Genomic DNA, 53434 nt, shown 5'->3' with positions numbered 1-53434 from the left:
TGAATTAATTAAATGATTAGTTTCTTAACCACATTAAATTAAGGTTAAAAAATTAAAATTCTCATGCACTTTTTATGCCAAAGAGCAAAACCTAAACATGGAATCAATAGAAAAACGAAATTAAATAAATTTAGCTAACTTAAAAATATTTTTATCCCAATTCATACATATAAAAAAAATAATCGAATGTGGCCGTAAAATGATCGAAATTTTGTTGTTCATAAGTTAAAAAATAAATAAATGGGTTTTAGAGAGAGAAAGAGACGAGGGGAGGTGTGGGGTCCAGAGACTACAGTGAGGAACAACTAAGGAGAACGAAGAGACGGCAGGCGGTGGTTGAGATAAAGAAAATGAGTGATGACGTGGCAGCTTTAAAATTAATTTTTAATTTTCTTTAGCTTTCAGACAGGAGTGAGAGAGGGACAGGGAGTGGGGCTTTTACGTGTGGCTTTTGCTTTATTATTTTCTTCAAAAATTAAAAAAAGGTGCATTGTATTTATTTGGGTGTGTTGCTGAGACAAGAGAATCTACGTTGATGATTTTCATGATTGTACTAATTTTTTTAAAAAAAAAAACATTATTTTAGATATCGATTTATTTTTTTAATTAAAATATTCAAACCAAATTACTAACATGTGATTTCTAACCAAACCTCATTTATATAAAGATTTTATCTGAAAATACGGTAAAAATTATATTTTTTAAAAATTAATTTTTTTTATATTTTGAATTATTTTGATGCATTTTAATACAAAAAATACTTTAAAAAACAACCACAACCACACTCTCAAACAAACTAGACAATAATATATTTTATTAGATACATGATCATGTGAAATTAACTATGTTATTAGACCTTATTAATTAAATAGTCATAACCTATTTATATTATATAAGAATCGATGAACCTCATATTTGAATAAAAAAAATATATTGTAATTTATTTATTTATTTTTCACAATCTAAGAGTTATTGTTATCTGAAAAAGAAAAGGCAGAGGAGAGTTTGCATATTGTACCTCAATTAATCATCATTAGATATCATCGATAACCTTAGCTTAACAAAATGATATCAAAAGAAAAGGGGATAGAGTTATAGGGTTATTCTCTGAAAATTATTGTAATTTTGATTGATATTTTTTAAATTTACAAAATGAAATTAACCATATATATCCCTTTTATTTCTTTTTTTATATATATAAATAAATAATGTTTTTACTTGAGTATTAAGACTATATATTTTAATACTTTAAGACTAAGGTAAGAATTATTTTTTTTTCATCATTAACATCATCAGTCACTTTTCAATGATTGGATTTGAAAGAGAATTAGCAAATTGGATTTCACTCTGTAAAAATAATACAAATTAATTGTCTATGCATAAAGAAAATGCACTAAACCTGTGCCTATTTGGAAATTTATAATAATTTCCCGTGCAATTTATACATAAAAATTACATATTAATCCATGTATTCTTTGTAGTCTCTTTCTTTATATATCGAGTCCCTCTACTATCGATAATGTGGCTCCTCCGATGGGATTTCATCCAGTTTTCCGACAACAAGTGACAGGAGAATTGCGAAAGTGATCCATGGAAAAAATAAAAATAAAAATAAAAATCAGAAAAATTTATCTCTTCTTATACTTCAAATTTTCAAAATTAAATTGGCTAAAAAAAACCCCTCAAACTTGACTTTCTCTCCCCTCTCCTCATCTTACAACAAAATTTTCTAGTAATGCCTTCAATAAATCATCTGAGATGTAACTCATATGTTGATCCCTTACACCTAAGAACACCAAACTCTCTAAACCTTAGCTTTCTCATTAAAACTCCTTTGTCTTCCACCATTATTGTCATACATGCCATTGCCGCTATTATAGTTGCCTCATGCCCTTTTATTTCTCTTTTACTATTGATTCATTTCTTTCTTATGATTCTGGACAAAATCAAAGGAAACACAAACTGAATCACACTCGATCGTATAGCTATAATATCGATTACCTTGTTATGTTTGGAGGATGGTTTTGAAGTTGGACAGGTTGAACTTAAAAATGGTCCTTAATAAGGTTCGAAGAAAACTCTAAAAGATCAAGTTCTTAATTCCGAGTCTAATGGATGGACTCGGATATTTAGGCTGCTAGGTTTGAATTTCACAACCACCTGCAAAACAAATCCTATGTCGAGCTTAGAAAACCTTCCAGTACTTTAGTTAGCACAAATTCAAGAGGAGGGAAACTTTTAAGACTGTGTTATATGTGTTTTTAGAGAAGATATAAGAGTTGATTAGAGGTTGGAGAAGAGAGTCTGAGCTCTTCTCTTGGACTCCTTTACCTAATGGCTGATGGCTCATGCATATTTATACAGTCATAAGTCATATCAATTTATATGGAGGTAAAGTTAGTAGTTAATCATCTAGATGGTGGTCCAGTAATAAGAATTTGAGATTAAAAAGTTTGTTCTCTTTATGATATCAGATTCGAGTCCTTGGTTGCTCATATGATGGTCACTTGAGGCTTACATGGTCGTTAACTTCAGGGCCTGTGAGATTAGTCATGATATACGCAATCTAACTCGAACACTTACGTTAATCTAAAAAAAAAAATTACTAGTTTTATGCAGAGTGGTAAGGATGAAATCACAAGGACCATCTCTTGATATGGATATGTGTAAAGTCATTCTATGAGCTCCATATATCATAGAAGGAGACTTTATGAACATTTAATGTATGCATATTTTATCTCCGTAGTAGTTGGTGATAAGTAAATCATGGTTGACTAGTGGTTGTATACCTGGGATATAACAGTTCAATTTAAAGATATGAGACATGTAATTGGTCTTTGAAAGAGAGGGCATGCAATCAGTTCAGACTTCAGAGAGCGAACGAGTCATCGGAAAAAGAAGAAGAAGCATGCTATCGTCTAAAGAGACACATAGCTTTTATAGCGAATTAGTGATATATCTCTTTAAACATATTAGAAATATATTAGAATCGGAGATAAAAGAATTTCACCACTTTTACAATCTGTATAGAAACGCGGGTGAATTTATATTTTTAAAAAAATTATTTTTTTATTAAAAATTAATTTTTTTATATTTTGAATTGTTTTGATGCGCTGATCTTAAAAATAATTTTAAAAAAATAAAAAAAATCATTATGATACATTTCAGCACGAAAAACATTTTAAAAAACAACTATAATCATATTTCCAAACACTCCCGACTTTCCTTTTCCAATCAAAAGGGATCTTTGCCTGTAAACCAACTCCACTAAAAAAACCCTCCTTCCTTTCCATCTTTCCACGCCATTTGCCTCTCCGGCAAAAACCAAATTCCATTATTATCAACATAAGCATGACCAATGTAATTACGGTTCGCAAACCCCTCTTTCACTTTACCATCAATTACATGGCTCCAATTTCAATTCTTGCCTCTTGACGACCGATCAGGGGCAAACCCGTTTCCAAGTTCAAATCTTGAAGATTATGGCTTGGATTGGAGAAAAAAAGCAGGTACGTGCAATCACATTGGTCAAGCATATAGAAGGATATGATGAATAAACATAACAACAAAGAAAAATAAATAAATAAATAGACGTACGGATCATTCTATTAATCCTAAAAAACATTAGTCCATAAAAACTATCCGAACGCCAAGTTCTTGCATGTTTGTGATCTTACCATCTTCCACTCCTTTGATAGCGGTGAGATAGAATAAAGTTGCAACAAGGAATTCACTTAAAAAGTTGATGAGTTCAATTTTTAGAGCATAAATTCAAATAAGTGAAATCAGAAGTTTGTTGACTACTGCAAATTTCTTTGATGTGTTTGCTTACTAGTCGGTATTGGGCAACAAGTTACATCACCGCGTGCTACACCACGAAGAAGAAGGGTTATATAATATTCATGGTTAATGAGGCATTTTATTATCTATTTATTTTTAGTTAATGATGCCTAGAGTTTTGTAAATAAATATATGAAATTTAATTACTTTTCACAGTAGAAAAAAGGGTTTTTTTTTTTTTTACTAGTTGGCAATGGGCTAGATCACACCTAGACCAAAAAGAATGAATGGTATATAACGTACGTAGTTAATTACCTTATGTTTGTTATTAATTGAGATTCAAAGCAATTGTTGTTTGAAAATACATAAAATAATTTTATTCAGAGTAATTATAACAATGTACATTAATGAAGTATTAGTCTAGCAGTTAAGACACTGTTATATTCATGCAAGAATAAAAATACAAATTTGATCTTCAAAAAATGTACTTATTAGAAAAGACACTCATAAACCTCAAATAAAACTAGTTTTATTCTTTAAAAGAATATAAGAATATCCGAGTAAGAAAACAAAACAGTAGCGTATACTCTTAGACTCCACATTTTGTATTGAAAATATGTACTGGATACACATTTATCATTTCCTTTCTATAAGTTAGGCAGTGGGGCACTCGAGGGTTCACCGCCATCAAATATATGATGTGAGCAATGGCTGCTGATGGGTTTATTTTAGCACTGGCTGCTGACGGCTTTTTATTTTGGCACTCTGCGGAATTTATTGACATTGTTTGATCTCTAAGAACTGATTACGGGCAGAAAATGGAGCAATTAATCATTGGATTCATTGGATTTAAACTAACTCTATCAAGCATGTGATTCTTGCGTGAATTGAAGTCCTCGTCTCTTCGTCTTGGAGTCAAGTTTCAATCCTAAAGCATATTTCTTGAATATATCCTTGTTTGTTTAGATCCTAGCTATACACTTGGCTATATTAATTTCAATATTTAATTTAGGATCTTAAAGAATTATATTGTATATTTGTTCAAGATATTAGACATCACTAATTAATTACTCAAGAATTAATGTTGGATAAATTAAATTATATATTTGTATAATTAAAATAGAACCATGCTTCGCGTGGGAGCCTTGTCTTTTTTATAAACTAATTAATTAGAAATTAAGCCTGCTCATCCACCAGTCTTATTTGTTCTTGTATTTTAGCCCTCACATTTTTTAAATCAAAACTAATTATACGAAGCGTGTGATACTGTGAGTTAATTTTTTTATATTAAAAATATTAAAAAAACTAAAATTTAAAAGTTTTAGGTTTTTCTATAAAGTTATACTCAAGAGTCTTGAGTTTGGCTGTAACACCTGACCCAAAAATAATATTTATAATATTAATAATAACATTAAACTTGCATGATCCAAGTTTAAGTGGGTCTGACTGTAATACCAGACCCAATAGCCTTAGATGTGGGTCTAGCTGCACAGTCGTGTCATAAAAATGTGATAATTAAATAAATTAATTAAAAAGAAAAAAAATCTGAATTAATTAGGTTAACTCTTTAAACTAGGTTATCCCGTCAAACCTTGGATTCGTGTCGTGAAAGTTTGATAACTAAATAGAAAAAAAAAAATTAACACGTTAACCCAGAATTAATTGTGCTAACCCATCAAATCAGGTTAACCCGTCAAATCCGGGATTTATGTCGTGAAAGTTTAATAACTAAATAGAAAAAAAATTCAATATTAACAAACTAAATTAAACGAAAAAAATTAATTAAAAAGGAAAAAAACAAAAATAAACAAAAGGCACCAACCTTTCCACTGTGACTCGCGCGATACCGCTGATTAATATTTTTTTTGCATAAAAAATATCAAAAGAAGTTAAGATTTAAAAATATTTGGTCTTTCCGCAAAACTATACCCAAGAGTAATATTTATAATATTAATAATAACATTAAATTTGCATGACTCAAGTTGAAATTTAACATTAACAAACTAAACTAAACGAAAAAAATTAATTAAAAAAATATTTCGAGTTAACTCGTTAAATCAGGTTAACCCGTCAAACCCGAGATTTGTGTCATGAAAGTCTAATAACTAAATAAAAAAATTTAGCATTAACAAATTAAATTAAACAAAAACATTCATTAAAAGAAAAAAAACACAAAAAAAGCAAAAAAAAAAACTCATAAAGGCATAAAAAAATGACAGCTTAGAGTTTTACTGTGAACTATACTATGCAGTGTATAGTGAAAATTAATACATTTTAATATATGTTATAAAATATAATATAATAATTATAATATATAATTACAATAAAAATAAAAGGTGTGGGAAAGTTACAATATTTTCAACATCTTTTAGAGTATTTTAATAATCATCTTAATTAGTTTCAAGAATGTTATATTGTTTCATAATTAAGGATAAAAGAATTTGGGATAATTATTAAGAAGATCATAATTATATATAAAAGTTCAAAATTAAAACTCTTTTAATAGCTTGCTTTTGTAGAGCAAATTAATTTAAACTTTAATAATTTAAGTTTTTTAATTATTATAACGTTGGAAGAGTACTGTCACCTCCATTACAAAATCCAAAATTCTTTGAGATTGTTTCTTCAGACAAAATTGTACTAAAACAGTACCAGAATAAATGACTTATGATACCAACATGGTATTAATTAGGTCTTAATTCTCCATCTTTATTGCTTGTAATTTAATTCCTTTTTGGGTCTAGACCCCTTCATTAATTACCCCAAAAAATGCATTGTTAAAATATTTTACTTATTTAACCAGGTAAGAAAAAAAGCCATAATTAATACCTTCTTGTGTCTCTACCATAAATGACAATTTTTAATTTTTCCCCACCACTTATTGGGAAACTATTCAAGTCCGGTTTATTTTTTCAATTATAAAGTTTTTTTTTAAGTGTGGATTTATTTTTGTTTTAAATTATTTTTTAAATATTTTTAGATCGTTTTAATATGCTAATGTCAGAAATAAATTTTAAAAAAAATACTATCTCGATGTATTTTCATACATTAATTATTTTAAAAAATAATCACTATCATATTAATAATAAACTAGTACAACATGTGGTCAAATTAATAGGGATTTTATTTTATATTCATTAGCATCCCCACTTAGAGAGAATCATAGAAAAATGCAAGTGTCTAGAGTGAGAGACTCATTCAATTATCACTACTTAGCAGATAAAAAAAAAAGAAAAGGGGGAGGAACAAAATAACGATGGGGTTGACCCGTTAAAGAAACAGGCAGTGCGTTTTGACCTCTACCCACACCTTTTCTTGTGCGTTTTGACTTGGTTTCCCATACTGAAGCACCACAATGAATTTTGCTGGGCATTGAATTAGTCACCCTCACCTCACCCACTCCTCTTTTACAATTTTATAATCAATTTATAAATTCATTTACTATTTCAGCCCCTACCATCCCAAGAATTTTGTGGCAGAAACCTATTTCCACCCATTAATTTTCTATCCTTTCTACCAAAAATTTAAGTTTTTTTATAGGTATATATAAATAAATAAATAAACAATATATATTCTCATCATAGTAGGTACAAGAATCATAACTGATGATGCCCCCACTCCAAATGAGAAAGAAAATGAAGGTTATGGGACAATATATACTTATTAGATTTGCAGGATATTCAATGGATCCGGAGATTAGTTATTGTGTATGTAAGCTAGCCAAAACATCCCGGGTTACTCAAGAAAAAACCACCATAATTCTCGAGTATATTATCATAAGTATATTTCTAATGTGTTTGGAAGTATAGTTATGATTTTTTTTAAAGTGTTTTTTACTCGGAAATACATCAAAATAATATATTTTTTTAATTTTTTAAAAATTATTTTTAATATCAGCACATCAAAATGATCTGAAAACACAAAAAAATATTAATAAAAAATATTAATTTGAAATAAAAAAATAAAAAAAATTTAAATTCTTTTAAAAATATTTTTAAAATGTAAAAACAAACAGGTCTTCATCAATTATGTGACCGAATTTTAATTTTATGACTTTTATTTATCTTTTAAATTAATATATACGTGGATAAAATAAATATGTTCATGGATATACAAGTAGCTAGACAACGACGTCACGATAGACCTGATACATCTCTAATTATTACTCCCAATGAAGGCGGCTTAAGATCAACGTGATGGTATGAGATTTTTTAAAATTCTCAAGAAATATTTTATTATTAATTTTTTTATATATATCTGGCAAGTGGGATTTCAAACAATATTACTTTTATTAAACCGGCTCTTACCGTCGAACCGGCCATGCTTGTTTGCTCTTATATTAAAATAATATTTTACCAATGGCAATAAATTTTATCACCACGCCATCAATAGTTATGGTGACGATTTACAGCCATCATCACTCGCTAAAACCTCTCTGCAAAATAAAATCTTTAATGTGAGGATATCCGACGGCTAAACTAGCTTCTTTCAGCTCTCGGATCCTCGAAGGGTGGTGCATGAACATATTCAATGTGGGGCACTCTAGATGGAAAATTTACAGATCTACCAACAAAAATATCTTGATATTTTTATGCTTCATCGTTATTGGACAGTGGATCCATGTGGGATGTTGCTGAGTTAATGTATTAATTAAAACATCTCTCCATATAGTTGCTTGCCTCCATGATGTTTTGACCGTCCGATTCCGAATAAATAAGAAGTTTTTATCTAATAGTGATGAAGATATATATATATATATATATATATATATATATATATACACACACACACAGGAGTCGGAGCTAGGTGCATTTTACAGGGGGAGGCTAAAATTAATATAATAATATATATTATTAAAAATCTTATTTATTTAAATTAAAAATATTAAATAATACAAAGTTTTAAAATGTTTTGCAGGGCCGGCCTGGCTTCGCCCCCCCTCCTCTCTCTCTCTCTCTATATGTATATATATATATATACATACATATATATATATATATATATATATATATATATATATATATAACACTAAAAGGAATTTATTCATTTATGAATGTATTTGGTAGTATGGTAGCGGTTGCTTTTCAAATAACTTTTCGTGCTGAAATACATGCTAATGATTTTTTTTATTTTTTAAAAATTATTTTTGATATCAACACATCAAAATAATCCAAAACGTACAAACCATATTAAATTTTAGCAAAAAAAATTTAAATTTTTTGGGAACGTGGTTTGCACCGTGTTCCCAAACAATTTCTACATACATAATCATATAAATATAGAGAAAAAATGTACTTTTAAAATCACTGATTTGAAAAAAGATTTAATTTTCATCGACACACAAATTAAAAAAAAATCAGAACTATTTAAGTTTTTATATTTTTTATACAAAGACTCATTTTTATTTAAAATTATAATTTTTGTCTGAGCAATTAAGAAAATTATAAGAGTTTTTTCTCCTCACAACCTCCTAAGATTTAGAACCCTAGATAATAATGTGAAAAGCACACAAATTTATTGTCTAATTAAGCTGAGCATCCACAATTTAAAACAATTCTCAATTAATTGTTTATAGAGTTCTTGTTGATTAAAATTGAAAACAAAAAGGGAAAAGAATATAATAGAATTAGAAAATAAAAAATCAATTTTATTAGATAATTGAAGCATATATTAATAATTTTATGATTATTAGACTCTACAAATGTCAAATATACTAATTCCATGTAGCTTAATTCACATATACCTATTTTGTTGGTTTATGCTTTAATTTGGGGCCAAATGACTAAATTACATTTGCTATCTTTTGTGACGGGACGAGGCTCCTAAATAATTTCTTGGAAAGAACAACGCAGATTGCTGCCTTTGTTTTTTTGCTGGCCGCCTTAAACATCACGACTAGTTGAACGTTTTCTTCAAAAACGTGTTAACTAGGGTTGGATTATTATCTTGGAACAATAAACATAAAAATAAAAAAATTAATATAAAATTATATGCGGTGGTGATATACGAGATAAAATAATTATTTTTATATTTTATTTGGTTATAGTAAATAAAACAAAACAAAATAAAATATAAAAAATTTATTTTACCTATAATATGTATTGTTTTCAAACTTATATGTTTTAAAAAATAAGTTTTATTTTATTTTTACTTTAATTTATATTTAGTGTTGAAATTAATAATATTATAGTAACTGTAATTATAAAACGATGACTGACTTGACGAGTTGACTTGGACTATTTCGAGTTTAGAAAAAAATAAAGGAATGATTGTTTGACCTGACCTGCTCAAAAATAGAGTTAACCCGAGATAAAGTTGATTTTTTTTAAAAAAAAATTGGTCAAAACAATATTGCTTTGATTATTTTTTCTAAAAAAATTTGGGCCAGCCAGGTTGACCTTTCCAACCCATGACCCAACTTTGCATCGGGTCAACTCTCGAGTTGGGTTTTAAAACTATAATAATAATCATATTTATCCATACATTGACTCGGGTCAACCCGTGTTGGCCCTTCCAACCGGTGACCTAGGCCTTGTCCTGGTCTACCCCCGAGTAGGGTTTTAAAATTATGATAGTAATAATTTTTATCTTTATATTGACCTAGGTAAACACGGATTGAACCTTCTGATTCTTGACTTAGGTCTTGTTCCGGGTTAACTCCCGAATCAAGTTTTAAAATTATGATAATAACTACTTTTATTCTTATGTTGACTCGGACCAACCCGACCCGTGACCCGAGTCTTATCTAGTGACTTGGGCTTTGCCTTGGATCAACTCCCGAATTGAGTTTTAAAATTATAATAATAATAATAATAATAATTTTTTTAATTAACATGGGTGTCCGAGCCAGCTTACACGCACCTCGACTAATCATATGAACCCTAAAATTAACGACCATGTATGCTTTCATGGGAATAAAATGCGTGCGTGTGTGTTTTGATCATCAGCAATTAATTAATCAATCGCCCTCCTTCTGCAGTGGGACTTGTTTCATGGGAATTCGGAGAAGAGAGCAAACAGAGCACTCTACAAGTTCAATCATGAGAATTGCTGAGCTTAGCGTCTCCATGCTATGAACACGTTCATATATAATCATAGAGGTCTCAATCGATATGCACTAGACAGTTGATGAGTAGAACCCTCTTTAATTAATGGTTGGCGTCTCCTTGACAAATACTTCTATTTTTTTTTTATTCATCTCATATTTCTTTATGTTTTTATTTCATGACATGCTAATATATATTTCTTTATATATATTACACAGGCAACTCTCCCTCTTTTTTTTTTACAATTTTGATATCAGTATATTAAAATTTAAAAAATTTATATTAAAAATAACATATTTGATTTTTAAATATAATGTAAATACATTAACCCTATATATATATATATATTGACTTGCTATGTTTTTAAATATAATGTAAATGTAATGTTAATTTATTGGCATAAACTTGTTGTATATGATATTTGATGATGACATTGACAGGGATGGATACACACGTGGCTAACCTTCTTTGTTCTACAAGCTGAGAACGACCGGATTGGAGACTGAGGTCTAAAGGGAGAATGCTGAGAATTTGAAGCGTATGTTAGGACCGTGTGTCGAGACTCGGGACCTACCTGACCTGGTCTCGGCGTATAAGACAGAGGTGGCTAGCGTGGAAGAAAAAGTCAAAATAGAATTTCATCGAAAAGAAGAAGAAGAAGAAGAGAGAGAGTCAAAATAGTGATGTCTAGGTATTGGAGGAACTGCTGTTGAATTGGTATTTTATCGAACGTTAATTACTATAGAAAATTGTACAATGCCTCTCGCAGATCAGCCGTGGACTCGTACTATGTTATTTTCTTAGTCATCAAACGTTTTTTTAAGGCAATTTCATCTTTCTCTGATCAAATTGAACGTCAATTGCTTCTCATTTGTTAATCAAGAAAAAAAAAAAAAGTTGAAAGATAGGAAACGAAGTAAAAAACAAGTAGAGAGAACATGACCGTTTCAAAATTGATAAAAAAAAAAATTATTTTATTTAAAGTCCCTTCAACTTCTTGAGAATTCATTTTTAATTTAAAATTTTATTTTTTATTTTTTTAGCAAGCAACGTGTCATCTATTCAATTTCTTTTTTTAAAAAAATTAGAGTTAACTAAGAAAAGAAAAAAAAATAATTCAAATCCTAAACGCGCACCTGAGCTAACAGACTCGCATGCTCGTACTTTCCTTATTAAGCCCAAGTGTATTGGGCCACCTAGTGCTGCGTGCTTGAGACTCTTTTCGGGTATTTTAGTTTTTTATTCAATTTTATCATTTGACTTTTCATTTTTAATTTTCTTTTGTTGACTTCGTTTTCTCAATTCTAGCATTCAATGCTTGGTTTATTTTAGATTGGTCTTCTCTTCATGATTAGTTTTCTCGTGTTTCTTATGGAGTTATCTAAATTTCAAATGAATATTTTATCATTTTATTAGTGCTTGATTTTATAAGTTTTTATTTTTATTGTCATCTTTTCCGGTCTTTCAAGATATTTGAACACATCAAGTCAATTGAGTTATATTAGGTTAACTCTCACATGATTTAATTTTTTTATACTAAAGAATACATTAGCAATGCCTAACATTTTTTTTGCGCTATTTTTTTTATTTGACCCGTAGCATATCGCAAGCTAATGATCTAGTTTAAAGCTAATCTATGTGCCTTTTGGATAAAACATAAATTGATACTATAATGCCGTCTAAGGTTGTGTTTGATTAATGTTCTAAAATAAAATATATATATATATATATATAAAAGACCACAACATGTTTTCTTAAAGTGACATGAATAAATAGGGTTATAAAATAAATATATTTTTTGGAGTAATTTTGGAATGAATTTGTTACATCTAAATAAAATATATAAAAACACATGTTACTTCTATCTTCATTATCTTAATATTATAACCAAATACTACCTAAAAATTATTTTTTTCATAGGTAATAGGTAAACGGTCAATTAGAAGAACTCTTTCCTAAGTTTCCTTCATAATTTCTCTTTTCTTATTAGATCCTTCAAGAATTTTTTTTAAAACTATTGTGGCTGCTGCCATTATAATATTAGGCTTTAGATTTTTAATTTTCTTTTAAAGTGTCATTGGATATATTTGAGTAAGTTGTTCCATCCAAGATTAAACATGCCTCTTCTAGGTTTGATCTCTCACGGCCACATATAAAAAAACACCCCTTAATTAATATATTATTAAACTATATATTTTCTTCAAATTATATTCATGTCAAAACAAAATCCACCACGTAAGCTTTAGCAAGCATAATTTAATATAGAGCTTAATTTATTTTTGTTTTAAGAGTAAAGCAGTGCCGTGGCTAGCATAATTTTGAGAGAAGTTTTTTTAGTTTGGTGGTATCTTCGCAGTAATTCGTTTATATTAATATTAAATCCAGCTTTCTAAGTTATTCATAAACAGCTATTCATACATATCAAATGAGCTAGCACATTTCCTTTTCTGCCACTTTGCCCCCACCTCCTTTTCTTTTGGAGCTTGAATCCAGTTTTTTCCATCCACATCCGAAGAACACATGTTAGGGCTTCTGAGTATAGATAAAGTTGCTGAGAATCTGCAGCGATTGGATTCGAATTCCTTGATAAGATGGCGTGGTTACATCCAAAATAAATGCTACTCCAATGGAGATGAAAATAGGCTAATGAACATGTGATTTTGACCTTAAGAAATAAAAAATAATAAGCAAGATGCTAAGTTGTAGTGGTGGAAAGGATAAAGGTGGTTTGAGGATATGATCACTGTTAGTAAAAACATAAAGCCATGCTATTATTCAAATGGCTTTGGAGGCTAGCTTAGCTCTGAAATTAAGTACGGCTAGGTGGAAGGATTTTATTTGTAAGAAGTAGCAACCATCTTTCGAAAACGGCCTTCCAACCTTCTTCAAACCTCTATATATCCGAAATTTGGCAATGAATCATGTCTGTGATCAATCCTGGAGATGATATTTCTGAGGCCTTATAAAGATCGATGCTCAAGCTATGTCAGAGGTAATAAGAAAAATGTAACATTTTGGACAGACACTTGGTTGAGAGACACCCCTTTAAAGGTATAATTTCCTAGACTATATAAGCTATCCATTAAACCAACTGCAAGGATATCTGATATATGGGTGAATGGACTCATGGAACCTGGATTTGGAACTTAATTTGATGAAGAAATATGAGAGCTTGTGAGTGGGAGCAGATTAATTATTTACAATCGCGGTTGAATGATGTCCAGCTAGTACAAGAGAAAGAAGATGTTAGAATCTGGAATATTGATAGGAATGAAAAATTTACAGTAAAATCTTGCAGTACCCAGATTGAAATATGCCTTTCACTTCAAACATTTAGAATGGAGTAGCCCCGTTGAAAATACAGGGTTTTTTTTTTTATGGTTGTCAGTACAAAATCGTCTATGTACAAGAGATTTTCTTCTCAACTGGCACCTTCTCTCATTGGAGCAAGCTTCATGTCCGTTCTGTGCATCAAAGATAGAGTTAGTAGATTATCTTCTCCTTCAGGGCTATTTGCTTGGAAACTATGGACAGAGCTCCTAACATGGTGGGGGGTCTCATGGCGCGCGCGTTCTGAAGACTATGGATCAGCTTCTGGTTCAATGGCCAACATTGATAGATGATGGATTCTAGAGGAAAGCATGGAACCTCCTTTCATATGGCATTGTTTGGAGTTTTTGGTTAAGCAGGAATCACCTAATCTTTAACCAAATATAGCCGAACTGGGAATCATGTTTTTCTTTAGTTCTCTGTGAAGAAAATCTTGGTTGCAGAAATAATGAGCTGCTAATTAAGAAGTGTAGATGGAATTAATTCGCAAATGATCCAATTCTCAAAAACTACTAATTTACTTCGAACTCTTGTTTTTTCTTTATCTTAGCCACACACTAAAATGGCTAGCTTTCTTCAATAATATTGCTTGATTATCACAAAACAAGAAGAAGCAAGATGCTGCAGGCACATGCATGCTTCCAATATTTAATAAACAAGATGCTGCAAATATTCGATCCTCAAGACTTAAAATAGCTCATACATCTGGATATGTTGTCTTATATGCCCATGTTAGAATTATAAAGTGTTAGAGACTAATCAATGATTATTTTTTTTTTCTTTTTTATGAATTAAACAACCTTCCCATAAAGATATGATTGAAGTTGAGAATATTCCACAAAACTTGATAAACTTTATAAGATATTTGTTTGAATTATTATAGGATATTGTAGTTTATAAACCCTACTCTATAAAGAAACATCATTAACTAACTAACTTTTCCCTAAATTACATAATTATAAATTACCTACTAAAATCATCTCCAAACTTGTAGAAAAATGATAATTATGTGTGATAAGGAAAACACTAAAAAATATATAATAAAGGTTATTTTTTAAAAAAATTATTTTTAATATTAATATATCAAAATAATTTAAAAATATAAAAAAATTTAAATTTAAATATATTTTTTTAATTTTAACCAGGCTGCAATCCTGAACAAACACTAAATAATAAATCCGAACCCTTAAATATAATAATCTCTCTCATGATTAGCACAACAAAATTGGAAAGCTCTCGATATATACATTGCAACAACTTCCTTGTCATTTTTTCTTTTCTTTAAATTAGATGATCTTCTTTTAACTACCTTCTGATAATTGAGATATCGAAGGACCCACACTAATTAATAAAGAGATGGGTGTTCTTTTAAAGTTGATGTGTTCATCTGGCTACATGCATGCTCGATCAATGGCAGTCTCAATATTAAGTTAAGAGTGTTTTTTTTTATAAAAAACCCAGTATGAGGTAGGTATCATCTTACCATGATGAGATTATTAAGCAAACCATTTAAGTGATAATCTAGTGATAAAAATTTAAAATTAAAAGATTTGTTCTCTCTGTAGTTGTAGGTTTTAGTCCTATGGTTGCTAATATAATGACCATTGGAGGCTTAAATGATCGTTAACTTCAAGACCCGTGGGATTAGTCGAGATACTCGCAAACTGGCCTGGACACCCATGTTAAACTTAAAAAAAAAAAAACAACAAGCACAGGATTTCATGTCACAGCACAATAGGGTTGCTTGCTTCTCTTTTATCCCTTTGTTTTTACTTGTCATTTTCCCTTTGTTTTCCTCCTTCCTTCAATGCATAATGGCCCACTGGACCAACATTTTGCTTCTTTTCTAAGTAAGAGAACTTTGTATTATAAAATAATCTCCTCCTTTTATTTTTATTTAAACTTGCTCAATGTGAGTGAACGGTTGCCACTTTTTAGGTAAGGCCAGCCCAAGCTTTAGGGTTTGACAAAGGTACGAAACGGTTAAGCATTCAAGGGTTTGGCCCAAAGTTTGTGCACAGACTTGCTTATAAAAAAAACTTGTGAGTTGCTCCGGGAGGAGCTTGTGTCATGGCTAAAGCTTAATCAGTCTCAGGCCTTTAACCTAGGCATGGTCCGAGTATAGCTTAGGGAACAAGGATATTTTAGTTAAGTGTTATTAATTTTGGCGACTAGATGCCACTGAGCTTATGGCTCTATTGGCATTCCAATCTCCTTCCCCTTAAAAGGTTTTGCGTTCAAACTTTTGCTACAGAAGTTCGGCATCGAGTGTTAACGACGAGATTCTTGAGAGGGTGAGCACTGTTTGTTTCATTTTAAAACTTGTCTTTCTCGTTTTGGGATATTGAATTTCACTGTAGTTTTCTCATCATCCAACCTGACGACAGTCACAGCATTTGAGACATGTGTGCATAAAGATGCTTGCTGTGTGGAGAGGGTGTCCATGCATATTTGGTGGTGCTTATGTATAAATCTTTTCAACAACTTGTCAAACTTGCCAATCAATTTTCATTTCTTCATTGTGTTTTCCCTTTCCCTGAACACATATACGCGTACCTTAATTCCTGCTAATTCCAGCTGGTTTTTTTGCAGCTCGTTGGAGGAGCTGTTGATGCAGTTATGAATAGGCTCCTCCAAGAGGCAAACTCTTAGGACGACAACATTGTTTAACTGAGTCAGTGGATCTGTTGAGAATATTATCTAATTAAAGCTTCTTAAGTATGAGATAGAGATTGTTTTGTAAAAATCTGAGTGCGCTGTACCTCTAGTTCACAAAATGGCCATCAGAAACTTCTGCAGAAGGATACTGTACATTGGTCTGTATCTGCTTATCTGGGGTGTAGCAGCTAATGTTTGCTTGATGCCGTAATGTCTGCGCTATATTTTTCACAATGTTTCTATTAGTTGACTCTCTAATTCACCGATTTTCATTAACCATTGCATGTTCAGTTAACTTAAGAGTCTCATTCGAATACCCTCATTTATGTTCAGATGCCCAGTGAACTCCATGGTCTGCTGTCAGGAACTGCCAGCATTGCTTTTGCCGAAAATACGAAACCTTCTTACGGTGAGGGTGATGGGGAGTTTCTAAAGGAAGGTTATAACATCACTTTTCCATGAAAGTGAGAAGGTGCAGTAGAGCAATTATGCTTTAATTCAGTCATCAAAACTCCGTTGTTTCTGCTCTAAAAATACGAAAAAGGTTATAAAATCATAGCTAGATTAGTTTTTTTGATTTCTTGATTCTGATTAATACCGAGCTCATCACATTTCAAATATGCTGATAGGTGAGGACTGTGAACATCTTCCAAGCTTAACATCAAACATTCACATTACATAAGGTATCTATTGCAACATCGAATACCATTAAATGGTATGCTTTAAATTCAGGGAATTGAGATGATTGGAGCAAACTGCCTGAGTTTATAAGATTCTGGTCAAGAACACGTAGACAACTGGTGAAACCGTCGTATTGCTATCCGAGCTATAATTTGGTTGAGAATCCTGCTAAACTTATCCACGGTACTTCTATTTCACCAATTGTGAGGATATGACTTATGGGGACTTCCCTGCAAGACTCTTTCTACCAGTGAGGCTAAATATGTGGCAGCAGCTTCCTGTGTTTGTCATGCTGTGTGGTTAAGGAGAATTTTGAGATAAGTGCATTGTCTTCTCAGCTGGGGTGAAGCAGAGAATGATACTTTACTTTGGAAAAGCAGTTAATGTTCAGTTCATGCCAGAATGCATACGCTATATTTTTCACCTTGTAAGCAATCGGGATTGTGTTACTTGACTCTCTTATTCACTGGTTCTTCTGAGTGTGCATTATATTCTGTTATCTCCAAAGTCTTGAAAGATTCTTTTCGTACATGTTCAGATGGCACGCGTGCTCCAAGACCTGTTGTCTTTCACTGCCAGCATTGCCTCTGTCGAAAATGTGACGCCTTAATATCGTGGAGGCGATGGGGCATTTCTGAGGAAGGTTAGAGCACCACTTTACCATGCAGTTGAAAAGGTGTGTTGTAGAACAAATGTGCATGCTGTTATGAAACCTTAAGTTCTCTCTGCTATATATCAACAACGATTATGCTTTATTATTTCAGGGAGCCTGTGAAATTGAACCTGGAAATGCTTCAAAATCGTTATTATGATGATCTTAACGAGTATTTCAAGTTAGCCTGAATTTAAATATTAGAAATCAAATCAAGAAACATTACTTTACTAGTTCTCGGATTGCTTCATCTGGTCAATTCTTGTTTTTGCTATATCCTATGCTGGTTCTCTGATTGTATCTATCTCGGTTGGTCAATTCGGGATGACAGAATTCTTATCAAATCAACACATGATGTGCAACAGGCAGTTTCTTTTTCTGAGCAGGTTTCACCTTCGAATGCTTAAATTGATTTATTTGGTCTGTGCATAATTTGATTACTGGTCCTAGGAAGAAAGGCTTCCGCAAGAAATCTAGCAAAATCATATTTTGCTGAAATCTGAACATTTTGGGACAACATTCATAATTAATTTTGGCAAATCGCCAAGGACTTTTTCCTGATTTATTTTCTGTCTCTGATAAAAACCAGAAGCAGAGTAAGTAGTCAGAACTGATCCCAATTTCCTTACAGAGATCCACTCAGAAAAGCATATTAAAAAGCAGATCTCTCAAGTTCTTTGAACAATTGAAAAGATGGAGAAGGACTTCTCATAACGTTAGTCCCTTTTCTTGTTTGTCCAATTGTAGTTTGTTGTGCAAGATTCACAAAAGTTATTGAGCAATTACGTTGCACTTCAAATTAATTAACACAGTTTCATTTCTTTCTCTTTTCCTTTTCACTTTGCTTTAAATCAGATTGGTATAAAATGTAGTTGTCTTTGGATATCAGACATGCGAAAAAACAAGTATAGATAACTAAAAGCTTTCTGGAATCAGATTTGTCTTATTGCTGTTACTCATCTCCTGCATGTTGAGAAAACGACAATATGCATGCAAAGAGTATGGTGGTGGGTGAAGGACATAAGAACAGTTTCCAAGCTGAACAGCATGCTTCACATTCTATATCATTTCATAACTTCAGTGTGCATCGAGGGTTTTGCTTAGACTTAGTTATGTTGAAACAAGATATATCGAACATGGGATCTTGAAAATTGACAGATACAATATAATTCAAAATTGATGCAGTTCGATCTGGCCTTCATATCTAATGTCTGGTTTACTTAATTTTTTCCAGAAAAATGAAATGGATAGCATTTTATTCTTATTCATGTGAATGCAGATTCTCATACATTCATGAGAATCTTTCTTATCTCAACATCCTCTTGGAATCACAAGAAAAAAAAAAGGCTAAGTGATAATCGAAAGCGAAGCAAACAATCAGCCCTTGGGGGTAAAGGCAGTGCCTCTTTTGAACTAAATGGAGTAACCAATAACACGGCAACTTAGACCGACCCGGCAACGCAGAGCCACTGTCCTACAAAGAGAGCAGTGCAGTTGAGATTGGGGTTGATAGCATCAAAGGATGCAGCTGTCAAATTAAAGGACTGTGCAATGGTAAAACAAGTGTCTCCACTTGCTGCTCCAACCACTTCATCACATTCTGGGGTACTTTTGGCGAAGAAACCAGCAGCTGCTCATCAGACATTGTTTAACATTTGAAAGAAAATGAAGTCAATATATTTCATGAAAACATAAGTAAATATTTAATGCTATCTAAAGTACTTACTGCCAAGAATGCGACTTTCAGCCATGGAGATAATGAGGAGAAAGGAGAACACCAAGATTGAGCTCAAAACAAAGGCTGATATGCGGTTTCCCTGGGCCATTTTAAGGAATATGTGTTTTCCTTCCTCTCTAGTGGATATTCAGTTTATACTTTTCTGTTTTGTGGGTTGCGGACTCTCATGTCTAGCACTTCTATTTATACTACAATGTTCCATTGTTAATGATGAAACCAAGAAATAAATCCTAAATTAACTGTTGTTGTAGTTCTCACAAGGAGGCCGGCGCCGGCTTCTGTAAAATTTGTGATACTTTTCTTGTGATTCTCTTAGTTTTTGACATAATTTTTTTTTACTAAGCATCCAATGTTTTAATATTCAAACAGCCCATGCAGTGGAGCAAAAGATCATATCTCTCATACAGTCTCAAGTGATGCTTTTGCGTTTGTTAACGCGGTGCACCGTGCTAATTAATGGGTTTAATCATGGTATTTCAAATCGCTAGTTTAAATATAATTGTTAATTACTGTGATAATTAAAGGTAATTCTAAAATATTCTTTATTATCAGTTTAAAAACCCAAGTGGTTAATGTTCCAAGCATTAAAGATTGCATTGAGACAACTAGCTTGTGTTGGATCAGATCATGTCGAAACAACTAGCCCGATTTTTCAATTTGTTCATTTTTTTACACTAAGGGCATGCATGATTGGCCTAGTGTTTGTGCACAAGACTAGCTAAATCCTCATCAATTCAGCTAGACGACCTTTGAGAAATCCTTAAGGAATCAGGAATCCTTTTCTAACCAAGAAAACATCTGTCAACCGATATTCTATGCCTATAAATCCACAAACAAAGAGTCATATATTTCCACAAACCCTAGCTGCTAGACTAACCGTCTTAATTACCTTCTTCGTTTTGTCACAAACCCTACTGCCCTTCTTTCTCTCCCAACTCAACCATGGAGACTCCCATCCTTTACGACTATATTGTCAGATTAAAACCCAAAACAAATAGAAACTCACAACACGTCAATAGTGACCAACCACTACAAAAGGTACCAGCAACGTTCCCTGTGAACTTCTTGCTTTACAAGCGAGAGATCTACTCTCTTCATGGAGAGTCGTTCTTTGCAATAGATAGAAGACCCGAGGCCATAAGCCGAAAAACTATTCACTTTCCGGTTGGAGATTCACCGATTCATCACATTAATGATTTCAAAGAGATCTTGACCGACATGGGCATCCCTGGAATCAAGATATCACAGATACTATTCGAAATTGCAACCAAGGCGCATGGCATTGATACTTGTAACGGCGTATTCATGATTGTCTCAATAAGGATGACAGTCTATCAAGAAGCTAGACTTCGTAATGAAGAAGATGATATTGCTAGAGCTGAGAGGGAGTCAATGGAGGTTGGGGCAAAGCCAATCCCGGCCACCAAGTCCTCTGTTGATGCATTGGAAAGGGTGGTTTTGGACGCCTCGGCGTTAGCGAGAGACTGCACTGTTTGTATGGAAGAGATTGACGCAGGGAGTGAAGCAATTCGGATGCCGTGCTCGCATGTCTATCACTCGGATTGCATTGTTAGGTGGTTGCAGACCAGTCACATGTGTCCTCTTTGCCGCTATCACATGCCCTGTGAATACTTGTGAACATGATCATCAGCACCAACTATCATTCAGATTTCATCACTTTTTTTCTTTTGTTAATTATAGCTATAATTAAAAATTTCAAAGGTTGATATTTTTGGCAAGTTTGTTTATATATATTTGAGAGCTAGACAACTACATGCATGAACACCTTCTGGTCTTCTGCAAATTTCTAGGTATTCAAATCGTGACTGAAGATCATAGTTTACAAGGAGATAAAGCTCAACTTCTTTTCTCATCGTCCGCAAGGAAAAAAGAACCTTCTTTTTCATTGCCATAATTAATAATGATTACAATAGATTATTTTGTTTTTTTTAATATTATTTGTGTTAATTCAATCTGATTTAACTAGGTTAATTAAATTTTATCAAATCAAAATATTCTTTTATAATTCAAATTAAAATCTAACCCATATCAAATTCTAGATAACATATTCTTCAGATCAACCAGACAAATTAGAATCGAATTGAATAGCTATATTTCCCAACACCATAAAAATGTTTATATTCCTCACCATAATAATGATGATTAATTACATCAATAGAACATTAGTTTTCGATTATAAGCATGTCAAGTTCTACTTCTTACTTAACAAAGTATATGTAATAGCGATTAAAAATCTTTAACCTGAGTTTAAATGTTAAAGAATTAATATAAATTTATTTTTAATTTCTCATTTAAAAATTGAAGATGGATTGAGATGAGAAAAATTAACATATACTAAAAAAAAACCCTAGAAATGAAAAATGAAATATTAAGTCTTATTTTACTATGGTTCTAATTTTTTTTTTTGAGGATTTCTTTATTTTTTTAAATTTTATCCTCCAACATTAAATATATTAACCATTTAGGTGGTGATCCAGTGGTAAGAGTTTTGGACCAAGAGGTTTGCTCCCTCTATAGTCTCAGGTTCGAGCCTTGTGGTTGCTCATATGATGGTCACTGGAGGCTTACATGGTCGTTAACTTCAGGACCTGTGGGATTAGTCGAGGTGCGCGCAAGCTGGCCCGGACACCCACGTTAAACTAAAAAAAAAAGTGTTGAAGTTTATAATTTATTTTTTATAGATTTATCTTAGTTTCATGACTTAAGTTTTGAGTTTTGCAAGTTAGCTATATTGACTTAAGTTATTATTTTAACTATTTTTCTCAGCTTTATCCTTTAAAATTGAGTTAATTAGAAATTGGACTTCGTAATTATATTTTAATTGGTTTTTTATGGGGTTATCATAATCTCATGACTTATATCGCAAGTTTCGTAGATTGGCTAGGTTGACTCAGGATTCTTTTGTCTTTTTTTTAATAGGACATTTTTTTAAAATTGAATTTATTATGAATTTAACTTTATAATTTTTTTTTAATTTACTTTCTATAAAATTATCAAGGTCTCCTGACCTAAGTTTTGCAGGTTAACTTTAGTTTACTTGAGTCATTTTTTATTTGATTTGTTTTTTAATTTAATCATTTTACATTGAGTTGATTGGTAATTGAGCTTCATAATTATTTTTTATTTTTTTCTATTAAATTATCACGGTTTTATTTCCCAGGTCACAAGTTCGGCTAGTTTACTCAAGTTTTTTTTAATTGATTTTTTTAATTTAATCCTTCAATAATATTTGGTTGATTAGAAATTAAGTTTCATAATTTGTTTTAGTTTGCATTTTGTAAAGTTATTTTGGTCTCATGACTCGGGTCACGGCTTGGTCAATTAACTCTGGTGATTTTTTATCTTTTTTTTAATTGATTTTTTATTTCATCTTTTAACATAGAGTTGATTATTGAGAGTTGAGATTCATAATTTATTTTTCGATTTGCTTTCTAAAAAATTATCTAAGTCTTATGATCTATGTTTGATAAGTTAACTTAGGTTAATTCACCCTTTTTTTAGTATAATTTTATTTTTATTTTTATTTTTTAATATTGGGTTGATTGAGAATATGGTTTAATAAAATTTTTTTTGCTTTCTATAGGGTTATTAGGGTCTCATGACCTAAATAACAGGTTAAGCCGAATTGATTTAATATGTTGTTATTTCAATATTAAAAAAAATATATTGATTTTTTTTATTTAAACTATATTTTTATTTGTTATCCCCTTGGTTTATTTTTAAACCTGCTAAGTCGACCATGCCATTTCAAATTAATTTTTATATAATTTAATTTTTTTTCTGCTATTAAAAAAACTTGAGTATTTTATTATTTTAAAAAATTAATTTAACCTGCACCTTAGCACAAAAATAATGGTGATTGATAAAACGAATTAGGCTTATATTTGCAGTATTCGTATAACAAAATTGAATATTACTTTAAAAAAAAAAGACAGAAATGCTGGCCCAGCCCAACTTCATTGAAACTTGAAAAAATCAATTTTGGACTAGCTGAAGCCCAAACTGAAAGCCCATCCATACTTAAACAGTGAAACTTTGCCTTCTTCACTGCAGCTTGCATTGCCAGTGCAGTCTTAAGACCTCCGGTTAGGGTTTATCTTTCCTCTCTCTAAAACTGAGATTTTACCACTTTCTCCCACTAGAAAATGACTAAATTCAGAAAGCTAAATCGACCCACTGGTCACCGTATGTCCATGCTCAGGTTCTTCACTTCTTCCCTTTTTTAAAATTTGGTTCTAGTTTTTTTTAATTAATAAAAAACTTTAATTTAGTTTGATTTTCTTATGATTATTGTTTTCTATTTTCAGAACTATGGTGTCCCAGTTGATTAAACACGAAAGGATTGAAACCACTGTTGCAAAGGTAGGATTTTTTTACTCTACATTTACAGGGTTTTTGTAGGGTTTATATACCCATATGGTATATTGGCAAGAAATATTTAATTTTGATTGTTATTTTGTTGATTTTAGGTGGAAAAGTTTTGGGTTTTTTTTCATTTTTATTTGATTCATAAGGTATTTGATTAAAACATTGAGTAATGATATTCAAATTTCTGGGTTTAGCTGATTTTGTTGAATTGTGTGAAATTTGTTTCTTTCAATGGATTTTTGGTAGTGAATGATACGAATTGAGGGCGATGAAAGAATTTGTCCGGTTATGATGGTGATATGATTTTATTTTATTCTTTTTTTTATGATTCTGCAGGCGAAAGAGATTCGACGTCTTGCTGATAATATGGTACAGCTTGGGAAAGAGGTGTGTAACAATTTAGTTATATAAATCAGAATATTTTATGGTTAGTGTTGATTGAGCATGCAAAAGGGCTAGAATGATCAACATTATTGCTGACATTGCTAATTGTTTGCATTATAACAGGCAATTTGCACTCAGTGTCTTGTTGTTATTGCTTGTCCTCAAGTTACATGAATATGTAGATTGTACTGAAGATGTTGTGATTGGAACAGGCAAATTGATTTGTAGATTAGTATAAAGAACTTTTTGAAAGGAATCATTTCTTGCAGAAGGGAATGAGCTATATCTATTTTAAAACTTATCTCTTTGATCACATGCCCCCTCTCATCATTACGTTATTCTGTTTCATCAAAATTACAGGGTTCCCTTTGTGCCGCAAGGCGTGCCGCTGCATTTGTTAGAGGGGATGATGTCATTCACAAGCTATTTTCTGAATTGGCTTACCGTTACAAGTAAATTTTACATGCTATTATTTCTTGTATAAGTATACTTTAATAGAAGGGCTTATGGAACGTTTTGATGTTTCAGGGACAGAGCAGGTGGTTACACAAGGATGCTTCGAACTCGCATAAGAGTTGGTGATGCTGCACCAATGGCCTACATTGAGTAAGACTTTTTATTGTCTATTCTAAATTGTTTGTTATTATCACTTACAGACTTGTCACTTCTCTTGCCACTCATTATTGCACAGCCGATGCACTTTCAAATTGGATGAACTACGACAAAAGTGATTGTATTGATCTTTCTTTTATGAATATTAGTTGATCTTTTTTGGTAATGATGCCAACACAAGTGATGGTAGTCTGAAATACAACACTCGCATATGAAATTACAACACCTTGTTTCTGTTTCCACTGAGCTTTATTTATTGTGAAGAATTTCAACATTGAATAAATGATCTGATTTTTGAAAGTAGCATCTTCCATATGAAACCAAGATGTTACTGAGATGAAAGAAAGTTGCTTTCTAAATGCATATAATCACATGAAGGAAACATAATATAATTGCCTATTTGTCGTTTGTGAACTCTATTCCCCATGAAAGATAGATTACATTAAAAATGCTGTCAATCTCATCTTACTCAATAGTCTGAGAACTATTGCCTTCATCTCTGCAGCACATGCAGAATTGATTTGCTATAAGAATTCTATTACTTGAATTAAACTCAAAATACAAAAGCTAATGATAATGATAATATCAAAAGGAAACCTATTGATGCTAGTTCTGGAAGCAAGATCAATGTTAATAGCATTAAAATTTTGAACAACAGCAAGGACAGGATTGTCTTGTTGACATCCTTACGGAGTATTGCTAGTTGGCCTGCCTGCTGTTTCTCTATCCAAAAATCAAAGGGAATTGGAGGGCTTTTTTTCTCTAATTGCCTTGGTTTTATATTTTCCCTTGCAGAGGATGCCTTTTCTCTCCATTCTGTAATTCAGGTTATTTGCACCATCAGTAAATTTTTCCATTATCTAAATAAATAATTAAAATTACAGCATCAGAACCAAAAATTAGATTGTCTGTTCCCAAAGCTGAAGTTTTGTTGTGTCGCCTTATAAATGTGTGAAAGGACTCTGGGAGGTGTTTAGATCACCAGTAAATTTTAAGTCTTTGTGGACTCGTGAGTGGATGTTCATGCTATGCTATTATAGGAAAAATGAAATTTGAATTTTTCAACTCATTTGATCATTAAATTATCCTTGATAGAAGGTTTTATGTCTCTTTGTCGAAGGATATTTTTTCCATAAAAAGGGGTCAGAGATAGCACCCACCAACTGGTATAAATAATTAATAAGCATTTCTCGGATACAATGAATGGCCAAATGCATGCTTGAGATTACATCTTGCAAGAGAATAACTTAATTTTGAAGTATATTGAGGGTGATGCCTTTCCTTTTCAAATCTTTCAAAGGGGGTTCACAAAAGCTGTTGTTGTAATCTTTGACGTAGTGAAGTAAGCAATGTTTCCCAAGCCAACATCTGGTGTTTTTTTGAACAGTTTCATTAATTGATGTTTTTTTTCTAAAGTTTGTTGAGGGTAGCCTGGTAGTTTATTCTAATTTTTTTTTTTTATGTGGACAGGTTTATCGATAGAGAAAATGAGCTTAGACAGTCCAAACCGCCAACCCCTCAACCACAACAGAGAGCTCCTTTGGATCCCTGGACAAGATCACGGCTTACCAGGCAGTTTGCACCCCCTAAAGAAGAAAAGAGCTCTGATCCTGAGATATGATACAGAAATCATTATTCTCTGGTTGCAGCATTGTGCGTCCGCTAATCTGTTTGCATGCAGTACTTCCTCATGCTGTGCATTTAAAAGCTTGATACCTGCATAATATGAATGCAGCACCATTATGCCCCACTACTTGTTGCCCCTATTTTTGTGAGAGCATAGATTAAAAAAAAAAAAAAAAAAAGTCCCAATATGGGTCAGAATGATTGTTCTTTTCTTGCTATTGCAGAAGGGTGGTTTTTGCTGTACAAATTGAAGGGTTAATTGTAGAAGGTCCCAATATGAATCAGAATAATGTCATCGTTCAAGAATTTAGAGTTGGATAATTTGATTCAGTTGAACTATGCTCTGACCTTGTAGATCTAGCTCAAGTATTTTCATTTTTACTGGCTCTGAGTTTTGACCAGCAACAGCTTATAGGCATGCTTAGCATATCAACTTTCCCAAGAATAGCCAAATCTGCAACCGTCCTACGCACCCGCATGAAGAAAATTGAATTAAAAGCGAGAGAAGGTTTTGCAAAACAAGAAAACAGTAAATGATGACGAGGAAAAAGCTGTGCGCGAAGTACAAAACTGACCAATCATTTTTAAGTGTTTTCTATTAAAGTTATCTATCCTTTAGCAATCAAAAGTTAATTTAAGCACCACATTCCAAAAGTCTTGCCATTGTACTTTAGTGAAGGACCGAAGGTCATTGTAAAGGTTGCCACTCCACAAGAAGCCGTTTTCAGTCTTTAATCATGATTCACAAGCATTTTGTATTGGTGGGAAGCCCCTAAAATAAAGGTAACAACAACCTTGCAAAAAGATTGGCTCATTCTTTTTGACTTCGCGCATAATTTTTGTTCTCAACTCTGTTTGGAGATGAATCGAAGTTGAGAGAGCTTGCAGTATACGGTCACCGAAATGGGTCACAACTCACAAAATGTCAGTAGACTATGAGGACGTCGGCAATTTCCCAAGATACCTAGTGCCCCAAAACCAAAGGGATTAATTAGGTCTCATTTTCTTTTCCATAGATTGTCAAATTGGTGCAAAGACCATACGATGAAATACAGTAGAGCATTGGTCAAGGGCACACCCATTTCCGTGGAAGGTATAAAGAAAAAATCCGAGTCTACCAATTGTTCGGTTGCTTGGCTTCAAATACAATTATACGTACACAGACAGAGACATCAATCCATTCCAATTTCGGTACATACAAGTATTTATCTGCCAAAACTATAGAGGTAATGCATGGAAGGGATGGAGTAACAGAGAGATACGTAGCGATAGGTGCAAGGATTCTATCCTACAAAGAAGTCCCACCTTCTTGTTCAACAGACAAGGGTGTTGTCATGGTAGTACGAAGGTGTCAGTTCCTGATTGGGCAAGTCCCAGCTGAAACTTTGAAGTGAATATTGCTTGTTATAATGGCATGATTATTCTATAATCATGCCTTATTAGCCCTTTTTTGCAACATTCCATTGTCACTTAAAAAATGGGTTTATTTAGTGCTGAATTTCTTTGCTTAAATATAAAGGATAGAAAAGGGTTGGAAATGGGAGTTAAAAGGCTTTTTTTGTGACGTTAATCATTTGTGCATATCATTGCAAAATGTTTAATCAAATTGATTAACATTTAGGAAATTAGTTCATGATTTTACAAAGGATGAGAGGAGAACAGAGGGATGTGGAAAATTGGGTTAACAATCAATTTTTCTTCTGTTAGTGAGGGTGCTACTTTTATGATAATCACTGAAGAAGCATCAGTAATGTTCCCCCATTTTGGCTAGTGAGATGGGACATTTATATAATTATTTATTTTTTAAATTAAGTAAGATAGGACTTTTATTTTTCTTGAGATGAAAAATGAGATGGGACATTTGATCACCTTCAATCCCTTCCATATCTATCATTAACCAAACCAATTTGTTTTCATTAACCTAATCTAGCAACTACTTCCAAGATGATAGAAATATCTTCCTTGATCTTTTGTAATATTATTGTTTTTTCCCCAGGCAAAACACTAATCAGAACTCTAGTTTCTTAGTGTTCTGTAAGAAAAGAAAAAATAGAGAAAAGAATGAGAGATTATATAAAAATAAATAAATTTGGTGACAACAAAAAATTGAAAATGAAATTTTATTAAGTGAAGAAAGGAAGATTCAAATGGACGTTAACTCTTTCTATATTGACTACTTATGCTACCTCGCATATGCTCTCAAGTCTCAACCTGCCTTTCCTTGTGCCACTCTCACCATCTTTCTATTTCTAAAAAGGCTAAAAACTATAATCATCATAGCCTAAGGTTTGCTTCACCAATCCCCCTCCCTCGTTAATAGGGAACTTCATGAACATGTTCTTCTTCTTTTCTTTCTTTTAAGACTTCTTGTTCTGTGCCTGGTAATTGCTTCTTGAAGCTTAATGATCCCTTCATGATTCTTGCAGGATTTCTTGTTCATTAAAAATCACATGGTGCAACCCTTGTTGCTAAGAACTTAGAGTCATTAAGTTGAGCAATGGGTGGCTCACCGGGTTCTGTTGAAGCTAGGCATAGATTATCTGCATCTTTGTAAGTTCCAGCTAATTTCTTTGGTTTCATGCTACTTAAATTTACATTTTTTCCTTCCTTTTCTTTTCATTTTCACAGCCTAGTTACATCAATTTAGCATGCATCATTTGTCACATTTTTTTTTCAAATATCTTTATCTTGTTCTGGTTTGCGTTGGTGGAAAATGCGTTGTTCTTGATTTGCTCCATTACTGCAATATATTGTACGTGCATTTGCACTCTGATTTGGTTACATAATCAATCATACAAGAATAGAAATATTTATGGATTCAATGGGTTTTTACTGCTGTAATTGGTCAATGCAATGGACTTCGTAATGTGATTAGTTTAATTACTTCACATGAACTAGCTTTTGAATCAACCAGTAAGTACTCCAGCCCTAGTTTTTTATTTTCTCAAATTTCCAGGCATCTCAAACTCAACTCCAAAACACTATCAATGCTGAGAGATACTTTTTTTTCACTGATGTGACAAACTGATAGTTGATTTGAACTTCTTATCTGCTGAATCAAAGAAGTGGTTAAAGACATTGCTTCAGTCCTAATCCAACTATGTATGAAACTTGATTATATTCTTTCAATGCAAGTCACTTGGAATAGAGAATTCCCAGAAGGAAAATGTGTTGTATAACTATAGCATGCTTTGGTAAATGGTGAGATTAGACCTTGCAGCGGTGTCTCTATATTTATGTGACTGTATAGTAAAAGGGAATCAATCAACAAGAAATATTGTTATGGAAATTCTGTGTGATTCTTACAGAATGTTTCTTATAGGCTGACAAATGCAAGGGAAACTTTGCCGTAGTAAATGAGATTGTTCCGTAGCTAATAAAGAAAATACGGATGACCTACCGATAAGGAAAAGCTAATTATTCATTCTACAGATAGATATATAGTTTCCAGCTGCATTTAGAGCATTTCCATGGACAATCAGATCATTTTTTCCTGTTCATTGGTACTTTCATGCCGGTTTTCTGCTACTCATTCTGTTTTCTTTAATCTTTTTTCCTGATCGTGTTTTTTGTTTGCAAATTTCTACTCAAACAGTGAAGATTTATACAAAAGAAGGTTAACAAGAAGTAAGGTTAAAGGTGTTGAAAAACCCTTCAACATCCCCATCCAAGATAGAAGTTCTTGTTGCAAGTTTCCACTAATCAAATTTATCCTTGTGGTCATTATCGGTGGCACTATTGTATCACTCTTATATTCTCCAGATGTGGATCAACTATCTCACTCAGGTTCAAGGTACATTTCATGCCTTTTCACCTGCTTTTGGACTCTCAGATTTTCATTCAGCTGTTGTGATTGTGGTTCAAATAATTACCTTATGCTGTGCAGTTGGTGCTGGGTCTTACTACATTTCTGGTAAAATAGTTACAATGGTTAAAAAAAAATCTTTCTGATTTTTATGCCTGAACTAGATATCCTTTGTAGAGGTGTGCTCTAGTCTGATCCCATGCACCAATGTTTTGAAGGGATTGAGGGAAAATCTGTTTCTTAAATTCTCCAACATGGTTGATCTTGGAAAAACTTTTCTGATATCTGTTATTTCAATATAGCTGGCCAAATATGCCGATGCCCCAGTGGCAACAAGAAAAGTCATTTGGAAATGAAAATAACCTGAATCAGATCTACAAGAGTCTAAAGTTTTGTTATTTGACGCAGACAAAATTTTGTGAACAGATGGATTTGGGGAGGATCAGATCCTAGATATGTTTCAGATTTAGATGTGAACTGGGACGATGTGATGAAAGTCATTGAGAAGCTGGGTGAACAGAATGACTATCAGGGAATTGGTCTTCTAAACTTCAATGACAGTGAAGTCTATCATTGGAATCAACTTACGCCTGATGCTACACTTGTCAATATTCAACTAGACTATGCTGACAAGAACATGACCTGGGATTCGCTATATCCAGAATGGATTGATGAGGAGCAAGAAAAGGAAGTTCCTGTTTGCCCATCGCTACCGAAACCTGACACTCCTAGAAAACGACTTGACCTCATTGCTGTGAAGCTTCCTTGCAGAAATGAGTGGAATTGGTCTAGAGATGTCGCTCGGTTGCACTTGCAGCTAGCAGCAGCAAGTCTTGCAGCCTCTGCCAAAGGGTTTTATCCTGTCCATGTGCTTTTTATCACGAGGCGTTTTCCAATACCGAACTTCTTCACTTGCAAGGAACTTGTTGTACGAGAAGGGAATGTTTGGCTATACAAGCCAGATGTGAATGTTTTGAGACAAAAACTCCATCTCCCAGTTGGCTCTTGTGAACTTGCACTTCCTCTCGGAGATAAAGGTCAGTTATATCCAAATTCAACAACATTTTTTCCATTTAAATGTAATAGACTTGTGATAGACAGAATCCCAAAACTTTTTTAAAGCAGCACGGGCCTATTCAGGGAATCCACAGCGAGAAGCATATGCAACAATTCTCCATTCTGCTCATGTTTATGTCTGTGGAGCCATTGCTGCAGCACAAAGCATCCGCTTGTCAGGCTCAAATAGAGACCTCGTAATACTTGTTGACGAAACTATCAGTGTTTACCACAGAAGTGGACTTGAGGCAGCTGGATGGAAAATCAGGACAATCCAAAGAATAAGGAACCCAAAAGCTGAGAAAGATGCATACAATGAATGGAATTATAGCAAGTTCCGGTTATGGCAGCTGACAGATTATGACAAGATCATTTTCATCGACGCTGATTTGCTTATACTTAGGAACATTGATTTCTTATTTGGCATGCCAGAAATTTCTGCAACAGGGAACAACGCTAGTCTTTTTAACTCAGGTGTAATGGTCATTGAGCCTTCAAATTGCACATTCAATCTTTTGATGGAACATATTAATGAGATCGAGTCCTATAATGGTGGAGATCAAGGCTACTTGAATGAGGTCTTTACATGGTGGCATCGTGTTCCAAAACACATGAACTTCTTGAAACATTTCTGGATTGGTGATGAGGAAGAGGTTAAACAAAAGAAAACTCGCCTTTTTGCAGCTGAGCCTCCTATACTCTATGTTCTTCACTATCTTGGCGTAAAGCCATGGCTGTGCTTCCGAGACTACGATTGCAACTGGAATGTTGACATATTTCAAGAGTTTGCAAGTGATATTGCTCATGAGAAGTGGTGGAGAGTCCATGATGCAATGCCTGAGCAGTTGCATCAGTTTTGTTCCTTGAAATCAAAGCAAAAGGCACAACTAGAATTTGATCGTAGAGAAGCTGAGAAGGCAAACTACACGGATGGTCATTGGAAAATCAAAGTTCAGGACCGCCGCTTAAACAAATGTGTTGACAATGTATGCAATTGGAAGAGTATGTTAAAACACTGGGGCGAGACGAATTGGACTAATGATGAATTCTTTAACCCATCGCCACCAGCTATCAGCACAGCATCTCTTCCTGGCTTGTGAGTTACTAATTCCCATTAGGCTCGCCGTATTGATATGCCTCTTTAGTCCAATGAAACAGAATACGGATGATGGGATTCTTTGTTTTTTCCCTTTTTCGAAGCATAAATTTTCTAGACCGCTCTCTGTTTCGAGATAGAATACCCCTTTGATGGTTCTGCACCCGAGTTGTATACAGATTTGAGAAAGTTGTTTGATTTTTGTGCTTTACACTAGTATGATTTTGTCCATGTTTCCATGACCCATCGTGTTTTATTTACAAAAACCAGACTTGCAATGACTACTCCTTGCTTCTAAGTGATTCTACGGTTTAGTAAGTGTTCGTGCAGAGATTAGCCCAAATACATGGCAATCATAAACGGGGAACATTGTAAATATATCTGTTTGTATTCCGGAGTGAAGCGCAGGCGTGAATCCTAGTAAACACCTACGTTGCAACTATTGATCCCTCCATTAGAGGCCATTGCAAAGACTGTTGGAGTAAAGCCTCTCAATATTTATTTTTTTTCTCCACATCTTCTAGACTATTAGATTCACATGTCTGCAGCCTATGGTGTACAAGTAATTTTTCACCGTAGGAGGCCGCATGCCATATGTGACCTAAAAGTATATGTGAAATCTATTAAAAAGTCCATCAAAGTAGTGGGGCGGCAATTTAGGCGGACAATAGTATGGGACAATTTGATGCTCCCCACAGGATCTATAGACACAGCTAAGACCCATTACAGCACAGATTGACTAGGGGGTGTTGATTCGTGAAAGTATAGAATGCGAATGGGAACCAGACCTACAAATGGGTGGGTGAAGAAAAGAAATATACTAGTTAAAGGAAAGAGGTGTGGAAGTGGGAAGATAAAAGCATGACCAAGTAAGTGGATGCCAGAGTTGACTGTAACAATGGGTTTCAGTTATGGAGAGTAGAGTAGACACCGATTAGACCATTTCCTCTAAGGGGAAGATAAGGCACAAAGTGGAAACCGACCAACTTCAAGCATGACGTAGTTATCGCACTTGCCAAATCCTAAAGCTTGGGCAAGTAATTTTACTCGCATATGCTACACAGCAGAAATATTGACATAAAATATAAAGAACAGTGGGACATATGCGGACAATTTGTTCTTACATCACAATTAAGAAACCGATGACCGACCTTTCGGCATCATGAGATAGCAACCGAAACACGGGTTTAACCACCTCCACTTAGAACCACGCGTACGCTGTTTGCCCATGTGATCTGAAAATGGCATGCAGAAAACTGTTCCTTGATTAGGACAACAATGGGAAAAGACAAAAGTGGTCTTGACTCCTGCTCAACTAGCCTCACATGAAAGCATCTTGTAGAAAAAACTGGCCAGGTTAGTTTACCCCTTCATCTCTGTAATTTTTCTTTCCATGAAACGGGATTAGTCCGTACCTAAACAGACGTGCTTGAATTAATCACCGAGGCCACCTCAGTTTGTGTTCTATCAGTTTTTTCCAACTGATCATGGCTGGTCTCTAAAAAGTACACGGCAGGGATAGTATCGCTAAAAAGAGAAGAAACTTTAATTTTTCCAAACCAAATACCTGTTCTTAATGCATCTACAATTTGCAAAGCTGAGGTAAAAGTAAGGTAATTATTTTGGCTCGGTACCGTTTTTATTTATAAAAATAATTAAATTAAAATTTTATAAAATATAAAAAATAAAACTAAAATTGATTTTGGTTTTGATTTGGTTCGATTATTTTATATCAAAAACCAAAACCTAACCAGTTTAGGTATTTTATATTAAAAACTAAAAACTATATTTTTTTTTGGATTTTTTTAGACTTTCTAATGGATTTTATTTTGATGCGGTTTTTTTAATTTGGTTTATTTTTAACTAAACCGGTTTGATTCGGTTGAGGTTTTTTATTTTCAAACTTATAAAACCAAATCAAATACTGAATATTTTTTAAAATATTCTAATTAATTTAATTAGTTTTTTTTATGGTTTAGTTTTTTTTATTTTTGGTTTTTTTATTTAATCATTTATTACGTTTGTTTCTTTTTTTTTTCTTCACCCTTATGTCAAAGTGACCCCAACATAATCAAATCAAGCAACTCCATTCAGTTTCCTTAACTGCACAGCAACCTTTACCCTGCAAGCAAATTAAAAAGTAGATTGGTATCATTACCATCATCAGATAAGGTTTCTGATGACACTCTCTCTTTCACCCTTTTTCATGACTGATCATTTGATGGATCTGGTCCATCCAGTGAACTATTACAACGGAGGTTCTACAGCCCATTTCTACATTAAGCATCAAAGTTGATGATTTATCAGAAACATTGACAGAATAGGTTAATATACATCTGATTCTACAAATCAATCAAGAACACAAAGCACGTTAGATGACAAAAATTCATAATTATCTTTGCATCCATTTTCCAGGGGTCATATTTATCTGAAAAGAAAAGAAAAGCATATATGTCGCTTACAAACAAAAGAGGAATTAACCTGAGGACAATCAATTTCTGCATACAACTGCTGTTTAGATAAGTTACGGATAAAGTAACCATCTTATATTTGGGGAATTTTGTCACTCATTTCACAAGTTTTGTAATTACAATGGGATTCATCCCCCCACCAACTTGTATCTAATTCGACAAGTTCTGCTAACATACTAGGCAGACGGCATTATTATTGCGACTAAACAATCAAGAAGATGTTGGAATCCACTCATCTCCTTGAATGAAATTCTGTACCGAATATGTAGCTACATGCTCTGCGGGAATTTGACTACTCCATGTTACTCTCTGAGACGAATCAGATCCTGGTCCAGAATTCTCAAATTCTCCATAATAAAGTGTTTTAAGTGCAAAATCTCCACTCCATGGCATCCACCCTTGTGGTGATAGAAGAGCTTCCAGGTTGCAGTGTATAAAAACAGTCCTCGAGAATTCCTTCCATGGCCTTCCCAAGAAATTCTTGTGCACGCTAGGCTTGCTTCTATATAGTGCCATGTATTCCTCAGTTCCATTGATCAAACAATTTTGAAAGACGAAACCTGTTGATTGGGCAGGGTCTGTCCTGCCATGTGCGGTGACGGCATTGTTTTCGCCTTTTTCTGGCTTTTCTTGCCTTGGACGGATTAATATCTGGCAATCTTGAAAAATTGCAGCTGAGTTTCCGAAAATGAAGTCCACATTCCCCTCGATGTGGCATGATTTGTAAAATTGGCGGAGTGAATGAGCATATAAAGTGTCTTGATTGCCCAGAAATTCACAGTTCTCTATAATGGACAAATCACTATCCGACCTGAAAGCTACTGCTTGGTGGGTGGGGGCTCCTGCTGTGTTCTGGATTGTTAGACCACTGGCCATAAATCCATCACCAAGAACTCCTACAACAAGTAATAGAACATATCAAAACAATGAAAAAACAGGGTGAGAAATTCATCCCAAAAGCTATCATTTTCCATTTAAAAAAAATTATTTCAAAATTATATCACAGACACATCAGCAAAGTTCTTTTGCTCATGGGTTGAAGATGCCAAGAACCTCAAATTTCTCTCATTATACTTCTCCAGAAATTGGACAAGCAGCAGTTGCAACCAAGATATGATTTATCATAGCCAGCAAATACCTAATTACAAGAACTCAAAAAGATTATCCTAACAAGATGGCAAAACCATAATCTAATGAACTAGCACCCTTGGAATTTTTATTTTCATTTGGGATCAGAATGATTGCTATCAGAACCTAAAGTCCCCGACACATGGTTTTCCAGGACTTGTAGCCTCAAGAATGGTAGGCAACCCATGTGCTTTGCTAATCAAGCTCCACATTACTTTCCTAGTTTCCCACAGGAATTAAAGCAACGTCACCTTATGGGATGCCGGCCATGTGATAGGATATTACAAAAGGTCATCTTGGCTCAAATATCAACTTATTCTTGATAATTAACTACTAAGTTAACCTCAATTACCAAATATTACCAATCAAACACTAGATAATATACTGCTCTTAATTCAAATACTGTCCAATGGAATTAAAGCAATGATTTCCCCCAAGACTACAGCCACAAATTAGAAAGTTGCGAGAAGCTTCTACTACAGAACACTGTCGGCGCTCTTAGGATCCACTCATTCATTTTTATCCCTTTCACCACCCCCACCATTTCACAAACTATAAACACAGTTAAAACAAGATAAACTTACCTACAGTAGCTGACTCATAAGTAGTTACTCCAATCTGACCGACACTCAACGACCCGGTAATGACACTCTTGCCCATCCCATCACCCAAAAAGACCACATTTTTCTTCTCAAACGGAACCCTAACAATCTCCTCGTAAACCCCTTCCTTGATATGTTCACAAACCTCCGGTCCATGGCGTTATCTGGTGCCGCATTAACAGCTTCCTGCACCGTTTTGTAGCATCCGTTATCTTTACTCTCATCCTTACACACCGTGGCATCCGCTGTTAACTTTGATGGAAATCCACCTCTGAAAACCCCCCGTACACCATCAAGCACGGAATCCTCCCAGAACCCGTCCCTTTCGGTTTGGGGAGGTCTCCACGATTCCGTTTCATTTCCAAACAAATCATAAGACACCGTCATGCTTAACGCATTGCTAGTTAAACCAACCAAAGACTCCAGGAACAACAATGTTTCATTGACCGGCTTTGAGGTGCTATTACCAGCGTTGTAAATCAGACCTCCATAGCAATCATATTGATAAGAAAGACCCGCACTCATCCAAGCGCGAGCATTCTTGATCTCTCCACGTGTCAAGCTCTGGTTGGCTGATGAAATCCGGTACTGCGAATATCCCAGTACCTCTAAACAAATTTTCGCAGCGGTGGTGATGTTTGGGTTGGTAGTTGATGCTAGGAGAGAGTTTAGGATTGACTTTGCAGTTGTGAGGTTTTGAGAGGAGACAAAGATCGCAGATTGGATGACTTGAAGTGGGGTTGGGTTAGGAGGGACAACATTGGCTTCTCTTAATGAGGATTCGCATGTTTGAGGATGTTGCGTCGCATTGCAGGCTAAATGGATATCAGTCTGAGTTTGTCTTGTTGTTATAGGAGCTGGTATAGATGGAAAGAGTTGTGTTTGCGGTGAATATCGGTGTTCTTTGTTGGTCTTCGAAGAAAGGCCGGTAAAGAAGAGAATGAGAGAAACAAGGGATAACAAAAGGACAATAGCAATGATGATAACAAAGCATTTGGATTTTGAGCTTGAAAATGGTGGTCTATGGCCAAAGTTGTTGAGTGGTTTTGTTGAACCTGTTGGTGAGGATGGTTCTGCCATGATGGTGGTATGGTGATTCAAAGCTTTTGCTCTTGAAGGGTGCTGCTATACAAAGAAGATTTGAGCAAATGTGAAAGCACCGCACCCTATGTGATAATTTGACTCACGAGAAAGAAGGATAGGTTTTGGTTATGGAAGGTAAGTACTCCCGTCTCCTGCCATATTATAAATTCAGATCCTCAACAGTACTTCTGCTAAAATCGCGACAGCTCATAAGCAAAAACTCTTCATTCTTGCTTACCTTTATGAGAGTGAATGATCAAAATTGGTCCACAATTTAGAAATAAATAAAAGACTGCCTACTTTCTCCACCTTGTATCTCAAATATCAACCGATCTGCCGAGCCAAATAATGATCACAATAATGGTCTTTGGCTCCTTTAACTAGTCCTGTGCCACACCTCTCCTGCTATATCAACTCATTGATTGCTTTTTAAGTTTTTTTTTTTTTTTTTTACAAATATATATATATTTTTTTTCATTATCATATAAAAATCATAAAATAATATAAAATAAAATCAATTCGACGTATTTTCTACGTAAACATGCTTTCAAAGCATACCACGAACATAGTTACGGTCAGAATTCTTTCTCGTGTCAGGCCAATATGCATGAAGGCAAAAAAATATTGTTACTTTTTAACTGCAAGGGAATGCTGATTCAGCATGCCAAGTGTCATCACATTTGGCATGATGAGTCAGCATCCACCAAATGCAAAGAATTACTTGAAAACATCAGGAGTTAAAAAATGAACTTACCAACTGTTGCTGTGTTGTAGGTGGAAATCCCAGGCTGGCCCACAGCTAATGACCCGGTAATTACTGTTTTACCCATCCCGTCTCCTAAAAACACCACATTTTTTTTCTCCAACGGCACTCTAACTATCTCATTGTAAACTCCCTCCTTTATGTGGATCACGTATCTATGTCCCCACTCATTATCCGGTGCCGTATTCACCGCCTCCTGCACCGTTTTATAACACCCGCCATTACTCATGCCCTTGCACACCGTCACATCCGCTGTTAATTCAGACGGAAACCCACCCCTGAACCCCGAACCAAAATCCCCACCCGACCCGGGAGCCGACCCGGGTTCCCAGACCCCGTCACGTTCGGTTTTTGGTGGGCCCCATGACTTGGTGTCGTTACCAAAGGCATCGTAAGAGACAATCATGCTCAATGCATTACTGGAGAAAGCCATCAGGGTGTCCAAAAACGACATCGTCTGCCTAGTGAGAGACGTGTCATTAGCATACTTCAGTGCGTTGGAACAATCGTATTGGTACAGCAAGGCAGCCCCCATCCAAGCCCTAGCGTCCTTGACTCTTCCACGTGGCAAAGCATCATCCGTTGATCTTGTTATGCGGTATTGTGAATTGATTAACGCTTCCACGCAGTTTTTCGCGGCTGTTGTGCGGTTAATATTCCCTGTGGACGAGTCTAGGATAGACTTGACCATTGATTGGGCAGTTTTAAGGTTTGTGTTGGAAACAGAGATTGCTGATTGGATGATTTGAAGGGGGGTTGGATTTCGAGGAACATTAGGGTTAGACAAGGAAGAGACACAAGTGTCTTGAAATCTAGTGGCTTTACAAGCTTGGAGAATCTCAGGTGGGGTGGTTGAGGCAGATGAGGGTGGTACATTTGGTCTGGGTTTTTGTTTTTGTTTCGCGGGGTGGTGGCGGTTTGTCTTTAAAGTGGTGGGGGAGGAGGAGGAGAGGGAGAGGAAAAGAAAGAGAGAAAAGAGAGAGAAAGAGAGCAGTGAAGCCATGGAAATGTAAAGAAAGTTTTTTGGTTTTCTTGAATGTGTTGTTGATGATGTTGTCATGGTAAGTATTTATAGTGATGGGGATTTTGGAATTTAATGCGTGGAGTGGAGTGGAGTGGAGTGATCAAAGATTGAACTTTTGTGATTCTATCCAATTAACAGGTTTTGGTTTCTTTTAGGGTTCACGGGATCAAAGAGTTCACGGGTTGATTTGTCCACTGCCTGTGAACTTTTTGTGTGTGTGTGTGTGAGAGAGAGAGAGAGAGAGGGAGAGAGAGAGAGAGAGAGGTTACAGTGAGTCTGTCACGGGGTGGCGTGGTGATGGAAGACGAAAGTGGATCAATATGGAAGCTATTGGGTGGGGTTTGCTTTATTAATAATGGAAGCAATTCGTGCAAGAACGAGGCTTTCATTGTTGCGGTGGCAAATCCTCCACTCAAAGGTGGTTTTCAGAGGTGGTTTGGTCTGGAATTATTCCCTATATTCAGAATCACACTCTCTCTCTTTTTTCTCTATAAAAACATAAGATTTATAAATATTTTTAAAGCAAATTTTATGTTTTTATGAGATGAAGTAATATAATTAATTATGATTTTTTTAATTTAATAGTTTTTCTTTCTTGAATAAAAAAGAAAACACTCTGTCGCCAGAGCCATTAAAATATATATATATTTTTTTATGAAATGGATTTTGACATTTGTAAAAGGAGAATTTTGAGTTTTTTCTTTTTTATCGGTTGCCTAAGATATCGGGCAAAATACATAGCGTAGTTGTAATGTCAAAATTCTATTGGATGCTTCTTGTGTGCGTGTGTGTATTTTAATATTTTTTTAATATTTTGCCAATTTGCCGAGGTTACGGTATTGGGCCCGTCTTTTAATAGGAGAAAATAAAAGGTTATCCTATTGGGTGGGCTCAATGGACTTGGGCCAGAAATCTTATCTGGACCATTTTTGCAACCACAAGTAAAACTAAACGGGTATATTTAAAGTTTTTTTAAATTAATTTTTTTTAATATTTTTGATTTAATATGCTGATATAAATAATAATTTTTATAAATAAAAAATAATTATTTTAATATATTTCTAATAAAAAAACATTTTAAAAAACAATCATTATTATATATATATATATATATATATAGTGTAAGTGAAATACATCATATGTTTATATAAAATAACAAGAACAATTTTGAATGTGTTTAATGATTTTTATACTTCTAAAATTAAAAGCTCTCTCAATTTTAAAAACATTAAACAAGTAATCAAATGTATAAATTGCAAGCATGAAACACAGCTCAAAAGGAAGAAATCCTAATCTGTCTTCATTCCAAATCCTTGAGTACTGAAGATGAGCTTGGATTATAAACAATTGGATTAAATGTCGATCCATTCGAGGGAATTTTCATCTTTTTTAAGCTTTTTGTTTCATGATCATGCAATAATATATTTTAAAACTATAAGTTATGTCTGAAAATAATATAAATTAGGTTTTGAAATCTTATTTAATAATTTAAATTCTTGAATCAAGATTGAACTTTTATGTCGTAGTCTAAAAAACTAAATTTTTATAAGTTCAAATCTCGTCGTTATAATTAATAATACAAGTCTAACATTTTAAGTTTCAGAAATGAAATGATCCACGAGAAAAATATCAAAACAAGAATGAGCCATACGTTAACAGCCACAAATGTTTCTACAATCTTTCTACATGTAAAAATGTAAGAACATTAAATTAATTTTGTATCAAACCCTAGTCCACATGAAACACCATGCAAATTAAACTGGTTCCTTGAGGTTCAAGCCAGTAAAGTTTTTTCTCTTGCATATAGAGATTTCTTGTCGAGAGGGTGATGCCTGAAATAATCAGGATCCATGGGAGTTTTTTCCATGATTTGCAAACGCACCTGCATTGTGTAAGAGATGATTTGGTAATTCAGTGCATGATCATGAAGTCTTGAGATGCAGCATGCCATGGTTGTTTATGCTGTTGGCTGTTGCTGCTCCTTGTAACAAAATTGAATGTGAGAGGAATCTGTAAATGAATATTGTTGCCTGCCTTTGCTCTATCGATCTTCGACAAGAAACACTATTGGCCAAGATTTATTTCAATGGATATTTATTTAATGATTTATTTGATGTTTTCATTTTCTTTTTTATCAGAGATATATATATTCCTTCAATGTGCAAAAGATTAATCTCCCCCTTCGGTAGACAGTTTCAAACAACTCTGTATTGATGGCTACTTAAGAAAACTTCACCCTTTTGTTATACATATCTTCGTCTTCTACTTTCAACTTTTCAAGTTGATTTTTTTGATGTTCTGCAGAATGTATCTAAGCTATACGAATAGAGTTAGATTTCTAAGGGATTCAAGAAAAACAGGAAATCATCCCCTCTTTATAGCTGAAAATGCATGCAGCTGGCTCTAAACCCTGGGTTCAACCCTCCCTTCCTTTGGATTGAAGTTGAAGCATCATAGTCTGCCAACAAAAACACCAGGCGCTGCGGTTGCGCAGGGCAGGGATGATGGTTAAGCCACTCACATATTGTGTGTGCTTCGAGGGTTGAGAATGCATGGAGTTGTTTTTACTTCTTACCAAGCTGAAGATTTGGACATTACTTGACCATGATGGCTATAGTATGAATCGTTCTATCTTATTTGGAACACTTTTTTCCTGCTTGTTTAGAAGAAAAGCCATGCCCAATCAGATCAATTTTTGCATTTGATGCTATCCAATAATTATGAGTTCAAGTTTTTCTTAAAACAATTAAAAGCTTATATAATTATTAACTTTAGAACTTATAAAATTAATTGAGATATATACAATATAGCTCGAACATCCATATTAATTAAAAATTTATTTATTTTTATTCAAAAACATATAATAACTACTAGTTTATATTGTAATTAGTGTTCGTTTGGTCTATAGGTTAGTTTTTATATACTAATATTAGAAATAAATTTAAAAAAATAAAAATATATTATTTTAATATATTTTTAAATAAAAAATATTTTAAAAAATTATTATTATTATTTTTAAATATATATATATAGCTACGATGGTAATAGTGATGGAAGCTAAGGCCCAAACAAAGCCTTAGCCTTGTCATAAATTTACTGTGTCAATGGATTTTAGATACCCAATATGGACTGGACTTGACCATCGTAGCTCACATGTATGCATGCAAGTAAGATGGAATGGAGTCATGAAGGGATCACGTGCTACCACAAGGAAGCGTATGAGGATTGATATGCCCAAAGCTTCAGTAAAAGGACTAAAAAGATCTAAATGTACAACTTGAGGGACCTTAGAATGTAACCTACCCATATTTGGCAGAGTCTTGAAGGAACCTCTGTGCTTGTATTGTTAGGCAAATTGACACCCATTTTTACAATTTGGGCTCCGTAGCTAAAATTAGCTTAGCTATAGTCCCTATAGCCGATCACACACCCATCCTATCCCTTTCAACTCCTACTTCCTCCATTGAACACTACCACCACACCTGTCACCGCATCTCCGACCAACCATTCCCGCCGATCCGTTGAACCTCTCCGGTCACAAATCCTCCATTGATCACATATTATTTTCATCGGATTGAATTGCAATATCCAAGTGAATATGGCAAGCGGGCAAGTGTCAAAACGAGTCAAGTTTAAGAGTTCAGTGAAAGACCCTGGCACTCCTGGTCGATTATTCCTGGTACTTTTCACTACTTTTCCTTTCTGGGTTTTCGATTTTATCATCAAATTTTGGAACTTGATTGCATTGATTAATTTTTTTGGTTTTGGTGCAGACTTTGGAGAGGTTGATGTTCAAACCTAATAGTCCTAATTCAGCTACAAAGCTTAATATGGAGTTTAGATTCGTTAAAAGTAAAGAACCTGTTATCTTTTTGTTCCCTTTTTTGTTTGTTTTAATGGGATTTTTTGTATCAAGTTTGTTTTGGGTGTAACGGGTTATGTTTCTTTTATGTACATTGAATGTGTAGATCATAAGTACACTAAGGAGGGATCGAATAAAGCACCAATGCTTAATCTCACTTCGAGTCAGGTACCCGTGTTGGATATTAAAGAATTGTTTCTGATTGTTAGTTTTTTCTTCTTTTTTTTCTTTTTCTTGTTGTTGATTTTGTACTAAATGGTTTTTTTTTTTTTTGGGTGCTGTAGGGTGTGAGTTACATATTTGAGTTTGAAAGTTATGATGATCTCCACGTTTGCAAAGAGTGTGTAGGTAAGTCTCGATTCTCAAGTGTAGAGATGATGCTGATTTCTAGTTTCTCTTTGATGCATTTACTATTGATCAGAGATTATGATTTATTATGGATTTGTTAGCGTCTTGTAATGAAACAAGTGCTTGGTATATTATAACCAGAACTATAATGTAATAGCAAGTGACTGCAGTTCTATTTTGATTGTTTGGTTACCTTTTAATCTGCAATGATAATGCAATTAATGGATTGAAAAAGTTAATGGTATTTGCAGTAGTAAACACTATGGTGATTACATAGTTCGGGCAAAGTAATGTTGTTGACTTTATTGGCTGCAATGGATGAATGCACAATCTTGCCATGAGTCCCTCTGAAGTTTGGGGGATTAGTTATCAAGTTGCCATTGTTTTCAACGAAGCCTTTTTGATAAGTGGTTTTGAAGATACATAATTGAGGTAAATAGTGATTGAAGAATGGTTTGTGGTGTTTAAAGATGGTTTGTAAACTGTCAAATATGGAACTAGATCAACGTGGTGGGTTTCTATGGTCATCAAGGAGATATTGTTTTGTGGAGCAGAGGAAGAGTTCTCCTACATGGATTTTGCATGTGGAAAAGGGGGATCATGTTTTCCTGTGATATTTGGTGTGGTAATTCCCTTCATAAGGACCATTTCCCCCCTTACTGAGCTCATCTTGGATGTTTCTGAAAGCAATATTTTTTGAATGTTGCTTGTGAGGGAGCTTGATATTTGAAACTTTCTGTGATATTTTTTCAAGTGGATTATAGCATTAAAACTATAGCAGCAGAGGAGGGTTGTGAAGATGGAGAGTGGTGACCATCTTAAGTGTCAAGTTTACCATTAAGTCATTTACAAGGTCTTGACTAAGAGTTAATCTCAATAGAGATTGCCAAGTTTTCCTTTTACAGCTATTTGAAAAGTTAAATCCCTCCCAGAGGCTGTTTTTTCCCTTTTGAGGCTGCTTCAGATAAGTTCATATTGATAACCTTCACAGTAGAGGTAAAATTCTTGGTGAAATGGTGTTCTTTGTAAAGAAGCTGTCAAATTGTCAATTGTCTTCTGCTACACCCTTGAAGCTATATGCTTATGGAGTTTGGTGTAAGAGTTGTTCGATTCTATTGGTTGTAGCAGGTTTGGTTGTTATGGAATTGAATACATGGAGAGGGGGTTTTTAGATGCAAGTTAAAAACACGCATACAAAGTTGTATCATGTTAAGTATTTGAGATTTCTGTTAGGTAGAGTAAAAAGAAGGGTTTAGGGGAGAAGAATCATCCCTTGTCTTTCATGGAATCTTGTATTAGATTATATAAATTGTTGGAAACAACGCAATCAATTGCTAACGTGGAGGATCTCTTATTTTTGACTAATCACACCGAAATATAATCATTTCTCTCCCATAACAGAATTCCAAATCTGTCCTAAGAGGTTTATATTTCAGCTTGTCACCTCCTTATTGACACGGAGTACATTCTTAATGTTGTTTATTTGTTGTGTATTTTTTTCTGTAAGCTTATAATATTGTTCAGTTTCTATGCATAGTGTTGCAATAACTTGAATCTTTTTTTATATGCCTGCACTGTCGAGTTCATGTGAGAAAGAGAAGGCTTGTATCTCTCTGTTCATCCTAATGATTGATTGATGAGGAACCCCAATGTCACTTTCTTGATGGATTTAAAGGATAGCCTTCTATTAGTGCTAACTCTGGGACATCATAATATGTTTATCTAAGCCCTTGCCTTCTTTTTGCTCTCTGTTCAATGGAACTTGTCAGAGTTTTCAGCTTTCTTACAATTTTTGTAAACTTTTTGTTGCTTGGTGTTTAGACTACCGATAATCATAATAATATGTCAATCCTGTGTGGGCTTCTTCTGAAGCTATGGTTTTGGTGGCTTGTAAATAGGCAAAGCCCTTTCGAAGACTGGAGAGACACCAAAGCCTATAGACACTTCAGAAATTCCTTCTGAACAACCTAGCACAGAAGAATTGCTTTTGCGGATGAATATGCTGCAAGAAAATAGGTAAATTTATTTATTCAAACTCGTGATATAGAGCAATTATAGCACGAATCCTTTTGGTGACTACTTGGTAATCAAGCCAGCTTCTTTTATAATAACGTGAATCTCTTTAATTTTCTCCTTGAAATATGTATAATGGTAAAAGAGTGTACATATGGTGGTACATGCTCATACACAGCTATGTGGCCTTTACAAAGGGAGATTGTACTTGTCTATATTGCAAGATCTGCATTCTTTTAATTAATCAGTAATTGAGGGAAAACATATCTTTTGAAAAAGAATTGTTTGAAAGAAACTTAGCCTCAAGTTCATAGATATTCACTCACACTAGCTATTCTATGCCTTCAAAGCAATCAGAGAAAGACAAAATTAGCTGTATAAAAAAAATAAGTTTCTAACAAAGATTTGATGACTTACCAAGGATCAAGGAACTTGTCTAACTACTTGTATTTAAAGAACAAGACTTATGCCTTTCATGGTACTTGCAGTGCTTGCCATCAAATTTTAGCTAACTGCACTGTTGGTCCTTTCTACTTGGCGAAGTAGTGTAATCTGTACTAAGAACATAAAATGAGTAGTTTAGAGTTTAAGAGCGTCTGACGGAAATTTGAACAGAGCATGGAAAGATGATGGTAAATGAGTTCAGAAACCAATGCTTTTATATTTTCTGAAGACTTGTGAAAAGGTGGTGGACATAACCGAATTTTTCCCTCAATGAGATAGCACACTAAGATTATTATTTTTTTAATCCATATCTATTTCATCCATTCCATGGTGATTGTCCTATTTGAATTGTTAACCATACTATATTAGCTACTGTACTTTGATTTATTATCATCATAACTAAATTGTTTTATGCTAAATGCATCAGTTTTTTTTTTTTTTTTTTGAGCTGATTTTCTTATCTCCTTGATTCATTTGACCACCAAAATTTATCATTCAGTGAGTTGCAGAACCTTCATAAGCGGTTTGTGAGTGATGGTATCTTGACAGAAGCTGAATTTTGGGCAACTAGGAAGGTTAGTGTTGTTTGAACATGTATGTGTGATTATCTTGCTTTCATGATGTTGTTTTTCATTAGTATTTGAACTTGCTGTTTTTATCAGTTTAAATCTTAATGTTTTCTCTGATGGAAACCATCAGCCTTGAAGCTGTCATTCTGGTTGTAAAAGGCATTATTAAGGAATATTTAATTATGTTCCTCCTTAAATCGAATTGCAGAAGTTGCTTGGTGGGAACTTCAGCAAAAAGTCAAAACAACGGACAGGCCTTAAAAGTTTCGTGCTTTCAGACACCAAGCCATCAACAGACGGTCGAGTACTATACAGCTCCCTTCTTCCCTCCCCACCCCTCTCTGTGTTTTTGTGTGTGTGTGTGTGTGTGTGAGAGAGAGAGAGAGAGAGAGAGAGAGCATGTGCTGGTGCATGAATTCTTACCTGTTTGTCTTTGCTGTGGAGATTTTATCTGTTTTCATATACTTTCTTTGTGGCCTTTTGGACGTGGAAAGCTTACATTTGTTTATTTCTTGGAATTCCAGACAAACAAAGTTACATTTACTTTGACTCCTGAGATTGTTCGTGAGGTAAGATATCTCATGATTATTCAATACTTACAATTCTAGGAAATGTAAAACAAGGATAGTACAAAGTTGTTAGCTAATTAAACTTTCACTAGCGGTCCAAAAGGTATTCTTCATGCTAAATCACATTCTACAGCCTACCTAGTAGAGTATACCCGCTCCCATGTTCTTCCACCTATTTAATAACTTTGTTGTTCATCCATTTATTTAATGGTTAAATTGTGTCTCAGGTTTTTGCAGAGAAACCAGCAGTACACCGAGCATACTTGGATTTAGTTCCCAAAAAGGTAATGAGAGCATAAGAACTACTTTTAAAATTTTCAAGGGTGTTTTTCATGACAAGGCCGTAATACTTTATCATTAAATAATTATCCAAAGTCAATGTACTGTTCAGATTTTTGCTTTTCTGAACTTTTCTGGTTTTTTTTTTTCCTTCCCTGTGTTCCAGATGTCAGAAAGGGATTTCTGGAGCAAATATTGTAGAGCAGAATACCTCCAGCATGCAAAAAATGCTAATGCTGCAGCTGCTGCTGCAGCAGAAGCTGCTGAAGATGAGGAGCTTGCTCTTTTCCTGAAACCTGATGATATTTTGGCTAGCGAAACTCGGCGGAAGGTATTCATTCTTGGTTGATTATTTAATATATTTGTTTCTAACTACTGACATTTTTTTTTGCATCTTTATGTCTTTATATTCTGAATTGAGAAATATTGAGTTGCTCTATACTTTCTGTTCCAGATCAGATGTGTTGATCCAACTCTAAACATGGAAGCTGATGAAGGGGATGATTATACACATCTTCCAGTAAGTTGGATAACACCTACCTTCATTTTAAGACAATATATTCTTGAAAGTTCTTATTCCCTCATGAATTATTCAATTCAAATGGTAAGCTTATATTTTAAACTCCAACTAAGAAACAAGACTAGAGTTTGTATTTTCTGATTATCTTATACTAATTTTCTATAAAAAAAAAAAAGTGACAGATAGGTCGATAGATTATTATGAAAATGGAATGTCTCAATAAATAAATAAAAAAGCATAATGGGATTTCTTTTTCTTCCCTTCTTAACATCCTTATGGATTTGAATTAAATCTAGAGCGTGTTTGGCAGTGTGGTTGCAGGTGCTTTTCAAATAACTTTTCGTGCCAAAATACATGTCAATGATGTTTTTTCATTTTTTAAAAATCATTTTTGACATCAGCACATCAAAACGATCCAAAACATACAAACCATATTAAATTTTAGCAAAAAAAAAAAAATTCAAATTTTTTGGGAATGCAGCCGCAGCCGCGTTCCCAAACGAGCCCCTAGTAGTTATGCTACTTTCTGGTATGCTTTTTTGGTGGAAAATCCCAGTTTCTTCTCTTGGTTGATTGTCTGAATCAGTCAGTAAGCTTTTATATCTATCTTCTATAACCTTGGTTGCACTTTACAAAATACAGGATCATGGGATTGTCCGTGATGGTAGCAAGGAAATAACTGAATCACAGCATGAACTATATATAAGAACTCTGTCGCAGGAGCTAAACAGGCATGCCGCTGTTGTTCTTCAAGGAACACCTATAGGTAAGAGTTTTCCATCGATCTGATTTTGCTTCCAAGTGCTTTAAGCATGCAATGAATATGATTTTGTGTCTGTTTCTTGTTCAGTTTGCTGTTTGTGTCCCTTGAAATTTACAACTAGATACTCTTGTGAAATTAAGATTTGTTATCTTGTAGATGAGGAACAATTAAAAGACACTCAGACTGTAGCAGAGGCACTTAAACAGTCAAAACAGGGTTAGTATGGTTTGTGTTGGCTTCCCTTTATTCCCCTTCTAGTTGGTCATGTATGAAAACATCCTTGTTTTTTCTGTTGCCAGGACAGAATGCTTCAAATGAAGAAACTGATATGAATGCAAACCAGGACAGATTAAGTAGGATTTCAAAAATGATGGAAATTGATGATCTTCAGGCGTCAAGTGATCTTCCTTTGGCACCACTTTCTATCAAGGTTTGATTGTCTTCTCGTCATCATGTGTCTGCAGTAGAATTTTCTGGTTCAGATATGTGATTTTATGTTTTTGAATCCAGGATCCAAGGGACTACTTTGATTCTCAACAAGCTACTGCTCTTAAAAATTCAAGAGATACCAGTATTGGAACTGATCCAGTAAAACGCATCCTGAGTGCAGAAGAATCATATGCTTCTTTGAGGGACTCCATTTCCCTCATAAAAACCACTGGATTGGTCGATCCCATAATTAAACCAGAAGTTGCAGTAAAGGTAATATATTTTCTATTTTAAATTATCTGCTGTTTGTTTGCTAAATCTTACCAGAAAACATGCATATTGTCGTTAATGATGTTGTGTATGTCATGTGACTATGATGCAGGTTCTTTCAGTCTTGACCCACAATATCTCAAGCACCAAATATGATACTGGGAAGAATCATGGGCTAAGTGTTTTGGACACATTGCCAAATACAATTAAAGAGGAGCTGCTATATGTGAGTGTTTGTAATTTATATTGTTCTGCCTTCACAAAAAAAAATGAATTCTTTGCACTGGATCATCCATGGTACGATATTGCTGTTAATGCTAGTTTATTAGTTTTTATTTTGTTAACCTTATTGGTTTTATTGCAAGATTTTGGTTTCGTTTCTTATGTTCATGTGGAAACTTGCCTTCAGCACTGGACGTCTCTTCAGGAGTTATTGAAGCATTATTGGTCATCATATCCAATCACTACTACTTATCTTTATACTAAGGTAAATGTTGTGATTCTTTTGTCTGAGTGAGGTTGTTCCTTTTGATTTCTGGATTCAGAATTTCAATGTGAATGTTGCATGATATTTGAACCTACAAAATGCAACATACAATCATTTCAGGATTGAGCAGGGTATTGAAACAGACTCTTCTAGGCTTTTGGCAAGGACAACTTTAACGACTATATAACTATAGCTTAATAATGAATCCGTGAACCAAGATTTCCTCTTGCCATGAGGTTGATTGGGAATAGTGTTCCCAGGAGCCCAAAGGCCAAAGTAAATATTGCTTTGAAGAGGAATTTCTTTTATTGCACCACCACTATCTGTGTTCATTGAATATTTGCAGGTAAGCAGATTGAAGGATGCAATGTCAAAAATTGATTCACAGCTACAGGTGAATTTGGCAATAAGCTCCTTGTGTAATATTTTATTCCCCCATTCAGATTTCTTCTTTTATGCGACAACACAATTTTATCACCCACACTGCATGAGTCGCAAGCATACCCTTAAGCTATCTTAAATCCATGCACACCGTAACTTATTACTCCCCCATCCTCACCTCTCATAAATCTCATAGTGCATCTTTCTGGCACCTTGCACAATGTGTCACTGTGATTTGACCATCAGTGCAATGTATGAAGGATAACTGCTAACTATCAGTGTATGCTGCTAGTAGTAGACCAACTTCATCCTTCAATGGAGCTAGTTGTATCTCGTGTTTATCTTGTTCGTTCTTCGTGACAGAAATTCATGGGCATCTATGTGTAGATGTCTCATGTCTAGCATGGTATAATTTCTTTGTTAAACATTTTGCATCTGATTAAGGTTCACATGAACGAAGTACATAGTATGGGTGTTGGGTATCCATTACCTTTTGCTAAAGTTTTTACCAAGCATATATTTGTCCATGGTTCTGCATGGAGCTCTTGGCCCAGATATAGGTGCTCTGCATCCCATTATTTTTATTTTTAAAACATGTCCTTGGGTCTTGCGGGATACATGTGACCAGTAATTTTCATTTCTCCAGCATACTATTCTATGGTTTGTGCACGAATCTTTTAAAGCGCTTCTTTCTTATGTCTTTTCTTCTTCAATCTCAGGAGCTGAAGGAATCTGTGCAGTCAGATCTTCGACATCAGGTCACTCTACTTCTTCGACCAATGCAACAGGTCAACACTTCTTTCCAGCTTCTTTTGGCGGAAATGTTAACGTTTTGATTTTTTTTCAAGCGATATTGGAATTTTGAACGTTTGTTTGCAAAACTTGATGAATGCCCTAATTTTCTTCTGTTTCGCCAACTCCCAAAATCGCAAGTCACCAGCAAAACATTCTCAATTGGTTTTTTGCACTTGCATCCTTTGTTTTGGCTGGAATTCACAGACCAGACCATTTGTGCAGGCTCTCGAGGCAGCCATGCAACATTATGATGCAGAATTGCAGAAGAGATCAGCGCGCAGTGGAGATAGATCAAATGGATATACCTAGGGAAACTTTTATCCTTGGTCACTTCGCAAGCATCATGCTGTGCTTTTTTTGCCATCTCCATTTAGTAACATTTAAACCCAACTGTACATCAAAAATCAATTTTGTTGCTAAATTCATGCTAGATGTGAGGTTTCTCATTCTCCACCTCAGCATTATAAAGTTGCGGATAATGACCTTATATATACAAATGATTAGAAGAGAGCATTATTAGAGGATAAGAAACATAGAGGTGACCTCCGTGGTCTATCAGTGAAATTATGCATTGCTGACCATGGATGATGCTATTGATGAAAGCCAAATTTTCTCATATGCTAAAAAGTCGGAGCCTTGGTCTTCTTGTACTTAGTAAATTTTTTTTTGGCTAATTATATATTAATAATTCCATTGAAGTAGCAAATAACATATAACACTCAAACACCTAAAAATATACAAAAAAATAACAGGGTAATTAGTCGACTGATCGGTTATTCATATAAAACCAAGAAAATCATTTATTTTATATTTTTTTAGAACTTGTAAACTTGATTTTATTTTATTGATTTTTGAGTTTTTAATTTGATTTTATATAACCTTGAAAATCACATGATTTTATGGTTTTATAAATCAATGAGTGGGAAGCTTCAATGCTACCATTGTAAATTCAGCTGGGCAGTATTTTTTTCAATTGCAAAATCAGAAGAGTTAAATTCAATGAAACAGATCTGAGAACCATAAGACATCGTTCCATTCAACGATGACTATAATTAAACAGCAAGAAACAAACATTATTATGATAGGAATCACCTGGAAAACTAATGCAAGTGCCTATGAAAAAATCGAAACCCTAAAAGAATTGCTACAAGGAAAAGAACACGACTCCTACAAGGGAGCGGGAGGAGCTGCAACACCCAAGAACGGCCTTCCAGTTCCACAAAGTGAACCATTAGAATCACATTCATGAATTGCATCCTTCAACTTATGAAACCCATTTTTGTAAATCCCAAAACCAAACAATAACCCTATCAAGATCACCGCCAATATCACACATGTGCACATCATGCACACCTTTGTCCCGCAACACATCTTTGCTAGCTTCTTCTTCTTCTTCTTCCTCCTCCCACGCGGGGCGTGTTCTGAATAATCTCGAGATGTCTGCTACACAAGGCAGGCTTTTCAAGAACCTAAGCTGAAGAAATGGATGGAGTGTGCGTTTTGAATCTTGGAGCTGTGTTAGGGGAAACAGTAAAGTTGAACGTTATGGAGAAGTCGAAGTGTAAAGCAAGTAAAAGAGAGATTCTGATCGTTATGGTTTTTGAATTTGTTCTGATGTGGATGGCTGTTATTGGTTGATTTGTTCAGCTTTGCAAATCACTATCTCTCGGGCCATGGGGTGGATTTATTAGATTGTACAGATTGGGCTCGACATCACCGGGAACTTGGCGAATTACTTGAATGGTCCTCTAAGTTTCTGGTACTTGTCGCTTCAGTCCTTT

General features: G+C 34.2%; 5 protein-coding genes and 1 pseudogene across 10 annotated transcripts; 4 read left to right on the top strand and 2 right to left on the bottom strand.

Annotated features, from left to right (window-relative positions):
• The first annotated feature begins 20827 nt into the window (after positions 1-20827).
• Positions 20828-21523, top strand: LOC133673117 (E3 ubiquitin-protein ligase ATL76-like). Its single transcript, XM_062093771.1, has one exon. It carries the CDS (start codon positions 20828-20830, stop codon positions 21521-21523), a length of 696 nt encoding a protein of 231 aa, XP_061949755.1.
• A 2444-nt stretch (positions 21524-23967) lies between these two features.
• Positions 23968-27235, top strand: LOC133672872 (uncharacterized). The gene is made up of 6 exons (XM_062093426.1): positions 23968-24107; positions 24214-24268; positions 24611-24661; positions 25019-25110; positions 25187-25264; positions 26741-27235. Exons 1-6 carry the CDS (start codon positions 24052-24054, stop codon positions 26889-26891), a joined length of 483 nt encoding a protein of 160 aa, XP_061949410.1. The 5' UTR covers positions 23968-24051; the 3' UTR covers positions 26892-27235.
• A 1810-nt stretch (positions 27236-29045) lies between these two features.
• On the top strand, positions 29046-33137 carry LOC133672655 (UDP-glucuronate:xylan alpha-glucuronosyltransferase 1-like). 6 transcript variants are annotated; one of them, XM_062093135.1, is made up of 5 exons: positions 29046-29182; positions 29323-29446; positions 30492-30689; positions 31128-31738; positions 31824-33137. In XM_062093135.1, exons 2-5 carry the CDS (start codon positions 29394-29396, stop codon positions 32855-32857), a joined length of 1896 nt encoding a protein of 631 aa, XP_061949119.1. In that variant the 5' UTR covers positions 29046-29182; positions 29323-29393; the 3' UTR covers positions 32858-33137. The 6 variants fall into 6 exon arrangements, with proteins under 6 accessions (XP_061949119.1, XP_061949114.1, XP_061949120.1 ...); XM_062093130.1 differs by having other exon boundaries at positions 29049-29182; positions 31110-31738; XM_062093136.1 differs by having other exon boundaries at positions 29050-29182; positions 31827-33137.
• A 2230-nt stretch (positions 33138-35367) lies between these two features.
• On the bottom strand, positions 35368-38188 carry LOC133672360 (probable pectinesterase/pectinesterase inhibitor 51; annotated as a pseudogene).
• A 156-nt stretch (positions 38189-38344) lies between these two features.
• LOC133672361 (probable pectinesterase/pectinesterase inhibitor 51) lies at positions 38345-40356 on the bottom strand. The gene is made up of 2 exons (XM_062092749.1): positions 38892-40356; positions 38345-38542 (listed from the first exon to the last, which is right to left on the bottom strand). The coding sequence occupies exons 1-2, from the start codon at positions 39958-39960 to the stop codon at positions 38514-38516; spliced, it is 1098 nt and encodes a 365-aa protein (XP_061948733.1). The 5' UTR covers positions 39961-40356; the 3' UTR covers positions 38345-38513.
• A 2903-nt stretch (positions 40357-43259) lies between these two features.
• LOC133672279 (general transcription and DNA repair factor IIH subunit TFB1-1-like) lies at positions 43260-52184 on the top strand. Its single transcript, XM_062092652.1, has 20 exons — positions 43260-43603; positions 43698-43776; positions 43893-43954; positions 44071-44134; positions 46033-46150; positions 47091-47166; positions 47369-47464; positions 47685-47729; positions 47957-48013; positions 48175-48339; positions 48463-48528; positions 49171-49294; positions 49448-49507; positions 49591-49721; positions 49802-49993; positions 50103-50216; positions 50400-50477; positions 50824-50871; positions 51578-51646; positions 51876-52184. Exons 1-20 carry the CDS (start codon positions 43523-43525, stop codon positions 51960-51962), a joined length of 1812 nt encoding a protein of 603 aa, XP_061948636.1. The 5' UTR covers positions 43260-43522; the 3' UTR covers positions 51963-52184.
• The last annotated feature ends 1250 nt before the right edge of the window (positions 52185-53434 follow it).

Source organism: Populus nigra, chromosome 14 (assembly GCF_951802175.1).
Source record: "Populus nigra chromosome 14, ddPopNigr1.1, whole genome shotgun sequence".
NCBI lineage: Eukaryota > Viridiplantae > Streptophyta > Magnoliopsida > Malpighiales > Salicaceae > Populus > Populus nigra.
Note: the sequence above shows the minus strand (reverse complement) of the source record. Positions and strands in the feature narration are given on the sequence as shown.

What these genes read in the sequence shown, in the direction of transcription:
- LOC133672872 (XM_062093426.1), top strand. Translation starts at nt 24,052, where the DNA reads ATGACTAAATTCAGAAAGCTAAATCGACCCACTGGTCACCGTATGTCC. An exon ending in CACCGTATGTCCATGCTCAG is followed by an intron (nt 24,108 to 24,213) that starts GTTCTTCACTTC and finishes TTCTATTTTCAG; the next exon opens with AACTATGGTGTCCCAGTTGA. An exon ending in GAATTGGCTTACCGTTACAA is followed by an intron (nt 25,111 to 25,186) that starts GTAAATTTTACA and finishes TTGATGTTTCAG; the next exon opens with GGACAGAGCAGGTGGTTACA.
- LOC133672279 (XM_062092652.1), top strand. Translation starts at nt 43,523, where the DNA reads ATGGCAAGCGGGCAAGTGTCAAAACGAGTCAAGTTTAAGAGTTCAGTG. An exon ending in ACTTAAACAGTCAAAACAGG is followed by an intron (nt 49,508 to 49,590) that starts GTTAGTATGGTT and finishes TTCTGTTGCCAG; the next exon opens with GACAGAATGCTTCAAATGAA. An exon ending in AACCAGAAGTTGCAGTAAAG is followed by an intron (nt 49,994 to 50,102) that starts GTAATATATTTT and finishes ACTATGATGCAG; the next exon opens with GTTCTTTCAGTCTTGACCCA.
- LOC133672361 (XM_062092749.1), bottom strand. Translation starts at nt 39,960, where the DNA reads ATGACAACATCATCAACAACACATTCAAGAAAACCAAAAAACTTTCTT. An exon ending in CTACAACACAGCAACAGTTG is followed by an intron (nt 38,543 to 38,891) that starts GTAAGTTCATTT and finishes GAGTTGATATAG; the next exon opens with CAGGAGAGGTGTGGCACAGG.
- LOC133673117 (XM_062093771.1), top strand. Translation starts at nt 20,828, where the DNA reads ATGGAGACTCCCATCCTTTACGACTATATTGTCAGATTAAAACCCAAA.
- LOC133672655 (XM_062093130.1), top strand. Translation starts at nt 29,394, where the DNA reads ATGGGTGGCTCACCGGGTTCTGTTGAAGCTAGGCATAGATTATCTGCA. An exon ending in CTATCTCACTCAGGTTCAAG is followed by an intron (nt 30,690 to 31,109) that starts GTACATTTCATG and finishes TATTTGACGCAG; the next exon opens with ACAAAATTTTGTGAACAGAT. An exon ending in ACTTCCTCTCGGAGATAAAG is followed by an intron (nt 31,739 to 31,823) that starts GTCAGTTATATC and finishes ACTTTTTTAAAG; the next exon opens with CAGCACGGGCCTATTCAGGG.